General features: G+C 43.3%; 1 protein-coding gene across 1 annotated transcript; it reads left to right on the plus strand.

The window, feature by feature from the left end:
* Nucleotides 1-26,956: 26,956 nt before the first annotated feature.
* Nucleotides 26,957-60,470, plus strand: cdon (cell adhesion associated, oncogene regulated). The gene is made up of 19 exons (XM_079165664.1): nt 26,957-27,345; nt 39,743-39,881; nt 41,837-42,115; nt 42,637-42,783; nt 43,126-43,269; nt 43,366-43,653; nt 43,743-44,012; nt 47,094-47,368; nt 47,877-48,051; nt 49,773-49,889; nt 50,554-50,757; nt 51,585-51,766; nt 52,514-52,619; nt 55,093-55,215; nt 55,478-55,669; nt 56,948-57,255; nt 57,409-57,488; nt 58,538-58,800; nt 59,785-60,470. The coding sequence occupies exons 2-19, from the start codon at nt 39,809-39,811 to the stop codon at nt 59,937-59,939; spliced, it is 3,381 nt and encodes a 1,126-aa protein (XP_079021790.1). The 5' UTR covers nt 26,957-27,345; nt 39,743-39,808; the 3' UTR covers nt 59,940-60,470.
* The last annotated feature ends 11,619 nt before the right edge of the window (nt 60,471-72,089 follow it).

The following is a 72,089-nucleotide window of genomic DNA, read 5'->3' on the forward strand; positions in this document are numbered from 1 at the left end:
CCCTAATGAAGAGTGACGAGAGGAGATGGGGTGGAGAGGGGGGTGCAGGGAGGAAAAAGTCATACATGTATGGTGAATGTACAGATCAGGATGGGTTGAAATTCCTCATCTGTGAGAGAGAACACAGCTCAGACTGCCTGGATGACTGTCATAGAGCTGAAGGTCAAGCATGTGTGTGGAGAAATAACAAAAGCTTGGAAGATGGTTGGAGCCTTATTCAGGCTCACATTGTTTAGGAGGCGAACTGAGTGGAGCCCAATTTTTTTAATCTTTTGGGGAAAGTTCATATCAAGGTTTGATAGTTCCAGTCAAACAGTTCCAGGCAGCAGTCTTGCCAAACCAAATGTATTCATGACTTGCAATTCTCTCAGGTCTCTACCAACAATTGACATGATGGGAAATTTGAAGGTTTTCCTTTCAACGTTGTGTAAATAGTGTATGTGCCTGTGTGTGTTTCTCAGAACTTAACCGGAACTCCAGTTGATTCTGTTATTTCCTTCCAGTCTTTCTCCTTTTTCCTCTTGTCTCTGTTTATTTATGAAGCAGATTCATACATTTTCAACCCCTGGGCAAATGTGCATCTATAGATGCATGCTTGCAAATGCCGCAGCCTCTAAAATTCTCCTTGCACTGAACAAGCCTTCAGAGCAGCCAGGCCTCAAACCTGTATTTCGTGATGCATGTCTAACTCAGGGCCTTCACCATCAAGCTTATCGTCGTCACTTTTGTCACTTTCGTCACTATCATTACGTCATGCAGAAAAAATGTATTTTAGATCATTAAATGAAAAACAATATGAATGTAATATTTTTTTGAACAGCTACTGGATGGGTCTAGTCGGACACACACTAAAACACACACAAAAACAACTTAGAGAAGTAACAAGTAACAAGTCACATATTGTTGCCGACTTTCTTTGGAAGGAATCATCATTTTGGCTTTAATCATGATTATCTTGTCTTTTTTCAAGTTTTGAATCTTGATTCATGCTTACTTATTCATTCACTGCTTCATCATTGTCATTCAAATAAAGGTTCTATGATTTACTTTGGTCATACACTGATAATCTGTCACGCGTGTAAGATCAAAGTGTCAAGTACAGACTGGTATCTGCAGAGATTCAGTTCTCAAACCAAATGCTTGTTATACAGTTGAAACATGAAATGGAAGCCAAATCATTTCACAAGAACATTTCACAATCATTTTTTAAAAGTGACTTGGAAGATTTGCACATTTTCAAACAATGGCCTGCTTTCTGCACTACTTTGTGTGCTGCCATCTACTGATGCCTCATTGAATTGCTTGGATTTTTGCTGTCTGGGAGTCAGGTATGTCCACATCTGGAAGGCACATGCCTTCTGAGACAGATGTATGAGGGGTCAGGGGTCACCCGGGCCCTTTAATGCAGATTGAAGAAGAAAAGTGAACAACGGAGATGAACAAACCTCTGAAGTGGCTCAAAGGCTGGACAGCACTGAGTGAGACTCTGATCAGCATCAGATGACAGGCTGGCTGATTTCACAAAAAGACAGGAAAGAGGCTGCAGGAACTGGCCAGGACAAAAAAAACACTCCTATTAAATTGCATGCATGTGTGGTTACATTTATGATATGGGGCAAAAATCAGACTCCAATGCTTTAAATTCAGGCTTTATTGCAAAGTTATTTTCTCCTACTGTGATTGTTATAACTTCTGACAGTCCTACTTTAAATATAGATGTGTTACGTGGCATGCTGCTTGTGTCGACTCTTTGTTCCCCCTGGTCCTCTGCTACTCGCTCTGCTCAAACATGTTTCTCTCTCCCTCCCCTAAATTCCCTTCTTTCAGAGGGAGGTCAGAGGCCAGGGACTGTGACCTACCCTGGGGGTGGGTGAAGGACTCACCCCCCCTCCCTTCTTTGAGAGATGGGCCATTCCGTCCCATCTCTTTATTTTGTATACACCTGAGTCCCTTATTCTCTCTTGGATCAACTGACAGAGTGCAGAAAGAGCTGCAGTATCCAGTTTCCAGCTCTATTTTTGATCGTTCAGATCAATAAGTGCTCCACAGCCGGTTGTGTGGAGTCATTGTGCATGCAAAAAAAGAGGGAAAAACAGAAACAATGGAAACTTATCATGGAGCTGAATATAAGTTTACAAATCCAATGGACATAATGGCGCCTGTTTATAACTGAATTATGTCCATTTGTGTGATTATGTTTTTCGGAATATGTTTCTAGAAGTAATCTCATAAAGTTTTCCACATCCTAAAGAGTGGTTTTACCATCATTACCTGGTTCAGGATAGTTATCTCAGATGAAGTAAGGCCTCAAAAAGTAACAGATAGTTTATGATTGTCCTCTCCGCACTCATACGCTCACACGTTTTGATGTTGACAACCCTTCCTCCTCCTGTGCCCCCTGCCTCAACACTGGCACCCGTCTGGCATGTGTGTTGGCTTAGAGGAGTTTTCTGGAGCCTGCAGAAGAAACGATTTGCGTTACACGCCGCTGTCTCCTGTTCGCTCGGTCCAAAGCAAAGTGTTGCTGGTCTCTGCGTGTGCTTCTCAAACACGTTTAAACAACTTGCCTGCTCTCTACTTCTCATTCCACATTTTGACAAGTCAAACAAGCAAAGTGTTTTTCTTAAGTTTATGTATCTGTAAAACCGATTTCAAGTCATCCAGTTCAACATTTTCTTCTGTATTTATTATTATTTCATTTTTTTTCAAGACCCTTATCATTCTTTGTCTCCTCTGTGGTTTTTCTTATTGCTTTTCATGACGTATTTTGTCAACTTCACTTTCATGTTGGAACACATACTTTTCCTTTAAAGTCATTTGTGGCAATTTATCATTTTTCTCCAATTCTCCTGTTTTGTGATGTATGCCTAAACAGATAAATCAAACGGATCTAAGACAAATCCAAATATTGACAGACTTCAGTACTGGAGCTGAAGTTAAGAGTCTTTATAAACTGTTGAATTTATACTTTTCATGAGTTTAATGAGCGGGAGATTCTGCCCTTAAGCTGGTAGCATTCCTTTGCTCCTCAAATGCAATTATCTTTCCCCATTTGTCTGTTTTTGTTTTCCCTGTCCTTGCCTCTTGTACTCATTTCCTGTTTTGAGCTACACCAGGCTTCTAGCCCCCCCCCCCCCCCCCCCTCCCTTCCCATAAGTATGGGAGCATATCTGTTATTTACAGCCCCCAGGGGCTACCTGTCATTCTCACCGCCCTATTGTGATTGCCATGGTGACACCCAAATTCCACAGAGCACAGGTCCCGACCCCCACCCGCTCCACCATAAAGCTCTGACCCCTCACCTCCACACCTGGGGATGCAGGTCACAAAACTTATTGCTGTTGATTAGAGACTGGAGGAGATATAGACGGAGGCAGAACAACAGAGACAGATAGATAGATTGATCTTGTTCAGTGTTGTATTCTTTCTTGACTTCTTTACTTGATGTTTTTCTTTATTATAATGAAAGATTCATTACACATAATAAGATAATTACAATTCACGACAGAATAATGGCCTTATGAAAATGTCAAAACACAGTAACTACTATTAATCATTCATTTTATTTGCCAAATTTCGCTTTGTGGCCCTTCTATTAAAACACATTTTGTAATGTCAAGGATTCTATTGTCATGAGGTTAAAACATAACTTTTCAGTAACAATGACAGCATGTGCAAATATTAAGATAGAGTAGATGATCATGTGACTGCCTGCCCCAGCACTGAACAATTATAGTAAGTTTTAGAGTCACAATTACCACATCTATGTCCGTGTAACCTGCAACATTATATGCAATTTAATGAATAGATCATCAACATTGTGGGAAATATTTAACAGACAAGATATGTCTTACTAATTAGTGAGCTTTAGAAGTAGGTGGACTTTGTAGCCTTTTCAACAAAGCCAGCCTATTGTTTCCCCGTTTCCATGTGTTTATACAAAGCAAACTAACTGGTAGTACACGTACATGCATATGAGAGTAGTATTGATCTTCTCATTTAACTCTCAGCAAGAAGTTAAAAAGTTGAGAGCTGTTTTGAGATAAAAAATGGGATGCCTTCTTCAACACAATGCAGTAAATGTTAAATATCTGAGGATCTGTTTCATTCATGTGTCTGTTTGCCTCTTTGGTCTTCTCGGTGCACCAGCCTGAATGTGTTTGCACATGTTCCTTTGTAGTGTGAGTGAACACTTCTCAAGCCGGTTATATCCTTTTTTCTCAACCTGTGTGTGTGCCTGAATAGGTGTGTGTCTTCAGTTCACCATTGTAGCCCTGTTGCCATGAATACAGAGGGAGCTTGAAAAAGAAAAGACATCAGAAGGTGATAAGAGGCTGCATGCTGTGAACTCATGACCTCCTGTGGGAGGCAAAGTTACAAAGTTACAGACTGACGCTGAGTTTAATCTGCTAGCAAAATCACAAACTGTAAGGATATCATCTAATATCTTTCATTATCACTGCATGGGTTTCATTTTCTGCGTAAGGTCTGACTCATGCTGCAACTGTTACTAGAAATTATGATATGTCTGACTGCGAATAAAGAAAAAAGGCTTATCCTGTTAACAGGCGCCATGGAAGTCTGTTGTGTGAATGGAGAAGAGATGTGCACTCGTGCGACTGTTAACATTTAAAGTTGGGGGAATTAACCCTGCAGCCCCTCAGGTTGTATTACTCTATAATTACATGGTTTCATGCTTTCCCTTACTCATATTTAGCCATGTAATGGTTTACTCCTGCAAATATTTTGGCCCAGCTGGTGCTACAGTGTAACTGTAGAAGGGGAGCGTTGTAGTGCAGTGCTGCCCTCTTGTCTACTCATGAATGGACTGTGTAACGTTCGAGAGAGAAATCCAGGCAGAGATAATAAAGTCATTGAGGGAACATATCTGGTACAGATACAATCAGAATCAGAATCAGAATCAGAATCTGAATCAGAACCGTTTATTGCCATGGTATGTTGAACATACAAGGAATTTGACATGACGGGAGGTGCATAACATTTAACAATCAATATGTGTCATTTAGAAATTTAGAAATTTAGAAATTAAGGGGGGTGGGGGGGATATTAAACTTATTTTGGGGTGTTGACTTTTAAAACAGCCACGCTATAAAATCCACCCTCGGATTCGTCCACACCGTTGTCTGCGATGTTCAGTGCAATGGAAGTCTCTGATCAAAGAGTGTATTTCCTGTTTTGGTTAATCCACTTTTTTTGTTTCCTTTCTCCAGTTTCCTATTTCCACTCAATACCTTTTGATATCTTGTGGGTTGTATGCATGTTTGAAGAAGCTGATAGTGATAGCATAGCAAGGGTATGACAGACACCCCCCTAAACGTAGCATGTTTTCTGGCTGCATGGTGGTTTATTGTCTTCTGTCGGTAAAGCATTTCTTTTCTAAGATAGATTTCTTCCTTTATGACAGTTAAACATTTATGCAAAGTGGTGGGTCTTTGTTTTAAAAAAGAGGAAAATTAAAAGATCTCTTTGATTCTGTACAAAATGTAACTTTTTTCTCTTTTTCATGATGAACGAGGCTCATCGTGATGCCACATTGTCTATGTTTTTATAGTAGAGTAATCGGTACTTTGGCGCAGAATGAAGTCCCTCTCCCTCTCTGTGTGCTGTAATCCAAGCTTCTCTGTGCTTTGTTGACAAAGCCGGGCCAACTGCAAATGCCTTTTAGTGCATGTACGTGCATGTGAGTGTGCCGCACCTGGCTCAAACGTCGCCATGTTGAGAGTCGTCGGGACGAGTGTGAAATTACCAATTTTATGTGTATTAATAATGTGTATCAGTACAAAAAGGCAATAATATTCTCTTATAAAAATAGTAATATCAAAGACAATTATTACAGAAACTGAAAGAATACCAAACTGAGTTCCTCACTATAATAAGCAGTAACCAAACTCTTTACTTGTTATTTAACCGTCTGTTAACCCATCTGTTGCATTTATAAACATTATAGTCCTGACCAGGAGCACTTCACAAGCTCTTTCCCCTGTGGAACAACTGGTCAGTCTTGTGGTCCAGATCTAATGGGGCAGACATTATTGTTGGCTGGGAGACTCGCTTGCTGGTCTGACACTCCGTGCCAAGACGCCAATCAGAATCCTCTGCTGCTGCTCTCCATCTGACTGCCATCCTGGCTGCTCCACACCCATGTGACGCCCACCTGTCCATCACTGTTTGTTTGCCCGTCTTCTGAGCTGTCCGCTGTTGGGCCAAACCACACAACCATCTGCCTTCTGCCTGGCTCCTGTCCTCTGAGACATGGATCATCAAAATGTTATTCCAGTGTAAACCTCAGCAGATATACTGGAACCCTGGCGCTCTGGCACACTTCTGTATTGTCTCGGAGACGTGAGGAGGGAAAGTTTGAAGGAGACTTCTGTAAGAACGATTCCCTCCCTGGGAGTCCTGAAGGTCAGAGGGCCGATTCATCTGTTGTAGAAACACTGACAACATGTGGTCAGACACCACAACCCCTTACCAACTGGTCATAACGTCTGTTACTGATGACTTGTGTTTACATTTTTTTACTCATGGGTACTGCTTTAATTTATTATGCTTATGCTTTTATTATGCTTATTCCTACTTTTATTTATCATTTGTTCTATTTTCTGTTTGTTTTTTTATTATTTTAGCATGGACTTGTACTTTTATAATTTTTTTAATATGTTTGCACTTTCTTTTCTCCCTTTATTTAGTGTTTTCATCTTGCATTTGATAACATATATGTCTACATTTTCAATATGGCTTCTCCTGTACTATTGTTATACAGTACTTTCTAAACTTGCCTGTGTAGCCATACCATACCATACCATAGTATATACATGCTAATGCATGCATACATACAGTATCTGCAGTAGTAACTGTATATCTATTCTTTTCCTCACACTCACACCGTAGTATAGTTTGATGAGTCTTTGTGTCATCACTTTGTGACTTCACATTACTGAAGAACATCTCTAACCCCTTTTAACCTAAAACCTCTCCATCAACCTCTTTTCACACACTCCTTTTTTGCAGTGTTTGTGCTCTTCTCTCCTCTGTTGTCTTTCTTTGAAAACAGCTTTCAATTTCCTGGGTAGCCGTCTTCAAAGGGAGCGGGCGGGGGGCGAGAGGCTGAGTAGGATGCCAGAGGCACAGTGACAGCTGGGAGGCAGGAGACTCCGAGACGAGATCAGAGGGTTCGAGTTTCTGCCCGCCACAGACACGCTGTCATTCTCTGAGCTCCTGCCCCTGTTGCTTTCACACACTCACACACACACACACACACCTACACACACACAGACACAAACACACACACACACACACACACACACACACACACACACACACACACACATACACACATATACCAACAGACAGAAGTACAGCTGAAGACAAACACAACTACGTATACATAAAAAGTTATACACAAACAAACTGAAAACATTGAAAACATACAGTGAGTTGTTCACAAATTAAAAGCTCCCACAAAGCAAACTTCACTTCACTGCAAACTTTCCCTAAAGCACCTGCCATGACTTGGCGCCCTGCGTCCCAGCAGCAGAGGTCTTCTGAGGCTGCAGAGCTTTTATTCCCAGGTGATGATGTAAGTGTTGAGGGAAGAGCGAAAATGATCTTATTCAATTTACATAATGTGTTGACTTTGGAAATGATACCATTCTGCTGGAAGGAAAGCAGGACCTTTTTATTGGCAGCTCTCTCGCTCAACACATTTAAGTGATTAATGCACTCAAACTGACTTGAAACATCTGTCCTACTTTCTCATCTAGCTGTCTTTTGGCGCTGCAGTTGGTTTGCCCATTTGATATGGGTTTCGGCTTGTCTGCTGCACTGCGGCTTTGTTGGCCTTCAAAGCCAGGCCAGGTAATGGCACCTTGGCTTTTGTAATGCTGCCACAAGCTCACAACTATGAAGAGCTTTTGAAGATTCTGGCGCCACATTATAACAGTATCTCTCTACTGTGTAATCATACCTTTCTAGTGACCTGGAGAGCTCACCGTAAAGGGAAAAGAAATTACGCCCTGAAGGCATTGTTCTCATTGCCAACTCGTCAATACAGACTGTTGGTCAGTGCTCTGGCATCGGAAATCCACGTACGGAGGCTCCATTTAGTGGCTGTACTCACCAGGCTTGATGGGAGGTGGTTGGGTCAAACAAACACAGGGCTTTCATCCAAGAGACCGGCGTTAGTGTCCCTTACGAAACTAAAAGTAGACGTTGACATTTTGTCACCTGACTTGTTAGTTACGTAAGTCGTTTGTCATGTGAGTTTTAGTCAAGCAAGTCTATAGTCACTCACTAGTGACGTGAGTTGCCAGTAAGTCAGTAACGCCAACGAGGCTCTTTTCTGAAACCTAACTAAGTCCTGTGAAGGCAGAAGTTTTATTTTGAAAGGCCACTATGCTTGTAACAAGCGTATACCCTCACGCCGTTTGACACATTGGAAACTAACGCTAGAGGGTACATAGTGCGTCAATCTCCGATGCCAAGGGGCACTGACCAAGGTTCCAGTTGTGAGTGAGAATGTGTTGATTAAAGTGATGCCAGGCTGTTCTGTTGCTGCCTGTCATGTGGCTTGGCAACCCCTGGAGTGAAGTGACATCAGCAACCACAAAGCTTCCGTTTGCACACGAGCAGGAGCGTAGATAAACCAAATAACTGTTTGGAAAGGCTCAGTGACGCTTTCCTAAGTCTCACCTCAAAAACCAGAGTGTTGACTGCTCTCGTATTCCCAGTGCATCTCGCACTCTCAAGTAAAAATATGCAGGAGTGGCGGAGGAAAGCCTGAGATTGAGTATGAAAGAGAGAGTGGAAGAAAATGAGACAGTAGGGACTACAGCTAGAGAGGGGTGGGGGGTGGGGTTGTGGGGGTGAGAGAGGCAGAGGGGAGTGAGGGAGAAAGAGAAGGGGGGAATGGTCTTTGTTAATCCCTCCACATCTGGCTTCTATTAGGATGTGGGGGCCACTAAAATAATGTTTTTCACCCTACAAGCCTTTCTGTGCTATAAATTACCCACCAGCCACTGTGCCTTCCTGACTGAAACTCTTTCAGTGAGCCAGTTTTCGTTTCTCAGGCAGTCAACTCGACTCCTCCCCCCTCCTCTTGTCCTCTCTGCTTTCTCGATTTTGAAACTCCCTCTTAGCGCCGGCGCAGTAAAATCAGGGCTCTCTTCCTGTCAACCTTCCACACTTCCTGTCTGTACTCTGGTCTTTGTAACTTTGCTGATCTCACTACATTTAGATTTCTTCCCCTCCATCCTCAGGAGTTGGTAGATTGCGGCGCATACATAGGTTAACCAACAGAGTAGGGCTGTGTTTGGAACTGATAATAATGCTGTGTCAAAAAATGCAGCCTCTTGGCCTTTACAATGCCGCCACAATGTTGAGCAAAAAAAACAAATGATTAACCCCATCTGTAACCTCAGCACCCATATGTTACTTTGATAGACTTTGACATCACAGAAATAACGTTAAAGTAGCAACCTGTATATAAATATATTTTTCACCTAAGACAGTGTTGGGACCACTATGTAATTAATGCCTTGGAGTTCACTGATGGGGATAATCCTATCTCACCTTTTGCTTCAGCAGTGTCATTTGGCAGTGTGCTGGTAAATAAAATACACATAACAGGCAGAATACCTTTTAGCTCGTACTGTGTAGCATTGTGTCAAAAGTGCTGGGACATAGGAGCATGTAATTCCTGCCATGATAAGTTCTCACAGTTGTAAAACTCTGCCTCAAAGTAGAATACACTGCAGTGGGTTCTTGGCATGTGACTAGCCTTCAAACTGGACTCCTAAAGGCCAGATCACTACCCCCCTTCAGTCTCCCAGCAGTGAGACGGTCAGCCAGGTCGGATCTGTCAGAGGCTCATCACCAGGGGTTAAGCAGAGTTCAATGTGCAGAGGTGCATAAAAGTAGTGGGCTTGCATGTATGGAGCTGGAGACATGAGGTCTGATGGCCGCTGAGATGGCAGGGGCCTCGTGGAGGAAGAGGGAGGGAAGCTGGTGGAAGGGGTGAAGGGCGGCAGGTCAGTGCTTCTTCACCAGTAACACCAATTAGATAAATAAGAGCTGACAGCCTAGAGGATGAAAGAGAGAGGATTGACTAATGCGTAAATTCAAGTGGTAGCGCTGAACTGGCCAGACCTGATTTTATAGCTTTTAGGCACCTGTTTTAGGAGGACAGCTGGTCCTGCCAGGAAGCCGAGTCTTCCCCAGGTGATCCCCGATACCTGGGCACATCTGTTCTGAAACCAGAGCCACAGGACGCCCTACTTCTTTCATGACAGCCTGATCACTTGAGAGACGTTTGTAGAGATGAGACAAAGTGTACACAGTAAATGAGAAAACCTGCACACTCTATTTACGTATGATGATTTAATCAGTGGACCTTCATGAAGCAAGATTGAGGTTATCTTACCTGCTAACTCAATGAAGTGTGGAATATTTCTAGCTTCGGCTCAGTTTACAGAGATCAAAGAAGACCCGAAAGAGCTCTCACCCCTCCCAGCTGCTCCACTAGAGAGCAACAATCATCACCTCACCCTCTGAAAGTGGCACTTCACAGGTACCCAGTAGGCATCACCAAGAGAAAAGCTGTGATATTCAAGAGGAGAGAAAAGGAGGTATCGTGTATCTATTGAGCATGATTTATGAGCAATAATGTGCCAGCATTTGGCAGAGTCAACTCAACTTTTGATTGTTTGAAGTCCTCCTGAGAAACAACAGGATCATATGAGCCTGGAGAGGCAAATGTACGGACGTATTTCAGCACCGCGTAATTCTAGATGGTCACGGCCTATCATCGGGGTGGAGTGGATGTCATCCATGTGCGTGTACCCATTGTGTCAACGGGCCCTTTGCCACATACTTCGATGTGTCCCCTCTGTCTTCTGTCTGTCCCTCCATTACTCCATCTCATAATTACCTTCTGCATAACCTAATCCTTCCTTTGCCCGTCTGCCAATTCCTCAGATGTTCAGAGAGAGACATGTCATTAGCCTGCTGAGATGGGCTGGCCAGATGATTGGCGGTCCGGATCATTCTTACAGGTCCGTCTGGTTCAGTCCAACAGTCTGTGCGTTTTTTTTCACAAATAAAACGCTGGCCTCCAAAACAACTCAGCATCTCAAAGACTTTGATTTATTATGCATGAGTTACATTTCTGTGGTCTGATTATATCATATTGGAAAACTGCTGTTGCTATGTCTATCTGCTTGCATGACGCCTGTGTATCCTCAGGCTGTCAGAGTTTATCTCAGCTTAGACCGGGAATGTCTAGATAAGAGATGAGTAATGAGACAGTTTGAGCGCTGAGGTTGCAGATGAGAGCAGTCTCACCGGGCTAAGCCCTTGAATTCCAGCACAGGAATATCCCAATTTATCCTAAGGAAAGAAAGGACACAAACAACCTTTCAAACGGCAAAGTAGATATATGTCAACCATACTCAGGATATTAAAACCCTCGTCATTTTTCTGTCATGATCCATGGGATTATTTGTATGGATGTGGGGTCTGTGTGGGGGTATGAACAGGAGAAGCTATCCTTCCACGCAGGGGTCTAAGATATCAAAGCCAGAAGGCTGTGGGGAGGATGGAGAGGGTGGATACAGCGGGAGGATTTCGGGGTGGTGGGGGTTGGCTTTTGTTGCAACCCCTTCCACCAGGATTCCCTGAAAAGATCACCGCGCTGGCCGATTCGTCGCGGCTCCGAGCTCTTCCCTCTGATTGGATATGGCCGGCGAGCAGATGTTGAAGCTGCAGCAGGGGGTTCGGATGATTCCAGCTCCCCGCTCTCACACTGCGGGACGGTCTCACAGCACCAGCAGCTCTCACACACAACCTGCTGAACCAGGGGCCCAGGCTCACAACACACACCACTCGCTTGGGTGACTCTCAAAGACAGACGCACACTTAGCACTGTTCACGTTACATCAAAGATAAACATAAATGCTTCCCTCTTAAACTATGTTTGCTTCTAGAATGTATTATGGGTGCTTACTGACCATGTATGAATCCACTTCAAGGTGCTATTGACAAACTAAACATTTTGTCATGGGGTCAAAGCTTTACACCTCCTTGACAATAGATTACAAAATGCACATGCTCTTGATATCCATAATCTCTATGATAACTTCTATATGGACCTTTTTATGTGTATCTCATACTTTTGGCAGCTGGAAGAATACAGTAATTTGTGTAAGGCTGCTACTCAAAGTTAGTTGAACAAAAAAATGAACATCTAATGCTGCTAGTGGTTATTATTATTTAATAAAAAAAAGGAAACAAGAGTCTGCCCCCAGAACAGTTTACAACAAAAGTTAAGGCATTCCTCCTTCGGGTGCTTGTTGTTTGCAAGTCACTGTTGAAGAAGTCAAATCTACATGCATTCAATTTTAAACATTTTAATCTTACGCAAAGTCAGGAATAACAACGTTTTGAACATTTTCCCTCCAAAATTACTTTTAGTGTGGTTTTAGCCTTTTCAGTCTTGTTAAGGTACTGCTTGCTCTTTTTCCACTAACAGAGCTAACTGCCCAAGATTAAAGGGGAAAAAGATGCCTTAAGGCTAATATTCAGACCAAACCTCCCTTTGAGCGCACTAATTAGTGTGATTAGTGTAGGGATTACTTGACTGTGTGTCATTTGAGCGATCTTGTTTCCCGTCCCGGTAGCTTTGTAGCTCTTTATCCCTATCTTTTGCTTCTCTGCAACAGTAGATAAGAGTACATAGTAGGTTTGTGGTGCAGTCAAACCCACTGAAGCCTCAGCTTGGATAAGCAATGAGTTGTAATTGCTCTGCTTTTCATCAACAGACTGATGCTTGCTGAAGGATCTGGGTCCCACACAAGCCCTTTCTGGCAGAGTTAAGAGGCAGATATGCTATCTGGAAAAATCTGCAGGCTCTGGAGCTTAAAACAGTTCCCATACTGTCCCTCCTCTGGTTGGCTGAAGCTGCAGAGTAACTGGCCATTTGGACCATCTTCTGGTTTTCCCTTTCTCTTCCTGACATGTGTTTTTATATGCAAACACAAATAGATCAAAATAAAGACAAAACTATTCAGTTTGTGATATAGTGACCTGGAACAAGTCTTGCACAAACTTTAATCATAGGTAGGTTAAATCAGGCCATGTCTAACACATCTCCACAAGACGCTTTTCATCTCGAAGTTCTAATTTCTAATAAAAGAATATACTGATTTAGTTTCTGGTTTCATCTTGCTGGGATCTGCATTCACAGTTCTGGCAGGGGGTCAAAAGTAAAGTGCATGTGAATGCACACAAATAAAAACATTTGGAAAGCCAACAAGGACTGTTTAAATTAACGTCCAAATGTATGGGTCAATTTACTGCATTGTATTTTCTTATGCAGAAACAAAACAGATGTAAGGTTTACATGATGGCAAAGGTTTTATTCACAATAAGTCCCTGCAAGCTGAAAACATTTCAGCCTGAACCTGGACATCTGCCACTAGTGTATTCATCAGAACCATACAGCAACGTCCCCAAGGCCCTTTGAGCTGGGGCCGATGTCTTTAAGGTTGATTTTAGATTATTCCATTTATGGCATATTTACTGTTCCACTTACTTGGATAAAAATGTCTGTGTGTTTTTTCCACATTGTGTTGCACTTTTTTGATTTTCCTGGAGTTCTGACCCATGCAGAGAAAAGCAGCTAATGCCGAGTGATTTAAAGCAGGAGGCGCACACAGGAAGGAATTTCTGATTGATTGAAATAATGAACAGTTCAGTTTGTCAACGTTAAAGCCAAAGGGTCAAAGGGCAATGCTTCTCTAAGAACAGACAGGAGTTGTCTTATCCACTAAAAATCTGCCTGCTGTGGCTCTGTTGCATGTGCGAGTTTGCTCCCTTTGAAGCTCGGCGCTCCCGTAGGTATAGCATGGCGTGACTCGAGTCGAACAGGGTGAGGAGACCTATGAAGGGAGATGTTCTGGTTGTGGTTATCGGTGCTCTATATGCTGGCATCCAGGCAGCACAGCATGTTGGAGAGATAACAGGCCTTCAGGAGGGAGAGCGGGGGAGAGAGAGTCAAACCATCCACCTTTTAATACAATGTGACCAGGCCTCCACCCAGGTTGCGGACAATTGAAGTCTGAGCCAGTAATGCACATCTGTGCCTTATTTTATTGCTGTTCAATTTTGCGTCGGTATGCACAGAGGGCAACAAACAAAGCATAGTTCCACCTTGTTCCCATATCCCTTACTGAAAACTCCCTGCCTCCTCCCCTCTGCCTTCCTCTCCCCCCCCGTGGGGAGACCCATTTGGACACACATAGGCATGCATTACAGAGAATGCAAAGGTACAGATCTTATATTGAAAAAGCATTCCAGTGTAGCCCCCACGGGGTAGATGACAGGGTTTTACTTAAAAGAAAAAAAGGCATGCAGGGGGAGACTTCAAGTCTGAAGAGGATATTAGAAAAATACATTGAAAAAAAGTCCCCTCTGGCCATTTTTTTCACTTTCAGGAACAATTTTGTACCCTTCTTTCAGAGGGAAAAGTGTTCTCAGTTGAGAGGGGGTGGGGTAAAGGGAGGGATGCTGTTTTTCTGGGTAGTTCTGAAGCGCAAAGGATGTAATGAAAACCAACTGGCAGGCCGTCACTATCTATCTATCGTGGTGCAGGAGTGCATTGACATGGAGAGGAAAAACAGGCCCTCTCCTAATCCAGTCAGGCCTGCACTTCTCTTTTACTTTGCCTTTCTTTCCTCCCCTCTCTCTCCTTGTGATTCATTTTCTAGAGAGAAAACAGTTCTCAAACTGAGTTGATGTTTTCACAAAAGCAGGATGATGATATGAGCTGACATGTAGCTTTTCTGAGACTCCCAACAACATCAACACAATTTCACTTGTTTTACTGCAAACATCAAGAGCAAGGCTTAAAATGTGCAATATATGAGATTGGGAGCATTTCAATTGCCCCTCAGCGGCAATCAACATAGCAACGATGCAGCCATGGCTCACAGCTAAGTGCAAACTATGACAAAAGTGGTAACAGTGCTAACAGTGTTCCCCTGAGGGGGAACCGGAGGGTCGGTGCTATGCTTCTGCAACGAAGTTTGTTCTAACGGTGTTATCATCTGTAGCCATCGTTACCAGCACAGTGGCTGTGAGCTAGCCAGTATGGCATGCTTACATTCATGAACATGCATTAAAAGCATGCGCAGCTTTGCAATATAAAATCTTGCTTATCTAAAACATAAAATGCAAATAAAACCAGGTGGGATTTGTAATCGTGTATCTCTTTGTGCATGTGAATGTAGGAATTCAGGACTAGACTGACTCCTCAGATATGTTCCGTCCCACCTGGCTGCACGGTGAAAGCGGTCTTTGGGTCGACCCAGGAGGTTATCCAGCAAGGGGGGTTCAGTTTGTGGGGCGATAACATTCTGAAGGGAGCTCTTTCACACCCACGCTGCTTCCTAATCCACACCGCGTCACCCAAACCACCAAGCCCAATATTAGCTTTCCTGCAGCTGGCTAGTCCAGGTAATGAATATGTGCATGTTTGTTTGATTGCGTGTGTAGTGTTTCTGCGCTCTGAAAGGCATGTGGCTCTGTCTGTTGACATTTTTACTCTAATGCAGATTTCATATTTGAAGAAAGCCACGAGGAAAGTTTCCTGTTTTTTTCTGTTTTTTATAGGTTTACTGTCTCTTGGATCAGGGCACCAATGAATGATTATTTTCAGTATTTATTGATTATTCGTTTGATAAATCGAATCAAAACACAAATACATTGATTTCTCTCAATCAATTTGTCAGTTATTCAACCTATCATTTCATGACTACTTTGGACAATGTTTTTGATACTGTATACAGTATATAGACAAACAATATATATACAAGAAATATATATATACAAGAAAAACAAGTGAATCGCATTAGCATAGCTACAGTAGCCTATGACCTCAGTTTTCATTGAGGCTCCGTCAGAGCTTTTCACTGTATACAGTAACTCACCCTGCATAGGCGTTTTACAGCAAACACCTTCTTTGAATATAGACGTAAGAGGATTGGTCTTGTCCATTAGCCAATGTCGATCAAAGTCTACCAAACTAAGCCAAAATCCTATTTAAACAACTGAGCTGCTGTGGTTTACTGTGACATTTAAAAGCATAAACACTGTACAAACTCAAATTATTCAGACATGATGATGAAATCTCAAGCTGAATTTTGATTATGAACACATAACACAAGTTATTTTTATGCAGTCAAAGGAAGCATTGTGGTGCCTATTGTCGCTGTGAAACATTTATGACTGCTGCTCTGCAGTTAAACGTTTGTTAACACTCCATCTACCCTTTTCCTAATCATCCATCATTAGTAAAGTACAACAGGCTCCTCTCATTAACCAGCCCAGGCTGACGGGTAGAGAGAGCCTTTCATTCTCTCCACATTTATTATTGCCTACTTTAATGAGCACTTAGGACCATCACCTCCAGTCTGTGATTTATAGCATTTTCAGCAGAGATCAGAGACCAGGGCCTGCATCGTGCCTGTGAAGCCGGCAGCCTTTCCTGACACCCCAGGCCGGCCTGGGCACTGGGGAGACACAGCTGGGCCCAACATGGCAAGAGGTGTGAACTCTCTGGGCTTAATGAGCTGATGGGAGAGGCGGATTACAGAAGGGGTCAGAGGTGATGTGACCGGGGCCGCAAAGGCTGGTCTTAATATCCCTGAGCCAGATTAAAACATAAGAGATTAACTCGATCAATGTGCCGTCCCAGAGAATTCCTGCAAACCAAAATGCTCGTTCTGGGACAAGTTGACAGGTAACCTCTGTGTGCCCACCGATACAGAGCCGGTGGGTATATCTGAGAGATACAGCAAGAAAAAAACAACGAGAATGACCTGTGCAGGGTCCTGATGCATATCAGATGGGATTGATGTTGTTGGGACTTGTGGATTTCTTCACCACAAGATGAGTTTTAATTTTGAGGTGAAGTAATAATTATACTCATCATCATTATCCTCTCATCTTCATGTCCAAAAGTAAAATCATTCCTCTTAACAAACATGCAGCATAATCAATGTCCTCTGCCGCCAAACGATTGCACTGTGGGTCCAAAAGAGTAGTATTTATCTCTTTATCTCCTAAATTATCCCGACTTGGCAGCTCTCGGCCTACAAACAGATACGGTAGCAAGCAAGTCTTTCATTAGAGTAAATATATGTGTGCAACCACAGCATAATGAGTGCGTAGAGTTAGTGCAGTTGTGTGGCTATTAAATGTTTGTATTATGCAGCACAAGCTGTTTAGACAAATTGAACATAACATACGTTTTTTCAAACTGTAAATGGAACATCTTGTTGTCTTTAATAGTTGTGAAGCGGGTAGAATTGGACATATGAGTGGTAATTTTGGTGTTTGGGGGAATGAACCACAGTGGGGTTTCAACATATAAATTACTGTTAGCTTAGTGATGAAGCTAGGGATTTTTGTTGCAGGGCAAACTTTTCTTTATATTTTCTTTATTTTACCAGTTAAAAACTGACCTCTTCAAGAAGTACTACCCAGAGCCTTCCACTTTGCACTTTTTGTATTGTATTAACTATTAGCATTTATTGTATTCGTATTAGTTTGTTGCACTTATTGTATTCTTATTAGTTTGTTTCTGCACTGTACTTTTGCTCTGGTTTTTGCTCTGGTTTATTTTTTATTTTTGTATTATTTTTTTTTGCACAATTCCAACAATAATATATAAAAATAAACAAACAAAACAGAGATAAATGAATATACAGGAAGAGGCAGGAAGCCAACTGGGCTTATTTGAAGCCTCCCCCTATATAATATTACAATGTTACAAAACATAAAATTACAAAATTACAAACATAAAATAAAATATGCATAAGACATTACATTACAACAAAACAAACAATGAAAGAAAGAAAGAAAGAAAAGAAGAAAATAATGTAATTTTGTCGAGTGTGTGCATGTGAGAGTAAGCATGGGCTTGTGTTTGTTCGGGGATGTTGGATTATACACCTGCAGTAACTCATAAGCAATGGTAATGCTACAAGTCCCTATGAGTAAAACAACACATACAAAGCTGTTACAAAACAGCAATTAGATTTTATTTTAGGCACCTTTTGAAACATTTTCTAGAGAGACATTTTTTTGTTATTTGGGAAAAGTCATTCCATAATTTGGTTCCCCTAAATCTTATTGAAAATTGACCTCTGTTAGTCAGTAATTTAGGAGGATGAAGATGTGAAGATTGACGAGTTGAGTGAACCTGTGAATTGACTTTGTAGTAGGTCTTGAAATGATCAGGAATATTCCCTTCACCTGAAAGTATCTTTTAAATGAAAACACAAGTTTGAGAAATATTGATCTCATAAATAGTAAGAATCAGATGAGATGTGTGACTCTGATCGGGTTGCGATCCTAACAAAACGTTTCTGGAGGACCAACATTTTTTGCAGAGTAGTAGGAAAGGTAGGTTTATGCTCTTATGGCTTCTGGTGACTAGTAGTTCTCTTGAATACCTATGTTGAATACACTTATTTTAAGTCCCTTTGGATAAAAGCATCTGCTAAAAATGACTGTAATGTAATGTAAAATCCCCTTGAAATGCTTAATATCATTAACAATTGAGATCTGCCAAGATAACACCATCAACATATAGGTATACACACAAAAAAGGAACCAACACAAAATGTATAATGATAGAAAATTAGAATGAAAAATGGATGAAAAGAATGTTTATTTTCTTAAAAACAGTCCCATGTTTAAGACTCCTCTACTCAAAAAGAAAAAAACAATTTCCAAAATAATAACATTTTAGCTAAGATTTAATAAAATCATCGTCTTATTAAAGTAGAGGAGCAGGAGGCAGGTGATCAAACCACTTGCGTCACGTGAAGCTTGTTTCGGCAGTCACGATATAGGAAGTCAGGGTCGTGTTAGCCATGCTGCCCTGACCCTGTGAGTAGAATCCCCCATGAGCACCCGAGGGGCGGTCGGTCATTATAAAAGCAGCCATTTAAGGCTGGTATGACACTGTACCTGCATCAGCCTGATTCCCCCCTACCCCCCTGACCTCAAACAGTCCAGTATCACAGAGGTGAACCTGATCTGCCTGAATGTTCCCTGTTGTGCCATCAATCCACCCTGAGATTTCACGTGCACCATCTCTCTTTTACCAATTTGCCGTGGCTGCTCAGGTTTCCTTCATAGCTAACACTAAAAACATAACATAATATATCCTTTTTTTTCTCTGTCTTCTTTCCCATGTTCTCTGGTTTTGTGTACAAATGTTTGCACACCTTTCCCTCACTTGATTGTCGTTTATTGCTTGCCACACATAAGTTCACACCCTGTTTACTTTCAATGTTTACGGCTATATTAAGATTTGAAGAATTAGAGATAAAAGCCTGATCATGATACATTGTAACCTATAGAGGCCAGTTTCACAGATGTGTTAAGAAATATGAATGATCTGAACAAACCTATAGTTGTTTTAAAGATTTGTCAATCAATTCACGCTACAGTTTGAATATTGCTTGTGGTGCGAACCCTTTGTTTCTATTTGGATCACAATCATTGTTGACCATTTGCAGAGGAGGCTTTGGAAAAAAGTATAAGCTGGTGACTTGCTAGTCTGAAGCAATAGAAATTGGTCAGGCTATAAACCTGCAATGTTTCATGTTTTTACATTTACAGTACATTTTATGAATCCATTTCACTGCACTCCGTTTCATTTTGAGTATAAAGCGCTGCAGTGAGCTCAGTCCATCAGGGCACGGAGGCACAACAAGGGAGGAAGTCCAGTGAACTCATGCTGGGCTTGGACATTAACTGTGAGAGCACACAGGCCATGAAACATGCCTCTTTAGAGACAGCTTTTTGTTCGCCTTTAACAAGGCTGTAAACTGCCCTTGGGTGCCCCGATCAGGAGACCACAGGCACAGTGACACCAGCTTCATCGGCCATAACACACTGGCTCTCACCTTCCAGTGTCCGTCCACGCTGCCGGAAGAAATGGGATCCAGGAAGTAGATATGAATTCAGCTCCGGGGTCGAGGGGACTTTTGTCCACCAAGCCTAATTTGAAACAGGAGCCTTTTTCAGACAGCTTTATCTGGCTCCCACTTGTACTGTCTTCCAAGTTGTCCCCATGGGAGCTGCGATTTATGGAGCAGAGAGGGGAGCGCAGCCTGCGGGATGGAGCAGATTGTTCACGGATCTAGCTTGTCTCTTTGGCATGAGGGGGAGAAAAAAGAGGATACGGACAGAGCTGGGTGAGATAGCATAAGTTACAGGAGGAAAAAAAAGACTTCATGAAGACATCATTGTCTTCGCTTCACATCTGCCCGAGATTTCCCTACAGCCTATCCTGTTCCGAGAGGGAGTCACTCCTCTGGGGTTTGACTGAGCCCAACAAATTTATGATAAGATAGTGGTCATCGTCGTCTCTGTGGTTGGAGAGACAAAACATGCATCAATACGCTTTGTTTACTCATGGTACATTTTCCTGCGGCTCCACAGTGACTATCTGGTGATATTCTGCAGTGATTGTGTGCCTGGCCCCTGACTGAGGCTCCACATCTGAAATAGCGGAAGAGAGATAGATGGTATCTTCCTGGATGGTGTGATTGACTTGTGCGACGCACAAACAAAAGTGATACTTGTTCCAAGATGAGGGCGCAGTCTGTGTCGGAAGAGAGAGGCAAAAAAAAAAAAAGAAGCAAAATGAGAATATCCTCCTGAGGATCACACTGTACCAGTTGAAGCCTCTAATGATACCAAAGCACACTGTTTGTGGATCATCTTAGCCACTGTGGGGATGCCAACAACTTCCAAAGGCCAAAATTAGATAAGTTTAAACATCCAAGCATTTTGGGCATGCGCTCCCCTAGAGGTTGACAAATGTGCTCTGCAAAAGCTGCGGTCAGGAATGCATGCTGACAGCTTCATGGCCATGTCTAAAACAGAGCCGGCTTGATGGATGGTGTCCTTCTTCACAATGCCAGCTGGTAGATGTTTGTATATTTGCGTATTGCCATATTTTGTATGTGTGTGTGTGCGTAGATGAGGGAACCGAGATTCCTTTTTTCCCCCTCTGTATGTTTTAACCATCATTAAGGCCAACTAAACACATGGCATAGTATACTTTTTCTCCTTGCTCCATATAATGTGTCTATTTTGTGTTTTTTCTATGGGGGAATGTATTTTTTGGCTTAGAATATCTCCTTTGTGCCTCAAAGGATGGAGTTTTCTGGAGTTACATTGAAACTCCTTCAATGTACATAATCGGTACATGAGAGACTCAAACTAAATCTGAGCGTATACATTAATGTTCTGAAGATTTATTTAATGTAAAAGTGATTAAGTGGCTTCTATAAAGTTTAGGGGGGCCTCAAAGTGGTTGTAAATATCCTAAATATAAATTAAAACCAAAAATCAAACATTTAACCTCATAGTAATTGTTTTATTTAAAATCAAATGCTTTGGGATACAACACCTAAAAAAACTAACCTGGGTCAACATTCAAATGCTTTATTTTCTCTAACTGTAACTCTAACTGTAATGGTGCCCTGAATCCTTGCACTGTAACGGCAAGAAGAGGAGCTCCACATGCACAACTTGCTTAACAAAACAATGAAGAGAGCTCATTGAAAAGTCAGTAGAGAAGTTACTTGGCAGAGAAAAAAAAAAAACATGCTGAATGTGGAATTCAGACTCAGTCTGTGTGTGTGGAGGTTATATGACCAGACGGGGTGCGAGTGAAAGAGAGTGTGGTGACCTGTAACAGCTCCATGACTCTAGTCTGGGGCTTTAAAATCCACACACTGGGGTCCTGGATTGAACTCACAGCAGACCTCACTTCAGTATAGACAAGGCAGCCCCAATGGGAAACTGATTGTTTATTTAACTACTGTTTTATGGAATACCTAGTGACAGGAAGTCCTTAAAACAGCAGCAGTTACTATTTATATAGTCCCTTTTCGGAGTAAACACACACGTTCGCCCCTCCTTCCTCCAGCAGACACCCTGCCGTTGAGGAATGCACCCATTCAGAAGCTGGTGGCCATCTTGGAAGCTTGCCTCTCACTTCCTGTTTCCATGGCTACACTCCAGATGATAAGCGCAGGCAGTCTCAGGTTCTAATCCTCTTCATCTGGCTCATTTTCTACATCACTTCATGCCATTCAGAACAAGCTGGAAAAGCCAGTTAGCTGCAACAAGCTGCACACTTTACGCATATAATCCCTGGATTCACAGACAGGCAAATAAACACAAAAGAAAAGAAATGCAGATACATTTGTTGTATTTATTTTAGTCCAAGAGTCGGAAAACATTCATTCCAAAGCTGCACTGATTTGAATGTAGGCCAAGACTACCAGTTATGCTTGAGTCTGGTATACACATGTTTGTGTGCAGCTATGGGGCAGCTGTATTCTGATCTACTCCTCCAGTTCTGCACCATAAATCACAAGGTCACCATGAGCCCGTGGGACCAGAGGAAACATCAGTGTTTAATAGGAATGATATTTCACTTCGGCCTCTTCCTGCTCCACTACTCCCCAGATACCCACTACAATCAGCTCCTGAATGCTATATCATGACAGCTTCACGTCAGTGCTGATTCGGCTGTTGGGGATGAGACCGGAACAACACGTCTGTACGATTTCTGAATCTGAGCTTTGTGGAAGTGATATAGTGCAGAGTAGCAGAACAGTTTTCATAGCTTCACATCGTGAGTACGGTTACAAAAATGGACTGGTTATAGTTTTGTTACATTACTCAAGAATTATGGTATTTGGATTACAGAGACGTCTGTAAAATGTGTTTTCATGCACAGGTAGTGGAATTGTAACGTAATTGTTACACCCCCAGCATTTTAAAACCCTTCATGGTGTATGCATACTTATCACAATATCATCCACCATGCTCTTAACCAGAGAAGCTCACCATGTCTCAACCCAAGTATGAAGTGGAACTTAATACATCATGTAAATGAGCCAAATTCCTCAATACATTTGTTCTCTGAACACCGTTTCCAGATTCAAACATAAGTTTCATGTTATAACAATATAGGCTAAGTTATCACACTGTAACGTGAAATATTCACGTTACAACAAGATACATAGCATAATGTTATAACAAGAAAGGTTTTGTGTTACAACGTCATGAAAAACTTCTTGTTATAACAATAAACCTTTCACATTATACTGTGATATACAATGCTCTGCGGATCAAAACATTTTAGGATCATCACATCAGAGCTACGTTTTTCTTTTTTTTAAATCTACTTAACTATATTTATTCATTGAATATGACAAGAGAATCTAAAGGTAGACGTTTTGAGTTTGTGTTTGTTACTCACGAGTAACTGCAAAAACATTGTGTTGAACTCAGTTTGATACATATATAATATAATGTATATACCTGTATATACAGAGTGAAAACTGGAGTTCACACAGTTGTATGCCCTGTACAGTTGTCACAGAGGCACCAAAGGAGACAAGAGGAAGCGTTAAGGATGTACAGGGTCACTGCAGAGTCAGGAGGGATTGTTCTACATGGTAAAGCCCACGGAGACGTGTGAATAAGTGAGATGTTACAGACTGATGAAATTCCCAGAGAGCCTACGATGGATAATGTGATCCCACCACAGTGATGCAGAAACCAGATGGAGAAACGTGCCCTCACATTTATCTTCCTCACTTTCTTTATACACATCCATGAACACTCACACAACCACAGGCCCACACCCAGACACACAAAAAGGCACAACCCACACACCCATACTCACTGCACACACCTGTCTAGGTCATAAGATATACAGCACTCCAAGGGGAAATCCATTTAGTCTCTGTTGTAAAATATTGTGATCTTTCTCACTCATATATATTTCTTTGCTCGCACACAGCTTTCCTTGTTTTAGAAAAACCAATACAAATTTGCTAATTAATGTCCTTGTCTTATCTCCATTGTAAAAAAACAAACATTGTTGTAGCTGTCTTACTCCATGCCTCAGCATTCCAGAAAAATAATGACGATAAGTGCTTGTTCGTGGCATTTTACCCTCTAGATTTGACCCACATCTGCTTTCAAGTAATTACATAAAATTGGGTGTCAGATCTGACAATTACAACAAACAACAATTACACTTTGGTATTTTGTCCTGCTGACGAATCAGCAAATCCTGACAAACAGAGGGATGGCACTCCTGTTATCTGAAAGTACCTTTTAATAGCACTGGGAGTCAGGCGTCCCTCAGGCCCCTGCTGACAGAGTCAACACAACCCAGGGCTGCTTTGCAGGTCATAAACACTCTGTTGATTGTGGTCGGAGGCTTTTTATCCTCGGAGCAAAGGACAGCAAGCTGGAGGTACCAACACCAAACAATCCCAGCCTGCGGATTTAGACAATGCCCTTGTTAGCAGGTCTCCTGCCTCCTCCCCTCTTTTAAAGTTAAATCAGGATGTTGCATGAGGAAAGTCAGTATTTTAATGTACAAAGTTTAGACTGCTTTAGTTTTCCAGCCTCTGCATGGTCATCAAGTCATCTCGTATTGGTTAAATGTGACGTAGCCTAATGATATTTGATCAGGGCTGATATGACTAAGGAAACAACCTTCATATCAGTTAAATGTGGGCCAGAGGTCACTGCCGCTTTGTGTGTTTAGTGTTTCTGCTGCTTCTGCTCTCAGTGAGCAGCTCGCTGAAGCTGCTGTGCATCCACCAGTGAGCATATACCCCAGGGGGCCAGAGACAGCCGAACCCCCAGTGGATGAGAAGTGTCTGTGCTGTCAGCTTTGGTTCCCAGCGTGGCCTCTCCTCCTCGGTCGCCCCTCCAGCCCCCACCGAGCCCCTCCCTGGCCCTTTGTGTGTGGACCCTGCTCCCTGTGGACTCGCCGCTCTCTGGCCTTTCACATGCGACTGTGTCCAATCACCCCGCTAACCCCCCTCTGAACCCAGAGCCTCCGTCTCCATCTCCAACCAGCTCCTGACCCCGAGAGAGAGAGAGAGAGAGAGAGAGAGAGAGAGAGAGAGAGAGAGAGAGAAAGAGGGAGAAAGAGAGAGGGAGACAATTTTGCTATCACTTGGTTGAAAAAAAAAAGAATCACTTGTATTACAAATGATGATGGAAAAAAAGTGGGCTGTAGTGTCTAATGAGACATGAAAGGGTTTTTCAACCACAATCATCCATCAAGTCTGCGGTTTAATAGTTTGTCATAACTGTACGACCGAGAAATGTAAATAATAGCAATACGAATACTAAAGCTTTTGTAATATATGATGACAGTAGAAAGTGGTGCTGATAATTAAGAATAGACACTTGACAATGACAGAAAACTGGCTAAAAGATGGCAGCTCCGTTCAACTGTGAAAACAGAGTTGAAGCATCCGTCCTTCATCAGTCCTGTCTCCACCACCTCCTCCATCTTGTTTTCCCTCTCCTCCTGTGTCAGAGGTTTGCTGGTTTGTTGGTTTTGGCCCTGACAGCCTGAAGGCTCGCATTGGGTCGACCCGGCCTCGGGAGGATTGGATCACACCTTCCATTAGGAGTCAGCTGTCAGATGGTGAGCTGCACCTGCTGTCTGAAGCAGGGTGGGCCCGCCGCCGCCCGCCCGCCCAACGGTGGAGCACATAATTACTGCCTCAAAGATGATTATGCTGTTTACTCGTGCCCATACGCACAACAGATGACTGTTTCACACTCAGCTCCCTCTCCCCCGCCTCTCTGTGAAGGCGTTTCACCTAGTGATGAGGAAATAGCTGCAGCCAACCAACATTCAGCCCATCCAACCAACAGGTCTGATGCCAGAAATGACCCGTAGCTATTAGCTCTTTAAACATTCCCCTCCCACATAACTTATAATTCATTTCAATGGGCCCAGTGAGAGCTGGTGTAATCTACAAGGCACAGTGTATTCCACTGAAAAATAAGAACCGCCTTTATGGCTTTGGGGCTGTTTGTGCATTAGATGGAACTATCACTGTCCTGAACAGAGAGGTAGATTTTCTCAAAGTGAATGAAGCCTTAGGTACAAACAATATAAACTTGTATGGAAATACATTTTGTGTTAATGAAAAAGAAAGTAAAGTCAAAGCCACTTACATTCTTGCAAGTAGTTATAAGTTACGTTTTTTCCCTTTTTGGTCTAGCAAAATCCTTTGTGTTCATGTCTAGCTGATCTCAATCATAAAGATTAAGTTTTCTGGAAACATGATTAGTTATGTTTACATGGGCGGTAGGTTTTCTTATGACGATCACCTGCTGCATGAGAAAAACCTTTTTATTTTATCCCATCCCCGCAAACTTCAGTAGTGGCAACTGTTGAGATTAAATATTCATCTGGTTGAAGATTCTTTATAGCATTCAACTAATTCACCAACATGTTGCTTTTTACTGATGTAATTTGCGTTTTAAAGATTTTTATTTAATAATCCATAATTTTGTATATTTCTCTAGCTTGGTTAAGAATAATTAAGTGCGCAGTGTAACACATGTGGTCCTTAGAGTCAGATTATTTTATAGATCAATCAATAACTAAAAATTCTAACTGAAAAGCAAAAAAACCCAAACATGTTTAAGTATTGAGAGGAATTGATAAATCCCTATTAAATCCCTTATTGTGAGGCAGGTTAAGTGTGCATCATCAAGTTAAAACAAATGGAAGAATTCGTTCAGGTGGATCGACCTATACATGATAACAATAATAACTCATACAGTTATGCAGCGCCGAGGAGGAAGTTTTTTTTTTTTCCTCGTTAGATTGTAAAACTTGTTAATGCACAGTCTATATGGGTAACACCCCCCTCCTCTCTCTCCCTCCCCTCTCCAGGAGCCGTATTGAGCTGTGGGGCTGGGACATTCCTGGTTTGACGACCAGCCTCGCCGCTGCCATGATTTGCTGAGCAACTCGACACTAGCTTCAAAGATGCGTGTGTGACGGAGGCAGCGGTACAGAGACGGAGACTGAGAACTCGGGGAGAAGTTACAATATCGGGTTGAGACAGACAGGCAGAAAGAGAGAGAGAGTGACTATACCAATCCGGGACGTAACGCTTTTATCCAAACACGCGGACTCCAAACTTCCCACTACCTCAACTCGAGTTTAGACCAGCGGGAGTTGTCGCACCTTCGCCCCGAATCCCGAGCAGCTCGGCGGTTCTGAAAACTCTCTTTCCCTCGTCAACCTCCGGCTGTTTTCATGTTCCTCCCGTCGTTTCGCACTTTGAGCCCGTGTCTAATGGAGGGCCCCGTACGGATTTGCCTCCAGAAGAATGTGTTCTGCTGCTGATTCACCCGACCGCTCGCAGCTTTTGCCCTCCTGCAAGAGAGGTAAGGACGGGCTAAGGGGAGGCGGACAGGGGAGTCCCGGGCCGGCTGGCTGGGAGCGGGGAGGGGGAGGCTTCGGTGTGCGCACCAGGCCAGCTGTGTTTCTCTGGTAACAACAAAAGAAAAAGTGACGTTCAAAGAAGCAGACGGCTCCACAGTGCCAGTCTAATCTGCTTTCCAAACATTACCGTGTTTTCTTAACTTTGTATTGTGGTGAAAGTGGATAGGCTGTATGCTCCGTCTGGGAACCGGGGGCGCCCGTGTACAAATATTAATATTATGTTCATGAATGAACTGTCCACTATATATATACAGTAACATGCACATCGCACAGGCCTACGATAACGCTTTTTTGAAGTGTTTAAAATATGATTTTGTATATCATATATATATATATATATATATATATATATATATATATATATATATATATATAAAATGATATCCTAAAATTTGGATTTTGTTGACCTCAGACTACATCTTTGTTAGATTATTATCTGCAGACATCTGTGTAAAACCATGCTTTGTAATTTGTTAAAATTCACCCCAAAACATTCAGATTATCAATATTATCCATCAGTTAGCCGTTATCTTTGTGCATGCTGACACAGCTCAGTGCACTGTGTTGTCTCTGAGCTGAATGAGACACAAGAAAGGGCATATCAATATTTGTTTGGTAAACAGCTCTGGAAGGCAGGGACACTTCACTGAACATCCCAGTTGAAAACAGATGGCCCGCGGCTGCATTTCTGCTTTGAAAGATGAAAGAGCATTTTTAGAAATGGCAAATATGTCCCTCCTTTGACACATAAGTGTCACAGTCATAAAAGGTGAAAATGGACTGGAGATATGTGAAGCATTACTTTGTTCTAAAGTTATATATTTATTATGGATTCGCTTCAGGAGCCAGCTTTCTGCCACACTTACCACTGTACAGAAACGTAGTGACTTAGACTAATATTTGAAGTTGTGTTCTTTTTTTCATTCCACTCTCCAAAGACAGAGAGGCTTCATTGTTTTAGATAAATCCCCCGAGGGTGTCATAAATGTTGGCTTGGTAAATCCACCTTGGTGCTGCTATAATTTTGGCAAGTAATCAAATTACTGTGCAAAGCATACAAAAGCAACTCTACCTGCCTGCTTGCACGGCGGTTTACCGATTAGACAAGTGATTTTTGATTTGGGATTAGTTTAGTTCCACAAAGGATAAACACACGGGAAGGAAAGGGGAATCTTTTAAACCACTGTAAAGATGCTCATGTGTGAACGTAATCAGATCAAGATCATCAAACAGCTTTTGCTTTGTTCTTATTGGCTCAATTTCACACGTTTCTAAAGCGTCTCGCTCTGCTTTCAATGTGGGAAATAAAAAATAAATAAAAAGGAAACATTATTGATGTGTCAACAAATGCCCTCACTAACGGATCAAGACTGAATGTGCAAGTGTGTGCACATGAACTTATTTGGCTCAAGTCCTGCTGTGTTGTGATCTGCACCGCTGCACCTCAGGAACTTTGAGGATGACAACTCAAAACTTGTTAGCTTTTGAATCGTGTTAAAAATGTTAACATTTATCAGATTTTATAATTTAAATGTCTTTTTCAAAAGTCACATCATAAATACATCATACACTATACATGCAGAAAAATGAAGCCATAAATGTTGAGGATTGTAAACATACTATCAATAATAACTAAGATGAGACTTTTGGTCTTTCACATCACAAATGAAAAGGATGACAGAGTGGAAGTGATAGTAATGTCGTGGCTGCAGAGACAAGTTCTTCACTTTTTTCCCTCCAGTAATTTCCTCTGTCTGCTGTTCACCCCTATCATCAGAGCTTCACAGGGACTTTTGTTACATAGGGGTGACTCTCAGAAAACTGAACACTTAAAAGTTACCGAGAACAAAGTCTTAAATCCCTCTCCAACGCATGACATCCAGTCAGTGGGACACGCATGGCTGCCCTCGGATAAAACACTTTTCAAGTTCAAACAGTTGCTCGAGCATTGTTGCGTCGGTGGGGGACAAGAAGACACTTCCGATGCCTTTCAAATCCTTTCAGTGCTCCCCAATATTGGGTGAGCTTTTGACAGGGGCAGCAAGAGATTTGCTCTTTGTGTTTAGGCTTGGACGCTGACAGCGGTCACTGTAAGGGAGAAATCCCTCACGTTTTGATATTGAGTCTTCATACAGAGACTGCTCCAGGAGTTTTTCTAGTAAGGTGTTGTAATTAACTTTTTTCCAGTGGCTGCTTTCCTTCAACCTGCCTCATTCTAACTTAATTCACTCAATGATTTCCCACCTTTCCTTGAATATTTTTCGGCCCCGCTGTAACTACTACTGCGCTGGCTGCTTTGCATTCTGGTCTGAGGAGAAATTGATTTGTTTTGCTTGAAATATTTCAACATGCCATCATGTTGTTAGGCAGTTGCTTCATATCAAATACATCAAAATAAACTCCTAAATCCAAGCTACAATACCAATAACCTTTTAGTATGTTGGTATGGGACTTTTCCCACAATAACTACGTTTTGGTAATGTGATTGAATCAGACAATGACAGAGACTCAGAGTCATGTTTTTATTTTCAGTATATTTTTGTGACTCGTAGGGAAATTAATAAACCATTAGCCCTTATCAGACAGACCCGAACAAAGCGCAACTATGCCATTAAGCCAGCTTGAATAATGTTTGAGCCATTAGGTTGCTCGCTGATGATAAACACATGTTGCTGTAGGAGAACTATGTTAAGTGGGCAATTTGAACGTAAGCAGCATGTGTAATGATGCCAGCCACTGCTCTCATAATGGCTCTTTTGATTTTTCTGATGCAGTATTATAATCACACAACCGCATACGCTCCAACAATGACAAATGATTGTTGAATAGTAGCAGTTGAGTTAACACTGGAGTTTTTGTAGTAACGATCAGGTGTCATTAAAGGTAAAACCAGGAAGTGAGGTTTCATATGACTTTTAGTTTGGGCATTAAAATGACAAAATGTTTTGTTAATATTGATACAATTAGTTGATCAGTCAATTGACAATTAATCAACACTACGTTTAATAACTTTGGGCATTTTAGTATTTTTCAGAATGGACAAAAAATTGATAACCCAAAGAATTAGTCGACAGATGAAAGAATTGTTAGTTGCAGCCCTACATCCAGCTGTTAAAGAGTTTCAGTGATGGTTAAGTGGATGAATGTCTATTGGAGGTCAGTGTGGTGGGAGAGGGTGTGTCTAATTGGGTGGCTGAAGTATATTTTGGGCGCCTCCCACATTCTCCCGTTTTCTAGGCCATACAGATTCGAAGCCAGGCAGCAAACCTCAGCCCTGGCCCTGAAGCGAATTGAAGTGAATTAAAAACCTAAATCACAATGTGGTTTGGTTGTGTATTTGGCTTCACGCAGTGATCTGTCATATTATTGCTCCAACGGATCAACCTTTGGCTGAGGAATATGTTCCGAGAGTCATAAAACAGGAGAAAAATCCAAACTTTGAGCAGCCACCATATGTTTCATTATCATCACAATATTTTGACAGCTGTAATTAAGTCTTACTCTTTTTCTAAATCTCCAATGGCCAATTCATTTCAGCTTCTTCGTATACCAGAGTATAATTTAGTGGACTGTTGTATAGTTAGCGTTTGACCCGCCAAGCAGCCATTTCCAAACTTTCAACCTGTCTCTTTTGAACTCTTGACACATAGCCCTACTTTTACTCTCATTGCTCAGGGATTGAGTCATGCTGCAGTCTTTTTCCCATTTTCTAATGCTGGCCTTTACTCTGCGAGCTTCGGCTCCCATTCGACAAGGCCAGACCCAGAGCTCAGGCCCCATTAGATGGACAGAGGGGAGATTTGGGCAGCATGCCAAAGAGCCCCCATGTTCAAGGAGCCAGGGGGTGCTGATTGACAACACCCAGCAGCCATGAGCAGGGGGTCGATGGGAAAGATGGGCAGGTCAGAGACAGAGTTTGAGTTGTCGTGACTGCTGGGTTGGTGAGTGCACCCTGCAGCTGCAGCGCTAACAAAAAAGGACTTCTTTCTACCCTCTCTAAATGTATTCGAGGGACAAGCTGTGAGTGGAATTGGATAAATTGAAGCTGTGTTGAAGAGGCTGTGAAGGCAAACGCAGTAGCTGAAGGTGTTGCCCTTGTTTATATGAAGCTGTCATTAGTAGCACTTCTTATCTGCTCCAAGCTCACGCTGTCATTATTTTAACTACGCAACGCATATGTTTCTCAGTGGGACCCCCTCCCCGTTTCTTCTAGGTCCCCCTACTCTGACAGATGATCCAAACAGCCCGGCGTTGACTCGCTTTACTATGCAAGCATGTTACTCCAGCAGGTTACAGATAGGCTGCAAGCTTCCTCCGGTACAACTCCTCTGAAATGTCAAAGGTGAGCCGACTGTAGCCCAATGTATACGCCAGCGTTCAACAGATGGTCGTATTGAGTTTCTAAAAATTCAGTCCTTGAAGGACCAGAAACTGGATAATGACTTTCGAGAGATTTGAGAAATGAAATGAGAAACATCAGGGCGTAATTGTTAAGACAAACAAACAGTTTTTGGAGCAGCAGAAACAGATGTTCCAGCCAGCCACCGAAATGCAGCGGGACGAAGCCGTACGGGCTGGAGATAGGCAGGGCGAGGAGGTCTGCTTCTTCTCTGAAGATGGTTTGTTTTCTGCTAATGTAATGGAAATACAGGCCTCAACTAAATATTGAATATATATGTACTGTATATGTGTCTGTGTTCTCAGCATGATAAGGGAATGTAAACCAATAGCACACACAGAGAAAAAGCACACTGTCCAAGCAGTGTAAAAATACCTCAACATCAAATGGGCAAGGGCGGTTTGAGTGACACAGAAGGATACACTTTGATAGAGACCATGATTTTTTACTGCTGGTAGACTTGATGAAACGACCAAAAGACACAGACAGACTGCAAAATACTTTGTTGGTCCCGAGCCGTTTGAAGCCCACTGCGAGTCTTTTTTAGCCTTACTGTTTGAAGTTTATTTTCTGTAGATGCCTTTTTTTAGGATGTGCTCATAGACTTTCGAGGGAGTGCTTTTTGGCTTGTGTATAAGATATGTGCCTTTAACATGATGCAGAACAACACTGCACGTATGAGAGAGAACAAAACGTTCCCCAGGAGGGTTCGACGTGGCATTTTACACAATACTTGCCTCTTGCCAAAAACAACATATTTTCTCATAATTGTCAAGCAAATACATGATGAGACCCATTGTTCCGCAGCCTTCTCTCGTGCAGTGTTCTCAGTGATTCTTCTGCCCCCGGGAAGATTTCAGGGAGTGAACTTCTGAACTGGACCCTTGCTGACAGCTCTCACTGCGAAGTATTTCAGAACAATCAAGGGATTTTTATTTATTTTTTTGCATCCTCAGCATCTTCCTGTTTGCAAGATTCATTTCTTTTTCCCTTCCTGAAACTTACCCCACTAAATATGCCTGACTTAGTCCGTCGCCTCAGCGCTGGGCCCCCAAGAGCGAGTCTTTTCTTCTTAAAACTGTGAGCAACCACAGCTTTCTATTTCAAATGTTGAACCAATAAGTGACATCTAACATGGGTTTTCTGCGAACCAGAATGTGTGTGCTGTTGAAAAACCAGCACAGGGATCAGCAAGACTATATTAAGGCAAACCTAGTGGCTGGCACTCCCCTCCGGCTGACAAACAGGCGACTTGTTTGAAGGGCTGTTTTTCTCCCAGATCAGAGTGTGAGGCAGTGTGGGTTCTGCTGCTGCCTGCCTCCGGGCCTGTGGTTGTGGGTGCCATTTTGGCCCTTCCCTGCTCCAAGATGTGGCTCCTTAGGGAGCAATGGAACCCCTTATTTATAAATGATATCCAAAGTGAGTGGAGGAGGAATAAAACCTATGGTTGGTCCAGCCTCCTGCATTGTTCTGGGTAGATTGCAGCAGATACTCGGGATGTACCTCTGCCTTGTGATGAAGGAAAACGCATCTCTGGGTTGACTTGACTTTCATCATTAAATAAATCACTGTCATCTCTTTGTAGTGCTCTGAAACAGTAGCAAACACACGCAGACCTACACAGAGAATGAAGTTAGCATACGCCATGGTTTCTCTATTATTGCTGTGTTTTGCTGTTGTCATGTGGTTGTGTTTCTCTTTGCGCCATCAGAGAACTACGTCATCTGTCAAAAGCCCTTCTCACCTTCAAACCCGCAGCAATGAGCAGCCCGGGCCCTAAATATGTTGCAGAGGTTTTTTACGATTTTGACCAAGAGCCAGAAGTGGAAACGTGCGAGTGTGTTGACGTATCACCACCAAGTTTGTTTTGTGATCCCTCGATTGCCGCACAACAAGCGCGGAGTGTTACAAGGCGAGACGGATAAACATTTAGACAAACCAAATAAAGCATTTACACGTTCGGTTTGGGACTGCATATTTATCTTTGGATCCTCAAACTTGTTCGTACAAGGCTGCTGGTTTGTTTGTTTGGGTTTTTGCAAGAGATTTGTGGAGTCGGTGAAGAAGACTAATTCTATTTTAACCTTTTTACATGCGTTTGTTTTTGTACTAGCGGCTGGCTGTGGAGTTCAGGCAATGCTCTCTGTCCTATAAATCCTCCCCCCACTGTGAATATAGAGCCATCGCTAAATTATATTTGCAGACTCAATTTATCATTCTGAGAAATGAAAATACTCTGTGTGTACTTTCTTTCTCACGCCTCTCAAGTGACAAAGAAGAGGCAAACACCCTGAAAGCAGCCCAGTTGAGTTTTTGTTTTAGTTTGATTTTAATACTGACTTTGCAAAAGTTCTTGTTAGTATCTATTTGGACACTCTGTCATTTTGTTTTTGTAGCACATGTTTGAAATTACATTATTTAATATATGTTTCAGTTTGAAAGTAGTTTTGGGCCGCAGCCAGGGACCTATCGGGAGGAGACTGAGCAGAAACTGTTGTCTGCGTCTTTGCCGCTTGTTGCCGTAGAGACTCGGGCAGTGATGGAATCCAGGAGAGTTGGGGAGGGACGAGAGACTGAGGGGAGAAGGGGTGGGGGCAGCTGGATCAGATCACTGTATGCCTATAGTTCACAGCCCACACAACAGACTTTAAAAACACAGATAGTGTCTTGACTCCCCCAGAGAAGGTGGACATTTTCGAGACCTTTGGCAATTGATCATTCTTTCCCTCCCCTGCATTAATGTGTTTTCCCATCATCTCTCTAATCAAGGCTGATATTGAGGAATGTGAATCCATGGCCTCCTCTGCTTCGGTGCCACGGCTGCACAATCCCAGCTCGCCTCTCGCCTGGCGTGATGAATCAGACTCTTGGCACATGTTGGAGATCAGTGCTGCCTGCGGGCAAGACGGCCTTCTTGTGCATTCCTCCTTTCCATCAGAATTACCTTTTCGTCTGAGCAGACGTTCCCCTGTGGACTGAAAGGCCTGTGAAATCAGCCGGAAGGGCCCAGAGAGCTCCGACAATGGGGAAGGGTTGTTAGTTACATGCGCTTTGCAAAAGGTCTCAAGGTGGCCTTGTATGGTGGCGATACCCGGGGATCTGTTTCCAGTGTCCGAGGCCGCTATTGAGTTTCGCCCCTGTGGTTAATCCCGCTGTTCAGGACCTTGGGAAACAACCGTACCTCCCCACCCTCCTGTCCCTCCCCCTCACAGATTCCCAGGAAAAACAAGGCAACGCAGAACAATCTCCAATTAAGATGGGTCTTACATACTGTACCATTCAGTCCCCACTCTCTCTCCCCTCTGTCTCAGTCTTTCTACCTCCCTCCCTTTCTCTCCCCTCTCAGCCCTCTGTTTGTGTCCTCGGCCAACAAGCCTCGGGGCAGAATTAGCGCTGTCTCCCAGGTCCCGGCCCTGGCACTTTGGGAGGGTCGGGCTTTGGTGAACGGAGATGTTGGGGGGGGGGGGTGAAGGGGAGGGGTGGGTGTGTGTCCTTGGTAAACAGGGCATTGTGGGATGTGACTGTCTGATCCCCGGGGGCCTCTCCTTTCATTCCTCCTCTCTTCTGATCCCACACCACGGCCGTGTTGTCAGGGCCGTGGTGTCTCCAGGTTCTGGGACCCGCTTGGCCCTGCTGTTACCCGGCACCTCCCGGACCTCTGGTACTCTATCCTCCCGCAGACACGCACAGCGATACAGCAGTGTCTGACAAGCACACCGTCCTTGAAGATGTATCTCATTTGTCTTCTGCAGTCGCACTCAGTTTAGAGGACTTATTGAGGAGACTTGCATTAACTTTCTGCAGGATGTCAGGATCAGACAATGGCAGTCCAAACCCTTTGAATGTCATTTTCTCATTCTTAAACAGCAAGGACCCTCTTCTCTCCCTTCCTAATTCCCTTATTTGATTCCAAATCATGTCTCTCTTTCTCTCGTCTTCTTTAGCTCACTCTCCTCTTAGTCTGTCCCACTTTTAATAACGTCTCAGTCTTTAATCAGACAGAGTTAGGCCATACCAGAGGCCCAGTGTTTCCACTCATTGGTTTCCTCTGTGGCCCCCGGCTGCCTCAGGGCTCCTCCAGACCAACAGAAGAAACCCATAATGGTCCCCTAGAGTCTCTTCTCTCAGGAGACTCTTCCCAAGTTTTTGGGCCGAGCTGAATGTAGTTAGGCTGAATCATCAATCGGTTTTGGCAGACGTGGATGCGAGCGCAGCCATTATCTGTACGTCTATCTCTGAGCCAAATAAAGAGGGAGGAGAAATGAGTCGGGGCTTGGCAACTGTTCACCTCCCAGAGAATGTTTCACCTCTTTTTACCCCTGGTCTCCTTTTACCCTCTTCCCGGAGAGCTGTTCTGTCTATTTCCTCCCGTATGTTTCCCCCCGTATTGCCTCTCATCTTCTTGTTTTGAATGTATCTCCCTTCTCTGTGAGTGTGTGTGTGTGTGTCTTTCTCTGTCTCTTTCTGTGTGTCCGTCTCCCTCTCACTCTTTCTCTCTCTCTGTGGAGCTGAGGAATGTGTGTGCTGCAGATCTTCTGTCCGTGAGATGTGGGGCGAGTGCAGACAGGTTTGGGGTATAGCATGTGAATCAGCGCACAGGTCAGATTAGACCATCATACCAGAAAAGACTTGCTCTTTCTCAGACACCGCGCTGCTCCCTCACCCTGAACGTCTTCATTTCTAACTCTTCATTCAGTCCGTTACAATTCTCTCGTTTTTGAAGATAAACCTTTCTGATTTATTGGAGATATAAAAAAACATTCTTGCTAGAGCTGCCAGGATTGCTCCCTGTTATCCAATCAGCGTCGGAGCTGCTTGATGATGTGTGCCGTTGACTTTTATTCAGCTGTGCAGTCTCGTGAATCGGAGAGGCCGGGCCCCTACTTCAGTCAGCAGCACCAGTTGTGACCTGCTCTTCCCTCCGGGTCTTTGATGCTCCGCCGCGTTGCTTTTGTCCCTGTTTACCCAATATGACAGGGATATGGGCTAGCACCACATGCGGGCAGATGGGGCTTTAAGTAGTTCCTGCAGAGCGGAGGCCAGAAAGAAGTGCAGGTGCTAACCCCCCCCCCAGAACTCAAACCCCTTTCCCTTCCCCGAGGGCAGCCTGTCAGTGTGTTTATTTTCTCCAGTGTCATCACCAGGGATCCCTCTTGTCCTACCAAGGGATATATGGCGTCTGAGTTCTGTATTTCCCCCAAGATGAATAAGTAAAGGTCCTGCCTCTCAACAGTACATCTCTACTATGAATTTCTGTGGAAGGGAGCATGAAGGCTAAACTACAAAAAATATAGAGAGCTAGGTTACAACGACTAAAAGAGGGACAGAAGCGGCCTAAGAAGACTGCTGCTGTTTTTTCTCGCTTTCACACACTTAAGCCAGGTGTCAGTCAAACATTTCCCTAACAGACATGGGTTAACCCCCACACCCAAAAAAAATAGGAACTTTTCCACTTGAACCCACTGACACTAACCTAATTTTTCTTTATAAACTGTCCCTGTGTCTGTATATCAGCTTTCAACAGAGCAGAGTCTCTTTTGTATGCTGGATGTCTCTTCAATTTATAGCTTTCGATCCCGCCTTGAGAATGGCCATGCATCTACAATATAAGTGCAAAAACAGGAGGGTAAGAAAAGATCAGATTTAGGATAGGAGGAGGAAATCTGGCGCGTGCACACATTTCTTTTTCTTCTCATTTAAGTAGTGAAGTCTGGAGTTTTGAGAAGGGGAGCAGTGAGGGAGTGGGCTGGCCGCAGATCAACACAGGACCAGAGGAGACGACTCAGACCGATCAGACTTCATTTGACAGAGACTTCCCGTCTGTCAAAGGGCCACTCCAGCTTTTCTCTGGGCGTCTGCTCAGGAGGAAGCCGGACTTGCCTTTCCATGCATAAGGTGCTGCCAGCATCGGGACGACTCTGTGATGAGGGACACAAGATATCCTCACGGTGTCTGTCTCCACTGAGGCGGCTTGATGGGGGCGGATGTCAGTGGAAAGCCAAACTGATAAGAAGCAGGAATGATGCCCCTGTGCTTCCTCGTTGAGTCAGATCGGTGGGCCAGATAGGCAGCTGTATGTGTGTTTACACAAGGGCACCCAGTCAGGACTTTGGTGCCCAACTGCTACACCCACTGGGAGGAAGTAACTGGTTAAAATAAGAAGAGATAGAAAGGTCGATGAAAGAGAGAGGGAGTTACAGAGTCAGCTCCGGTTTCTCATCATACCTTGTGCCAAGGTGCATGCACTTGGCTGTGCATTTTATATAGCGCTGTTGTTATTATTGTAATTATATATCATTATTCCGGCAGAGGGAGAAAGATAATTTCCACCGATGACTTGGGGGCAGTGTGCAGGGCCTGTTGCAACTCGTGGGATGGAGAAACGCTACCCTGCAAGATGTGGGTTTGATCTGCTCGAATGAGCGTGCACATATCAAACTGGAGCCTGAAATATAGAAAGTACGGCACATAATGTATTATTTTCAATCCTAAACCCAAAATTACAGATTGTTCATTGTTGTTGAGAAGGCATGATTGTTCCCAGTTTTGAATATTTCTTTTTAGCACTCTTCCACCTGTTTTGTTTTGGATGTTTGATAATGTGTGTAAAACAGAAAGAGCTGGAGGTGACCTCTGGGGGCTGGTCCAGGGCCACCAGACACCCGCTGGTCCACCCTCTCTCTTTGCTCCCTGACCTTTGACCTCAGGGTGAGAAGGGGGCGTGAGCCAGGAGCTGGGAGAGTTTATTATTTCCTGCCTCTTCTCTCCTCGTCGTCCTCCTCTCAGAGAGAGCGAGAGAGAGAGAGATGAAGAGGGTGACAATGAGAACATGGATAAAGCATCTGTGTCTCATTGGTGGGATCATAGAGGAACAGACAATCTACAGAAAGTCAATTGACAATATTTATGATAGATGAATAAGTGTTCACACGGTTTATCACCAGAACCTTTGCTTGTTTTAGATTGTCAAATGTAAAGATTTGTCGCAATTTGATCCGTTTCTTGACAGAAAATGAATCAACCGATTAACAGATGAATCGTTCCTTGCAGCCCTACTCAAAACTGTTACCTACTGGTGTTTCCGAGCCGTACTGCAGCCTTGACAGGAGGCTAAACAAATTGACCTGCTTGAGCGTCGAGCAGATGAAACAATGTTTATGTTACAGAATGAAGGTTGGAGACCTGTTCAGCTTCACCGATCCCCCCCAGACATCATCCTTTTAATTTGACCCAACCCTTCAGCCCAGGTCGGGCCCTTCCGCTATACGTCTGCGAGCCACCGAAGCGCCAGTGTGAATATCACAGCTGGACAGCCATTGTTCCTCCGGCCTCAGGCTCAAACCCTGGTAACCAACCAGGAACCTGGGATCAAAGCTTGCCCGGATTACTCTTAGAAAAAAGAGGAGGAGGTGCCGCTGTCGGAGGGGGTCGGGTTGAAAAGGATAGAGGAATGCTCCTAATTACGTGCCCTCCAGTGTGTCTGGGCCTGCACTTCAGGCTACAGTGAACCTATGAGGAAGCAACACAGTGTGACAAGAGTGATATTAAGAGTGAGGCGACAGTCTCTCCACGGCCACTCCATTAGCGGGAGATCTCAGCGGCCCAGTGGGAGAGAGAGGCAGGGGGGCAAAGAGACTGGACATTCCAGCCTCCGTGGAGACACTGATGTGGGTGAGAACAGGGGTCAGAGGAGAGGGTGGGAGGTGGAGATCAAGGAGTGTGTAAAGAGGATGTGTCGTGAAGATTAGAAGGATTGTCGTACAGGATTCATTTGGAACCTAATAGATTCCCCCCCTCCCCTGCTCAGATCCACCTCTGAAACCCTCCTCCAGCTTGTTATGTCGTTTATTTCTGTCTCACCTCTTCTTTTGTTCATGCCGATGCTGTCACGTTTCCATGCTCTGGTTTGATGTGTTTCTCCTCTCTTCTGTGTGTTGCAGGTTTGCTGAACAGACGAGGGCGTGCGCGTTGGGCAACACGGCTGCTGGCAGGGGTCAAAGTGCACCATGGACAGTGGCCTAAGGGTCCTCCTGTCCACTGTGCTGTGTCTCAGCCAGTCCCTGCTTATCGGCTGCTCGTGTAAGTTGGTGTTCTTACTTTCAGCTTAATATGGATGGATGTGGTGTGATCCCCTTTAAAAAAGATCACTCTTTATGTCTTAGCAGCTTTCATGCATGTTTTCATCAGTTTTTAGCAGCAACAAGGCAGTTGTTTTCAGCAAAAAGGAGGGTAAATATTGGATTTGCATTCATCAAGTGGTCATAAACATGACTTTGTCTGCTGGAAGTGTTAGGGTTGTGTTTTTTTTAAGTTTCCTGCTCCCATGTGGCCAAAAATTCAATTACTGCAGCTTTAAAGTGGTCATTTTGATCCTCTTTTTGTTTCAAAACATATCGGGTTAGATGCAAAAACTCTTTGTAGAGTCACACAAACAAGGAAATATGCATCCGCATTCTTTTTGCCAGATTTATGAAGCCACATGTATGCCCGATTCTCTTTTATAACGCACGTAAACAAGCCTTGTTGCCACACAGTACAAAGGCATGTAGAAATACCCTATAAATCGATACTTGTGCCTCGAGCTGGGTGACATGGCCTAAATATTCTATCACAGTAGATAGATAACGATATTTATCCCACTATAGCATGTTTTCTGGTAATTAAATAATTAAATAGTCTATATAAAATCACATAGTAAAGCCTATTTTTCTTAACTCCTGTGTGAAGTACTTGACAAATGAAAAGAATTTTAAAAGTGATGAAGATTACTCATTTAAAATGAAAAATTAAAGATCATAATAGTTTCAAGTGAAATTAGAGAAAAAAGAAATATCTCCATATACACACTGTTTATAAGTCCCATTAAACTGAGTGATAATATTAATTGTGATGTAAAAACAAAACCTGATCTTCAAATCATTCCCTTAAAATTCGTATTATTTATTCTTATTATCAATTTAGATAGCGTAATTGTGTATCACGATATCTCGATATATCATTTTTTCACAACATGATTCCATTGAAACACGATAAAGTATCTTATTGAATTATCCCCCAGCCCTGCTTGTGCCTATTCATTAGGCCTGTCAATGAAAAAATACAGCAAAGACCTTCAACGTCACTGTGTTGCATCATTGAGATTCTCCAATAGCTGTCGTTACGCGCAGCTGTGGCTGTTTATATCGTGCATACCACTAATTCATCGCGTGTATGCAGACCATCAATGCAGGAAATTCTCAATCATCATCATTATTAAACATTAGATCTTGCTGTTGATGTTGTAAGACTTTACAAAGTGCTTCACAATTCAGGATCAAATGAAAAGATCATTTGCAGGGGTTCATCATAAATAATTCAAAGTTAAGTTTATAAATGCACCATGCACCTGGAAATGTAAAGTGGAATCATTGAAACTGTCATACAGCCTTAAAACAATGTTACCTCAATGTTAGTCTCAACTTCAATGTCCTTCTTCATAGCACCCGCAGCTATCACGGCTAAAACCGTGTACACGCCTGGTCTGAAGTCTGCCTGAAGTGCACACATCCTCACTCCACACCCTTTATAAATACCAGTTCATGTGTGGGGAAAGGGCGTACGCTTGTTTTTTTTGTGCATTTATACATCTGGCCTTTGGTTCTTAAAATAGGTCTATTCTGTACATGTAGCATGATAACCATCACAGCAGGCAAAACAAGAGCAGGCGCCCCCTGAAAGTCAAACTTAATCACTAAAAAGGATGAAGACGTCAGCTTTAGCCACATGGTTTTTCACTGATAATAGATATTTTAGATTTATTATGGCAAAAGCAACACAACAACAAGAGTCAGTTCTTTCTCTATTATTTTTTGTAAAATCTATCTACAAAATACTCCATGGCTTCGATGTATTTCTCACTTAGCCCCAACGTCATGCAGATACTTGCACCTTCATCGTATTGTTTTTGGTGGGCAAAAAATATCTGCATATGTTAATTTAGGGTAACCAAGCACCTATAGCAATATGACTGACTGAAAGTTTTGTCTCCTCACCAGCTCAATATCCCTCTTTCCGCTCTGAGCCTGCCTCCTTGGTTCAGGGTCAAGGCTCTGTTGCTCGTCTGCTCTGCTTAGTGAGTCCTCCATCAGCGGCGGTTTCCTGGCGCTTCAGAGGCCGTCCCCTGGACCAGGACACCCTGCCTGGCGTGGAGATCCTCGAGGGCTCCCTCACCATCCCCTCCCTTAAGCCCAGCCACGTGGGCGTCTATCAGTGTGTGGCACGCTTAGCCAATGGGCCGGCTATCGCAAGCCGCCACGCGCGTGTGGCAATAGCAGGTACGGATACAGAGAATCACCCTTCTGTGCATACTTCTACTCACTTCAAAGCAGAGGGGAAGAAAAAAAGAGGAAGTTGCCTTGAGAAAAAGGAAGGCCATTTTGTGAGTGTTGAACACTTAGAAAGAATGCCTGTTCTCGGCTGCCTGCTGCTGAGTGGCGGAGGGGAAGGAAGCTGTAGGAGTTTTTACTCGGGCACCCTTCCAAATGCCTCTTGACCGGTATCCTTAATGAGCCTTGGGCTTTCCTGTGTAGTGTGTTATGTTCCTGCTGGGATGCCGCTTGCTGTTGGACATTACACTAAGGGGTTGACCCTGATCTGGAACTGTATCAGACATGAATAGAATCGCTCACTGCAACAATAAACAAACCAAGTGATCCAACACAAACAGCTGAGCTCAAGTAGCGCTGGTCGCCTTCATTCTTGACTGCGCTGATACTCGGCTCATGTTTAAATGTCCAATGTTCTGCACAGAAAGTGAGTTTAACTGAAGGCGTCCTCTTCTTCTCTGTCACTGCAGAAATATCAGAATATGAAGATGGCCGACGGCGGTCGTTGTCAGTGCAGGAGGGCAGCTCTGTTCTTATAGAGTGTCCTCTACCGCACAGCGTCCCTCCAGCCCTCCCTAGACTAAGAGTACGAGGGGAGCGGATAGAAGTGTCAACAGGTTTGTCATTTCTGGTTGTATTAGAAATGTTGAAAACCAAATAGAAGGATTATTCTTGCATCCATGTAATGATGTTTTATGATTTATCTGGGGTTTTTCCGTAGAATTTAGAAAAAAGATGTTATTTGTTTACCTATGAATGATTTCTCTATTGAATTTCAAAAAAATGTACTACTTTACTATTAACGTCACCATAAAAATCACATGTACTATGATTGAAGAAATCATCCATTGTGTCCCCCCCATAGTTCACCTGCTCATGATGAAGTGCTCACACTATACCTTGATATTGTGGAAGTTCTCTGTGCCATCACTTATGCTGTTGTGTCCTTCTCTTTTTAGATGACTATTTAGTGCTTCCATCTGGAAACCTCCAGATTATCTCTGTTTCAGACCAGCACCAGGGCATGTACAAATGTGGTGCATTCAACCCTCTTACTGGGGAAACCGTCATGCAGTCTCACGGTACCAAGCTGTCAGTGAAACGTAAGGCTTATCACATATATTTAAGATTCAGAAGTTATCCTATCTCAGCTGTGTGTTCTCTTATCGTCTGCTAACGTGGTTCATTTGTTTGTTTAGATTCGGACTCTTCCCCCTCAGTGAGGATAGTCTACCCCACCGCCCAAAGGACTGTTTCGGTGCAGCAGTCGCAGCCGCTGACGTTGGAGTGCATCGTGTCTGGTAGTCCTGCGCCAGCAGCCAAATGGTTTAAAAACGGTAAGGAGGTCACACCGGGGCCTTCTCACCGACAGCACAACAACCTGGCCTTTGTGGCGGTGGCGAGGAGTGATGAAGGGAGTTACGCCTGTGCTGCTGAGACCAAGCAGGGGACGGTGACCAGCGCTAACTATACTGTGAATGTTCTTGGTAAGAAAAATGCAAGACAGGGTGTTGGGCGGTGTGGAGGTTGTTTGCAGCAGACCCCATGGTGATGTTAATCTTCCTCTCCTCCACAGAGCCCATGTCGATCGCAGAGGGCCTGACCAACCAGCTCGTCTCTCATGGCTCCTCCACTCGTTTTACCTGCGTAGCGACAGGAAACCCTTCCCCAAACGTCACCTGGCTGTTCAACGCCAACCCCATCACCCTATCGCGCCACTTCCAGATCTCTGGATCCTCACTTGTTATTACAGACGTGACACCACAGGATGAGGGCTTGTTTCAGTGTCTGCTGGACAACGGGATTGGCTCGGCACAGTCATCTGGAATCCTTACTACGCAATCAGGTGTGTATCGGTCATCTTAAACTAATCTGTTACTTGGCTTTAATTTGGAGCTATCTCAACTCAGCTTTATTAGTGATGAATACATCTTTTAACCCACTGAATGCCTCGAACCCACTGTTGGATAATCTGTCAAAAATGTCATTCATCAACGATTGATCAGTTGATAGAAAATAGCGAAGGATGCCTCTCACATGTCCAAAGCCAAAGGGGACATCTTCTAATTACCTGTTTCATCTGACAAAAAACTAAAGATATGCAAATTACAATGATTTAAAAGACCAAACAAAGCCTCACATTTAATTTGCAGGGAGCAGAGAATGTTTGGCTTTTTTTTATTGATAAATTAGTCTAATCATGATCAAAAAAGTATTCAACCCTACCGTTCCTAACATTACCCTAAACTTGATCCAGTTCCTCATTGCTACTGTACGGTAACATCATGACTAACCCAACAACGTGAGTTTGTACGCTGACACTGGAGGCCTCGCTGAGAGTTTACAGATACAAAAGAGAGCCTTTTGAGAATCGCCAATTAATTGTAAAATTGTTTCAAAAAATAGTTTGGAAAGGGTTAAGGCATCATACCAGGCGGGATCTCTGTGTGCCTGCACATACAGTATCTGCAGGGAGTCCTTGCTCTTTGAGTGTGAATGTGTGTGTGTGTGTCTCTGAGGGCTGGTAGGAGAGGCTTAGCCAAGGCCGCCCTCCTCCTGAGCCTTGAACTGAGCTTGAGCGTGAGAGTGAGCTTTGTGCACGCCGTCGGGGATAAGCCCCCGGACACTGGAATGTAAGGAGTAGCCGTGGAGGGTTATGACGAGGACCAGACCACCCAGCTGTCAACATCATACACAACTGCCTTTTATTTATTAACACATCACAACGCTCCCCCTTCCTCCTCCTCCTCCTCCTCCTCCTCCTCCTCCTCCACGCTCTCTCCCAAGCCTCCCCTCGTCTCGCTCTCAAGCCAGGCCCCCATTCTGGATTGGGCGGGTTGACTGCAAAACATTTGCTCCCCATGTACAGACTACAGGAAGAAGAATGACAGTTAATATCTTTTGCTGCAGATGTATACATAATATAAAACTGATAAGTCGCGTACGCCCAGCAGAGGCGTACACTGTCTCCTCTGAGTTCAGTTTTTAGGTACCAGGCGCCGGCGCTTATCTAATGCCCTTTGCATTCAAAGTAAACAATATAATTGATGTGAGTAGTGTGTTATTATTATTATCTCATCACAGAGAGCAATCCAAAATATATTGGGTCGTTGTTTCCATCACCATGACGACTCCCCGCTTTCATCCGTTAAGTGGGATGCACCACAGGGGGGAGATGTGGCGTCCTTGTTCTTTCATGCGATTGGCTGTTCCCACCCTGCTCCCATATGTCAAAGCCAGCAGCCCATCTACAGCCTCAAAAAGGGCTGAAATGACTATTTGATCACTTTATTGATAGAAAATATATTAAGCACAATTTTGATAATCCATTAATATGTTTTGAATGAGCAATTTTTTTTTTACATATCGTCTTACATATTGTTTCTCATTGAATATTTTGGGGTTTTGGACTGCTGGTCTGGCAAAATATGCAATTTGAAGACTTTGTTTTGAAAACAATTTTCTGACATTTTCTAAACCAAATAATGAACCATAAATTGTCAATGAAAATCGTCATTAGTTGCAGCCCTAATCACACCTACCACCTCCTCACCACATCATGAGGTCCAGGCAGTTAGAAATATAAAAAAAGTACATTCACTCGTCCTCCATCCAGCCGAGCTCTGTCCAAACTGAGGCTCTCGTCTCTGCTGGTAATCCTCCGTGATTTCCTATCACATTTTCTCCCAGGTGTTCATCTCTAATGGACTGACCTTTTTCCGGGAAGGACCTGGCAGCGTATCTCTGTCCAGGTGCTGCAGCACTCACTCAAGATATCACTCCCCTCCATGAGGATGGTGAGGACGCCGTGGCCTTAATTGCCTCCTCCTGTATCAGTGGTTTGGAGGAGGAGCCCCGGCTGTGGCTAAGCTATGATTCAGAGTTGTGGCGAGGGCAGAGGGAGGGAATGAGCAGGAGAGTGCGTTGGACTGGCTGTAGTGCTGGGTTCTGATTCACTCCGGTATTTTAATGGTTGGCGTGTGGAATGTGTGGCAGCTGGCCACAGTCCCAGGATCAGGTCTACTGTTACAAGCTCCGGGCCTGTTTGTTTTACAAAGAAAACCGGCAGTGCCTCACACAAAACAGCCGAAAACTGGACCCTACATTGTGCCCTTGTGGCAAACCTCGCTGCTTTAACCTCCTTTCTCACTTGTTAAGGCTTCAATATTCAACTATGGTGCTCTTTGACCTCAGTGGTGTGGCTCAGAGTGTTCTTGTTGGTTGTGGTCAGTGTCCTCCAAATGTCTGTGAAAAATTCCACCTGGGCTCTGCCAAACCGCTGTCAGCCATAATAAGGCTCCCAGCTTGCATGATTCGCCCAGGTGGACCACTCTGGCGAAGATTTAATGAAAAAAACAAACAAAGCATGATTATGTAGTGCTGCAGAGATTCCAGGTGTTTCTTGTTATTTTATGTAGATTGAACGACTTGTTCCGAACGCAAAACTTTCCTGCACTGGTTGTCCTCTGTGGACATGTAGGGCCACCTGCGTTAGTCACTGACTGAGTAACTTTGTTGCTGTGCTTCAGCTTTCATTACATGCTGCTTTCTCACCGTACAGGTGAATATATTGTGGCACAATATATTTCATTTTAGAGCTGAAAAATGTATAAGAAATCAGAATCAGATTTCTTGCCAAATAGGTTTTCTCGGACAAGGAATCTGCCTTGTTCTAGTGCATAACAATAAACCTTGTAACAAAAAATAAAAGATAAAAGCAAGTACTGGAATACTCAAGAAACATAAATAATAAGTGACAAAACAAGTCTTACAACCTGGTGAAACCTTTTTTTGCACTCCATTACCATTCAAGGAGGACTAAACCACAACTTTTGTCACAGTTTTTATTCCAGCTTTGTTAAAAGTTTTGTGTATCTGACCAAACTCCTGTTATAATTTAATAACCCTTGATTTCTCTCCCTGACAGATCCACAGCTGGGCTCCACTGCTGGTGTGCCGCTGGAGGCTTCACCGTCGCTCCACCCCATGCAGAGCGACGAGGGCCACGAACGCTTCCTTACCGAAGAAGAAGGCGACACGATCAACCTGCCGGCTGACAGGAGTAGCGGCCGTCCTACTCCAGAGGCGCCGATCATCATCAGTCCGCCTCAGACTCACAAGCCCGACATGTACGACCTGGAGTGGAGGGCGGGGCGGGATCGAGAGAGTCAAATCAACGCCTATTTTGTCAAATACCGTAAGGTGAGCGGAAAAATACACGCTGCCATGTTTCACTTCTTTCTTCCTATTGTCTTAAAAACAGATTTTTACTTTTACCACAAACATTCAACCTTTTTCTGAAGTGTTTTGCCTAAACCAACTGAGAATGGTCGAATTTAATTTGTATATTAAATACAGAGGGCAGGGCCAGGACCTTAACTGACTGAAAGGTTGCTTATTTCCTGTTTAAAATCTTGTTTTCTTCAGTGAAAAGCTCACTCCTGACTATAAAACTGCAGCAATACAAGTTAAGACTTTGTTGGCAGCAGGACTCAGTTCTGCTGAAGTAGGAAATTGTGACATAATTCTCTCAGGGATTGCTTCTGAAGCCGTTCCCTGTTGTTATTTAGGCTCGGAAAGAGAAGATTGTAGACCTGCAGATGATTTTGTTTTTCCCTCTGTGATTTTTAGTCATGTGTTTGTATTTGTCTGTGTGTGTGTGTGTGTGTGTGTGTGTGTGGCCTTCTGTCCGTATCTGTGTGTGCGTCAGGTCGATGAAATGGGAACAGTGGTGGGGAGCTGGCATACAGTTCGTGTCCCTGGCAGTGAGAAGACCCTGCGGCTGTCAGAGCTAGAAGCCTCCAGTCTCTACGAAGTGCTGATGGTTGCTCGAAGTTCATCAGGCGAGGGCCAACCAGCCATGCTCACCTTCCGCACCGGCAAGGGTCAGTCTAATCACAGGCTCTCAACAAAAAAATAAACACTCAAACACTGTTTGAAACAACTGTTAATAGCAATGTAACTTCAATGCCTATGTGTTAGGCTGTTAAGTGTTTCTTGTGGTATTCGTGGGAATAACTGACCACTGGACCCGACTTCACCACTTTTCCAACACAGCTACGATAGAAAGAGGAACATTTTCAGCTGCCTAAAACATCAACAGTAAATGTCAGGTTTTAGTGTCATCTCAGTTTAAGAGCATCTGGTTGTGTCTGACCTCCAGATTTTGCACAGATTTTGAACAGACATTCAGGATGAAATTTAATAGAGGCAAAGCACAAACATGCATTTCATTCTTGAGCGATAGTCTCATCAGAATAAAAAAACAATATGCAGAGCACATTGCCTTTTCGAGTTAGGGGTGTAAGAGAATATACTGTAGCTTTTGGGGTGATATTTGTGTTTCTACCTTCAGAGAAAACCATATAATCTCTGACGAGAAGGCACAATAAAGTATTTTCAACAAAGCTAACTTTTGGCTCAAGCACCTGGCAAAATGAAAATGGTTTATAGTTTCTGTGGACTGAGGAAAGATAATAACTGAAGTAGGAGCAGATGAGACAGGTTGAGGATAAGTGAATACACCAAAACATAAGATGATGACACTTTGTTACTAAATGACTGCCGGATGATTTAAAAATGTATTATACACAGCCATATACTGTATGCGAGGCTGTATTATTCCTTTAAATTACTACCTTCACCACCTTCTCCATCGTAATCCTCAGTACAATCATAATGATCAGTATCATAATCATAATGAATGACTTCAAGAAAGTTTGTTGTGTTTTTGAGACAAATAGAAACAAGAACAACCGCAAATGTTCCAAAAATAATAATGCTGTACCACAGCAGGGTTGACAAAATGTCCCCTGGTCAGAAATATGTACACTACTGCCAGAAACCACAGATATGATTGCATCCTAAGGGTGGTTCCTTTACAAAGTGGTCTTGGACCAAGAAAATACCAACCAGTCCAAAACCAGACTCTTGTGTCCAGATCCAGAACGCACCAGAACAACGCCACCTCGCTAAGAAACATCTGACGTATCCTCAATAAGGTCATTTCTTTTGGTCTAAATGGCATTTATTCATTTAACTGTATTTTCTGTGCAATAATGAATCTAAATATGTTTTTATATAATGTTTGCATACAGTCAAATCAAAAATAAAAAAAAATAAATAAATAAAAATCAGCCTTTAAAAGCCACCAAATGTATGAAAATAAAAACCTGAAATACACTTGTATAAATATGAAAACCTTAAATATATAAAAGTAAAAACCTCAAATATCCAAAAGCAATAATGAGGACATGATCTTGGTATTGTCAGTGATAGCTACGGCCATGTTTAGAAATGTATAAACTACAAAATGATTGTTCTTTACTTTAAAATTAATTAATTGCAATTAGCACAATGCTTCTGTTCCTTAAAAGTGTTGAACTGGATACGCATTCACATCGCACACTTGTCCGAGCCACAACACAGCTAAGCGTAACTGCAGCGTTGTCGAGTGGAAACCTGAAACCCACCCTGATTTAAAAAAAAAAAACAGCTCCGGAAACCAGGAGGAAAGTTCAGCTCCACGTGCTTTTGGTGGACCTGATAGCCCTGAAGACTTGTTGGGCCTTGTTTTTCTTACCCACTTTTCTTCCTCCTCTCTCAGAGAAGACCACCACCTCCAACAAGAATCCGTCCAAGCCTCCCGTCATCTCGATGCCCCCTAAAGCTCCAGAGGACAAAACCACCAACACACACTTTGGTGTCGTCATACACGACAGAGGTAGGTCTGCGAAGTCCTGTTCTGTCGCTGCAGCTGCTGGACTGTGAGCAGACAATGATCGCGGGATGTTTCTGAGGAAGTTATGGGGCTTTCTGACGTGTAGGTTATTGTGGAGTTCATGACCGGACCGTGTTGAATAGACCTCAGGGTTTAATATTCAGATGTGGTCTGCTTTGTTTCTTTGTGCCTTAGAGTACAAATAGTGACACGATAGTTGACAGCCTGTAATGACTGTTTGAATGGAAGATGCTGTAAGCAGAAAGCTGTGAGATTGCACACGGCTTTTTGGTCAGATCTGTGTTCGTGTTCATGTTTACTGGCATTGCAAGCAGTAACTCACGTTGGTCTTTTCACTAACCCTCCTTTCTCTCTCTCTCTCTCTCTCTCGCTCTCTCTCTCTCTCTTTCTCTCTTTCTCTCTCTCGCTCGCTCTTACTCTTTCCTGCCCTCTCTAACTTTGTGGCTAAGAGCCCAGGCAGTAAGTACACATTCCTCCACGTCATGCCGTCTTTTTTTTTCTTCTTTCTTTCTCTGTGAACTTGTTCCATCCTCACATGAGTTGGGATGCAGTCATGACGCTTGCCAGTTCTCTCTGTGTGTTTTTCATTGGATTCGCAGAAGTTTGCACGACTCAAAGGGTTATTCCTTATTTGTTTCTCTCCCAGTACCCGAGGCCCCCGACCGCCCCACCATCTCCATGGCCACTGAAAGTTCGGTGTATGTCACCTGGATCCCGAGAGCCAATGGCGGGTCTCCGATCACAGCTTTCCGTGTGGAGTACAGACGCGGCCGCAGCGCAGAGTGGGTTGTGGCTGCGGATAACATCTCACCTCTCAAGCTGTCTGTGGAAGTTCGCAATCTGGAGCCTGGTGAGCTTTCACATGGTTCCAAAAGTTTCTCTACAGTCCAGTGAAGCATGACATGATTCCTCTGCCCAGATAAGGGTTTCTTGATCTAAAATCATCATGTGCTGCTATATGCAAGGCTCAACACTTAACTTTTAAAAATGGTTGCCAAGCTGTCAAGCTTTTATTTGCCAAAATTATTTAAAAAAAGGTTTTAGTCACTTATATTTTAAGTAATTAAGATACTATGCAGTTATAGGTTGTACATATTTTAAATGTATTTGTTCTGGGGAGTACTTTTTGCCATTTGCTGCCCCGGTTTTTTATATGTTGGAAAGTGGTTGCCACCAATGGAAGCCAACCGCCTAGAATTGGTTGCCATTTTCTCGAAATGGTTCTAAATTTGCTTATCTGTCTTATCTGTTTTTGCTTCACTGCTGCATAGTGACTCATCCAACCAGCTGATATTTGACAGTTTTTGTTTATTTATTAGTGATGGACAAATATAGGCCCAGCTATTAAGCATGCAATCATTGTTTTCGATAATATAATAAATGATAATATTGTTTTTGCAGCCTGGCTATGACTGTGTTAAAAGTACAGAACATATGAAATACAGCTATAGTGTAATAAAATAGACAGGGTGTTTAATAAAGATACCTTTCTACCATGAAAAAAGATTCAGCGCCTCTAAAGTTAAGTGATGAGGCTAAAATGAATCAACAAGGACAGCAGTATTGGGTATCACTTGGCTTGATATAATTTATTGATCGATACCACAGGATGAAAAGTTATCGCTCAGCACCACTGCACTGTGACATTGCCCGTATCATTGTTTTTTTTTCTCTCAGGTTCCTCCTACAAGTACCGCGTCGTAGCCATGAACATGTACGGCGAGAGTCCTCACAGCATTCCCTCGAAGCCGTACCAGGTGCCACAAGCGAGCCCGCGTATCGCAGACCGTCCTGTGGTCGGACCTCACATCTCATCCACAGACGCCATCAGTGACACACAGATCATGCTGCGCTGGACTGTGAGTACACCACTGACATACAACATCCATAGGGCTGGTGGAAGAAGTTCTAGTTCTGGGTCATAATTCCTATCAGTGATATGTACATTAAATGTACATATCACTGTACTCACCAAGTTAATTTCTGATATCCGGGGGAAAAAATGCTAAAAAGGAGTGAGACGGGACAAGAAACACGAGCAGATCAGATTTGATACAAACTTGTTTGGAAGAGACAAAACAGTCAACCTTGTCATGGTTCAACCTGGACTAACCATACTTGTTGTAGTTTTGGATGCAGTAAAGTGGTTGTTGGTAAAGAGTGGATTTGTGTAAGCTGTTATTTTATTTAAAACCCTATTAATGACCTTTAGTGTAGTGTCTTTTCCAGCTGGCTCACCTGTGTTTGAGTTGCTGGTGGTTCTCAATCAGACCTTTAATCGAGCGGCTGTGCTGATTAGAGCTCTGCTCTAACAGAGATTAAGAGGCCCTGTCCGTCTACGTTGTGATTCCACTCTCTAAAAATCTGTTTCCCCTCCTCACCGCAGTTTGGGCTGCAGATATTTCCCCACATTTACTTAACCTCAGACAGTCTCATTATTTCCTGAACTTTAGACAGAAAGTGCAATCACAATCTTGCTTGCAGTCCTGTACATCTGCTGATAACAAGCCCCGCCATTAGTTGCCGGAAAATGTCCTCTCTTTGTATAATAATTGCTCACCAGATTGCTGTAGTCTAACATAATCTTTTTTTCCATCCCCATCCAGTATAGCCCCTCGAGTAACAACAACACTCCGATCCAAGGCTTCTACATTTACTACCGGCCCACAGACAGTGACAATGACAGCGACTACAAAAGAGATATAGTGGAAGGTGAGTGGAAATGCGCATTTTAATGTTTGCGTGTCTGCTTTTCGACTGCAGATTTGAGTGTGTAGTTGGCGTAGATTGTTTGTCGACAGCCCCGTCCTGTCCCGGATGTTGAGCTCACGCTCTGCAGATAAACTGGGAGTTGGGAGGGTAATGGATACTCACTGTCAAGAGCGGGGTGTAGTGAAGAGGGGCATTTCTGCTGTTTGATTTATAGAGAGTGCTGTCCCTGGGCAGCAGGGCTTTCTAAAATCTGTTTTTAATAAATGGTTGCCAGAACTGAAATATGAGCCCGGCCACAGAAGAGGGGCTCAGGTTGCTGGGTGGAATGCTAACAGTGGAGCCTGGTACAGGAAAGGAAGGAGGGACATCCTTTCACTCTGCCCAACTCTCCTCTCGTGTGTACCTTAAGCCTTGTTTTCCACAACGTCCTCACTGTCAGAAACATTTGTGTAGGGCACGGCTTTTGGGGATTTGGTGAAGGTCAAAAGATGATACATTAAGTCTAAAAATGGTCTAAATCCAGTCAAAGAAATGTCTAGGTCACATCTTACTGTTTACTGGTGGTGCAACGGATCATAAAACTCGGATCAGCACAAAAGAAAAAATGGAGCAAATATAACTTTTAAAGATCCTTGATCACTTTTTTTTGTCACCGAAACTAATTCATCATTAATAATCCATATTGGCAGATACAGATCCCTTTGTTGTTTGATTATAGTAGCTGGTCTACAAAATCTGTCCCAAAAATCATTTCAACTGCTCTGAAGTCAGTGTAAACCATCAACAATTCTAAATGTTATCCTTTTACTTTGCTATAGTCATCTATAGTGTTTTTCTTCTTCGTAAAAACTGAATGTTGGATGACGATCGCAGTAAAACTTTACATTACACTGCGATGGTTAACGATAAACTGTGTAATCAGCGGTTCACATGCGTGCTGAACCGCGAGGGGATATCCGTACGGATCACGGATCAACAGTGGTCCGTTACACCACTACCGTTTACCATAGGAATTCAGTGTATATTCATGTGCAGTTATGACCTGCTTCCACATTATATCTAATTATTTAGAAGAAACTTTTCAACAAGCCACACTGTCAAAGCCACTTTGTAAGATTTAACATTTAGATTATAGATTTGATTGTCTCCAAGGGGAAACTCGTCTCCACAGCACTGTACATGTCAGACAGCAATACATAGAACAGCACAATAACGACAGCACACAATGACAGACAACAGTACACTCAGGTCCATTCAGCGGGGCCTGCTGGGATCAGGCTTCTCTTAAAGCGAGCCCTTCTGCACCTCCGTGCTCCTTACCTGCACCTATCATTTAACTTTGGCACCTCCAGCATAAAAAAAGACACTGTGGTAGACACAAAGCATACACCACACCATTTTCTTTCATCAGAGTTGTTTTTTTCATGTCCAGATGTGTTTTTATCTGCAAATCACTAATTCGGTACTTATTTTTTTAGTAGTATCAGTAGTATCACCTTTTGATACGATACTTTCAGTACTTACACAATTCTTACTTTGAGGAATAAAAAACACATTTTTTGACATAACTCCCTTTTTTGTTCAAGAACTTTTCCTAAACAAGACAAAACTAATAATCTGACAAACCACTCAATGCCAACTTTAATCTGACCCGTACCCAGCTGTTTAATTCTCAGTACTTCTGTCACATTTCGCTCGGCCCTCAAAAGATGCTGAGGTTCAGTACCTTGCTTTACATGCCTGCAGTAGTCACTTTTCTATCGGATAATCTTTCTGTGTCCTGTTTAAAATTACGTGAAATCTGTTACTGAGCAAAAACTGGTGTTTATTTGTGTATTAAACATCTGTATTGAGTCTGATTTACAGCACAAAGTGGATTTTGCTTCAGCAGCAGCTTACTTTTTTTATTGTTCCCACTTGCGACAGTCTACCTTGGGGCGGAGTACGCCGAGGTGCAGTGATTTATTATACTTCATATTAAACCAAACACAGCAAAACAGCATCTTATTTCTGCCTCATTTGTTTGAAATGTAGCATTTCCATGTTGGTGATTAGCTTCTCATCTGTGATTCCAAAGCATGTAATAGTCTGATTGTGTGCAGTAGTGCAGCAGCGGGGTGTGTGTGTGTGTGTGTGTGTGTGTGTGTGTGTGTGTGTGTGTGTGTGTGTGTGTGTGTGTGTGGAGTGGGAATACTGGAGGCAAGCCAGGACAAACATGACGCTGCCATATATGGAGCTCATCTAGAGTAAAGCAACTGTCTGGGCCCTGGTGGGACTGACGGGGGGGCTGAAGCAAAGAGAGAGAGGGGGGTGAATGACAGAGCGGAGCATGAAAGAACATGACCTGAGGTGTGAGACATGAAGAGAAGGAGGGATTTGGAGCAATGCGAGTCACCGCCGGCTCATGGAGGAAGTGATTTCTCACCTTTGTCCCCCTCATTTTTTTCCATCTCCCTCTCTTCCGCCTTCTCAGGTGTAAAACACTGGCACATGATTGGACATCTCCAGCCGGAGACCTCCTACGATATCAAGATGCAGTGCTTTAATGATGGGGGAGAGAGCGAATACAGCAACGTCATGATCTGTGAGACCAAAGGTAAGTAAACACAAGCTGTACTGCGCAATAAGGGCTTGTGCGTCAACCAAACCTCCACTTAATCAGAAGTCCAGGCATGTTTCTGCAAAGGCTGTAACTTTAATGACGGGTACAATGGGCATAATTACACAACATAAATGTACTGAGTTTTACGAGAGCCTCAACAATGGTTTGCATTCTATAGTTAGGTACTGTTATTTTGCTTGGTTGCCATCGGGTAAAAAAGCTGTTCCTCATGACCCCTCCTCCCTCTCTGCTGCAGCACGTCAGTCCCCGGGGTCGCCCAGCCAGCACCCCATCACCCCACCTTACCCTCACCCGCAGGAGCCTCCCAGCCCACCTGGAGGTCTCCTGTACCTGATTGTGGGCTGCGTTTTGGGAGTGATGGTGCTCATCCTGCTGGCTTTCATTGCCATGTGTCTGTGGAGGAATCGTCAGCAGAACAACATGCTCAGTGAGTGTACAGACAAAGCTTGCATAAAAGAAGTATAGTTCTTGCTTACAGTGTTGGATTTTGGATGTGTTCCAAAACCATCCATCATATAGAGCAGGGGTCTCAAACTCATCTTCACTCTGGGCCACATCAGCATCACGGTCGCCCTCAAAGGGTCGGTGTAACTACTCCTAACATATTGGTAAATAACTGTTTCTGCATTTGATTATTGTTTATTCAAGTGTAAACATATTGTACATGCAGTTATATAAATGTAAAAATATATTTAAGCACATTTCTGTTATTATCACTTAAATCCTTTTTAATTTAGGGTTAAGAAACCACATTACTCTATCAAACCTTTAAAGAAAATAGCAAAGACAAATATCAAACAAGATATTACAATAACTTTGTTCAAAGCTTAAAATCCTTTCAAGGGTGTGTTTGCACAATCCCACGTGAAGTATTTCATGTGTTGTAAAGCCAAGTTTAAAGTCGTCTTCAATGTACTCACAATACATTTCCATGTCAAATGTAGAGTAACCAGCCAAAGAGCTGCTTCTATGATTGTGTTTAAGTATCTCATAATTATGACTTTCTATCTCATAATTATGAATTTCTATCGCATAGCTTCGATATTTATATTATCAAGTCTAACTTTAAAATGTAATTTTTTTTAACTTTTTTTTTTTTTGGCGGATTCGCGGGCCACATAAAGTGACGTGGCGGGCCAAATTCGGGCCTTGAGTTTGAGACCCCTGATATAGTGTGTTTTGTTCACTCAACGTTTTACTGTAGCTAAAATGAGTTTGCTGCACTAGTGCCACAAAGAGTTAACTCCATTTTAAGTGTCTCATATTTATAGATAGTTGGCTCCAGGACAGCGTGTGCAGCATATTCCAAATGTTCATAGTACATATATGGATCCCACATTGCTTGCAAAAGTGTTTGCCATTGTTGGATGGATTCTTTAACAGACCGCCTGGGTCTGTAAAGAGTTTGGGTTTTGTAGTAAATAGATTTTGGGGAAAAGCCCAGATTGAATCACAGGTGCTCACTTTCTGTGTGAGAATGCAGTGAACTACCGGAACATTTATTTACCATCCAAAAGATTTAAAAAGTGTGTGCAACAAAACAAGAAAAGTAAACAACTCTTTCATAGGACCACTGTCAGCAATATTTGCCTCTTAATTCTGTGTTTCTGTAAATAACTATTATTAACAGATGTTGCCATACTGGTCTCTGCCCCTATCCTAACCGTTCTGCCTCTCCATCTCCTCCTCTCTCTCTCTTCTGTAGAGTATGACCCTCCCGACTACCTGTACCAGCGAGCAGAGATGAATGGCCATGTCCTCGAGTACACCACTCTTCCTGGCTCCAGCCGCATCAATGGGGGCGTCCACGGTGGCTATGGGCACAGTGGTCCCATGTTACCCCAAGGGTGCCATCACCTCCACCACAAACTCCCCAACGGCTTGGCGTTGCTCAACGGCTCCGGCAGCCTGTTCTCACCCGGCCACCCACACGGCCACCCACACGGCCACGATGGCACCCTGCCCCACAGCACCCGCGACTGCGAGCACTCGCACCCCCACCACCACCATAATGTGAGTGCTGCACCACAAAGTACTCCAGACCGAGAGGCTTAGAGCCTTATTCACATCCATGACATTCAAGTTTTAAATGACCAGGTATTTTACAGCAGCAGATGCAGATGCAGTTTGGTTTGGCTAAATGTGGTGTTTGTGCTCTCTCGTCAGGGTGGGGGCATGTACACAGCTCTTCCCCAAACAGAGTCGTCTGATTGTATGAGCTGTCAGAACCTCTGCAACAACAATAGGTAAGATAATTTAATTTAGGATTGTGTGATATGTTTTGCTCTGTGTGGATATCTGGGACAATTTATTTCTGTGTTTTATTTTTTCAAGAAATCTGGGAATAATAATAATAATTTGTATTAATCAGAAAATAAATCAACAATACGAAAATCCGGAATGGGATCTGAAGTCAAATCATTTATCATTTTTTACTTGTATAATCCACAGCTCGATTATTTAAAACTTTCACAGCTGTGTTTGTCACAAGACCACCTTAAAAAAATTAAATTGAAAAAGATGAGCCTTATGGATATTGCAAGGAAATGCTCAACAATCCTATTTCATAAAATGCCGCTAAGTAAAAGAACACACACACACACACACACACACACACACACACACACACACACACACACACACACACACACACACACACACACACACACACACACACACACACACACACACACACACACACACACACACACACACACACACACACACACATTTCCCCTCCTGCTTGTCCTGTTTATGTACTTAAGGGTCCCCACCATCACAGTTTACCCTGTGTGCACCCAGCCAGCAGACCTAATGAGCCCTGTGTTTATTTACCTCCGGCTGCTGGGAAAAGAGGGGGTGTGGTCACAATCCAATCATGTGCCGATAGAGGGAAGCTGAGTTCAGTGAAGCTGGCTGCGTGCAACTCTCTGGGTTTGCGAACTTCACCGGAGGGCAAAACCACAATGTGTCCCGGTTATTTAGAGGCAGTGAGACTGGACCTTTAATCTCCGCTTGGACTGTTGAAAACACTTTTTTTTGCAGTTGTGCGACAGTGCTCCCGTTGTGTTAAGAGCTGTCATTGTTTTGTACACTGTTTGGGGTATTAACGCAAGGGGTTTCTGTGTCTGGCGGAAAATCTACAGATATCTGCAGAGAGGAAGAACCAGAGCGGTGTGTGTGAAGCAAAATAAACTGAGAGTTGTCCGTGGGTGAGCACTCAGCAATGCACGGGCACCATTATAAACACATGTCCCACTTTTCTTTCCATCTCTCTCGCTCTGTCTCTGAGCAGATGTTACAACAAGACCAATGGCACTTTCTCCAGCGGCACTCTGCCAGTAATGCATCGTGTGGCGCCATGCCAGCAGGACGGTCTGGAGATGGTGCCTCTGGGCCAGGTTTCGTCGCAGTGCCACGGCCCCGACAGCCACATGCACACTGGTGACCAGGGAGCGGACGCAGGGTGCCAGCCAGACGAGCACGGGGAGTCCTCGCCCTCACAGCATTCCTGCTGTCTGGTCGGGAACAATGAAAACTGTATAGCAGACAATACTGGTGAGACACATTTTTATACCAAATGCCCACAAAATCGTTCCTTGTATTTTGTCTTTTTTCCTCCGACACTTTTGTCTTTTTCTTCCTATTGTCTCCTTTTGGTGTTTTCTCACTACCGATACAGAGAACTACAACTTCTCACTTACTGTTTATTTCTATAATTGCAGGTACTTTTTGGATAATCTTTGAATCAAAACACCAATTGGTTATATCATTCGGCTATAAAATATAACCAACTTGGCACAAATAGTTTTTTTTTTTTTATTGTCAGCAGTAAAAGTATTTAGTAATTAAAGGAATATGATCACAGAAGAAAAAGGTTATAGTAATACTTCAATAATGCTTTAAAAAAAAATCATAATTCCAAACATTTTCATTGCAAGAACACCTTTTAGGATGGTAGCAGTGTCTTAATGGTGGCCTGTGGCCAGTGGAGTATTTCATGATAAACATAAATTAAGACAATTTTGATCACAGTGACTAATGGCTTTTACATTAACCTGTAGGGATTTACTTTCTATCAAACCCATGGCTTATTGTAACTTTAAGCTTAGACAGTTAAAGGAAATGCAGAGGACAAAGGTCACGTATGACGATTCTAATCCATTTACGTTTTTTTGTTGTTTTTTTAGTTTACGCTACAGCTAAAAAAACAAATTCAGAGAAACACTTAGAACTTCATGGTTCAACACTTTTATAAAATCGCAGTTGTTCTTCTTCATGCTTTACTCATAATTTGTTGTGTCATTACCAATCCTCATATTGTATGCAGACAAACTATGCAGCATTACCACAAATTACACAGTGGGCTTCTCCAGAATCTGTTCTTGTCTTTTTTAATATGAAGTAAAAACCAACCTCTCTCTCTCTCTCTCTCTCTCTCTCTCTCTCTCTCTCTCTCTCTCTCTCTCTCTCTCTCTCTCTCTCTCTCTCTCTCTCTGTCTCTGTCTCTGTCTCTGTCTCTGTCTGTGTGTGCGCGCGCAGCTGAGGAGGAGCTGGAGTGCATGGACATGGAGGGGCCTGTGGTGTGCTGGGAGAGTCTTGGCCTGCCAGACTTGGACTGTGACGAAAAGCCTGGGTGGATCTCAAGCAGCAGCCTGGCAGGCGAGCTGATCCAGCCCAGCCCACAGGAGGCCTGAACGCAGGCCACACACACAAACGCACTCTCCTGCAGCATGGAGGGCTTAGAGAAACCACACAGAGAAGACTGGACGAGAGACAGTGGTTGGAACGTCACAGAGGAAGAGGACCAGCGATGGGCGAGTCAGAGACACTGCATGTTACAGTGACAGGGACACTAAACGTTCTATGGACTGAGCTGAGATGAACAAAGTGTGAAAAGAGAGCGACTACAAGAGACTGAGAGCAAGGCCAGATGGAGGGAAACGCTAAGAGCAAAGGAAAAGTTGCTCAAAGACAAAAACGATATCCCACTGGGTGGAAGACTCTCATAAAATCAAAAACTTCAAAGACTTATTTATTTTTTGTAGTAGTGAAATATTATTTCATATGAATGTATCTGTTTTAAAGTAAAAGAAGTTTGTCTTTTATATTATTTATGCCTTTTGGATGAGAAATACTTTTTATTTTTTTGTTGTTGTTTTGTCCCTCTGTGTTCCACTCAAGTGTGGAGATTAGCAATTGTCCGTGTAAAGTTTTGTAATAATATAAAGAGAAGATATGGAAGAGTAAAGGACAAACTGTTTTCAATGTCTTTCCCTCCCCTCCTTCAATGTGCAGGGCCCAATGAATGATTGCTGTAGTGAAATTCCCGGCCTCACTCCAAACCCATCGATATTTCTGGCAGGCCTTTGAAGTGGCTCTCTGATGGGCTGTTCCACTGCAGTGACCCCTGAATGGGGTGAACACTCCCTTCACTGTTCAGATTAAGGGCTGCTGCTCTTTGCTTCAGTGAATACTTGATAGCTCATCACTTAACGCAAAATGCACTGTTGCTTCGTGAGCACTGTTGACCTAGTGGCCCCAATCTGTTAGAGAAGTGGGGAAGTTGCATTAAAACAGAATTGCTTAGTGTGGGCAGCCCTCTCACACTAATCTTAGTATGTTAAAACTCCTCTGCTGCCAGTAATGGAATACTTTACCATCCTTTTTAATTTTGTGGTGACGGGTGAAGTTTATCTGACCAGGTGAAATTCTGGTATCAGGTACAAATCTCCAACCACAAAAAAAGACTAAATCTAAACACAAACTGTGACAAAGATAGCAGCAAATGCTCCATCCAGAGAAAATGTTATCTTTTATCTGACAATGCAGATTGCGTCATTTCATTATATCGACAAAGAAGTTGCAGGAATTAAGGGAATTTGTTTATGCAAAGACAAAAGGCTAAATCACCCAAACTCAAACTAACATGCGAATCAAAGATCATCTGCAGGGTCTAAGTGACAAAATACATTGTGATTTGGGTGCACTGGCCCTTTAAGTAAGCACAAACTCGGAAGTTCGGCCATCTGTCCCAGTTTAATGACGTTACAGTCCATGATTTCTGGGAACTGAAGGTTGAGCTGCCAGTTGGAGCTGCTAAAATGCAAAGTTGTCTGATGTAGCTTTAATATCTGGCTGTAAAGAACAAAATGGGCAGTGGTATATTAGGAACAGACGGAGGATGAGTTCAGTTGAGTAATTCTGTCGTCCGAATTACTCAAAAAGTCGAGCTGTGTGAAGCTCCTGATGTGTGAAAATACAGCAGATAACTCATTCATAAAACAAGTTGTAATATAATCTTCTCATGTTTCAGCCTGCCTTAGCCAAACCCATTTTTCTGAAGGCTTAAACCCTCCATTGGTTTTAAAATAATCTCCATGATGTGCTGGCTGATTGGAGTTGATAGGCTTGCAGCGGGCAGATGACGGGGCTGGCCCTGCTTCACTGAGGATGACTGCGGTGCAGGCTTTCCATGCTTGGTGCCTGTCTGCCTGTGTTTGTGCCAGAGTTGGCTGCCAGTCCTCAGGCCCTGGCTCGCCTGGCATCTCTCCTCCCCCTGATGGTATACGGGATATTCCTGGCAGCCGGATTTATTCGCCTGCTGCTGAGGCGTGGCACAGCCTCTTCCGGCCGTTATTTTTAGCCTTGATGGAGGCTGGCGACATTCGTTCACTTGACTTGACTTAAACTCAGTTCTTTCCCAGGAATAGTCTGCCTAAGTATTTCAGCCTTGAAACCGTGAAGTGTTTCACTTGTGCACTGATTTGATTTTGTTTTTGAGGTATGGATCTAAAACTAAAAGTGACTCACGACCCAGAATGATGGGAAGAACTGGCCATTCTCTACACAGTCTCTTTAAGTTTCCACTCTTCTTTTATTTTACTTCCATGCAGCAGCTCAATTGAGAGTCCGTTCTGATTCTCTTGCTGCCATTAGGAAGAAAAAAAAGGAACGAAACAATGGGAAGGAAATGAAGCTGGAGAGGAAAGAGAAATGGTCCGGGGAGGGACAGGGGATGCTGACAGATGCAGGCTGGGCTGATGAGGAGAAGATAAGGGCAGGGTTGTCTCTAAATGAGCTGCTCCTCCATCTCCCACGTCTATCAGTCGGCACTCTGCCTCAGCCCTGCCCTGCACCCTCTACCCACGCAGCTACAACCCTTCATTAAGGAGCCCATGGGAACAAGAAAGCTCATTGTCTCCCCTGGAATTTTCTGCCCCTTGCTGCAGAGCCGACCTGTTAACGCCAGTCCCTCTCCCCTCCGCCCACCATTCTTCGTCTCTCTCCCCTCTCCAGCACGCCCTGAATGAATGCAATTCCTATGAATCGGGCAGTGTGTTGTTAAGTTGCTTTATTCAGCCCCGGGCGGTTTTATCCTTGAGATGTCACAAACCTCAAGTGAAGCATGTTGTGGTTGGATGAACTCCAACGGCATTCCAGCGGATCTCTGCAAGTGATGAGCTCATTATGCAGCATAAGACTAATGATCTATATGTTTCCGCCATATCCGCTATTTATTTGTTATCAGGCTCAAGTCTTGATACGTGAAGATGACGCACTCGTGCTGGTGTAACTGCAACATTTGCAGACTGCACCTGTCCGATATAATCAGGGAAACACTGTCTCCTCTTTATCCCAGCTGCATCTATTTATCTGCCCCCATTTTCTCCCTGTCAACAGACTTCTCAATGTGTAATCATACTGTTTTGGCTCAGTGATGAGCCTATTGCTGACAAGCAGGTTGGACCTGTTGACCTGAGCCAACTTTCAAAATGAAATGAACGGTATTCGCGCATCAGGAGAAATTCAGAGAAACACACTCGCTGAAAAAGAAGTCAGCCGTGTAGTCATTTTTATTCACCAAGCACTCTAGAATAACTGTGCACAGAACTGAGTTATGATGTGTTTATTTATATGGATGAATTATTTAAGAGAACATTTGTTTTATGTGTCAGGATTTCTGTCAAAATATCTGACGGTTTAAAGGAGCTTAAATGTCCCCCAGAAATTATTCTGGAATGACAGTTTGCAGCCTCGAGCAATATGCTTTCAAATGTTGAGATGTGTCAGTCTGCTCTGGATGTCTCACAGCCTCTCGCTCTGCTGAAAGTGGCATCGCACAGTAGTGAAATAACGAGCACAATCTAATGCACTTAAAGAAAGAAAAACAACACCGCGGGGTGGTAATTAGAATATAGCAGGAACAGTAATGACCAATGTATTTCAAGAAAAACAAACAGAAAATAGTCTTGTCTAATGAACCTGCTATCCAGATGGTTTTAATAAGGAGCACAATACAAGACTGGTTAGGTATTTGAAATGGAAACCGCAACCTCAGGTCTACATGGTGTCACGCTTTGTAAGTTTATATGGCTACCAAGAGTGCAGGAGACAATAGTTATCATTGATCAAAGTGTTTCAGTGTGTATTACACTCCAGTCCGGTGCTAAACAGTCTGTTCATCCAAATGACAAAAAAAACATATTTTCTCACTTAATTCTTGTGGTATTTTTGCGGTTGGTTTTGGGTTTATTTGCCCAGGTTTTGAGTTTCTGAGATTTCTGCCTCAATCCTAATACAATGGAAGTGAGTAGAATTCTAGCTGCGATGCTTCCATAGTTCAAAATCATAATCGACAGAACACATTGTGATTGTTGTTTTAGAGACTACTTCTTAGATAGAAAGTACTACTGATAAAATTGCAGACTGCGAGGTCTGGATTATACAGAGCAACAAAAACTACTTTTCTAAAGACACATCGGGTGGTAGAAACGGATTAAAAAAGAGAATGGTCAAAATCAGTGCAGCAGAGGCTGGGATATTCTGTTTTTTAGTACCTTGTATAGGTCAAGGTACAAAAATGCTGGATCATATACTTCCAATAATGCAACTATATATATTTTTAGTTTTGCTTCGTAAACAATCCCATCTTTCAAACTCAGGCAGCAACATCCGGTTCTGAAAAGTGAAGCCAATGCTTCCTAAAACTTGCATTCTTTCTAATGGCCATCTGGGTGTGATGGCAAAATAATTCAGAACTCCGGTTGTTAAGGGCGTGGTTTATCTATGTGTGGCACGACGACAGGGAAAGGTGACTGTTTGTTCAATCAGAACAACAATGGCGGATCCTTAAGAGGTTAGCGTAGATGCTTTGATGGCATCCGTTATATCAGAACAGGTTTGTACTTCCCTTGCCAGCTATCGGACAGAACTGTCAACTCGTTTCACTCTGTTTCCATCATCAGTCTGTCACTGCCTCCACACTAATCAATTAACATGGGGGGGTGGGGCGGGGCGGGGGTTTCTATTTTCGCAAACCAATCACCAGAGATCAACGTATCTGCCTAAATTGAATGACCTTTTAAGCCGACAGGCGATGTGTTGCCTTGACAATATACTTTGTGCCGGTGTCATATGAGTCAAGCGAAGCAGGCTCAAAACAGAACTAGCCTACTATGCTGGGCGATATTGAGAAAATGTAAATGTAAAATTAATTTCTTAACCAAAGGGGTCATATCAAATTGCAGCCCAAAATGCGCAAGAGAGGCCATTTAGTGAGCGATTCAGAGATCTCGGGGTAATTCTCCCATATAGGCCCGGCTTCAATTCCGGAAGGATTTGTGCAAAGTTTGAACATTACTTGTACACGTTGAAGAGGTGGCAGTCGAAGCTTAACGTTAGGGGGATACAAATGAGTATGGCTCGAGCAGAGACCTTGATACGCCAACAAAGATGCCACGAAAAAAGAAGCTGTGCCAAAGTCTTGTTCGGTACTTTTATTCAATTTAAAACAGCCTCAATAGCAGCGTCAATGTCGTCTCCATTGTTCTTATTATTACTCCTTGGTTCTGGCACACTGCTGACACCAAATCAAAGCAAATTTGAATGTGTAAATTCTAATGTACATTTCCTCTGGTGTAATCCCATTCACATCCATTGGATTGTGGGGTGGGGCAGACAGATATCTCAAATCCTGGGCAAATAAGACCATGGCTGCATGATTAGGTGCCTCTAGAGATACGTTTGAGAATATGTTTTGGGGAATTTGGATGAATCCGTATTTTAAAGCGGAAGATTTTAAGATAGACTCCGTGGCCATGAAGCATAAAAGTAGACATTATTCTTAGACATTATTAGACAATACTTCTGAAATGATTCGACTGATGTGAACAGAGAGTTATTATCAGTCATCCTCCACATCCAGCCGGGTGAAGTAGAAAGTTATCTTGGCCCCGTTGTCTGTATCATACAAAGCCTGACAGGTGTACATCCCCTCTGCATCGCTCTGAAGCTCCTCTATGACTAAAGCAGAGGTGTTGACGGGCACCTGCATGTGACCTAAGCGGCTGGACTGAGACTGGAGCTTTGGGCCCTGCCCGTAGTTGTAAGCCACTGCTACATTGTTATCAGTTCCTGGTTTGGTGAAGCCCCAGATGAAGATGGTGGGCATCGTGGAACCACAGTCCAAGGTGACTGAGCCTCCCACTGTCGCTGTGGCGTTGGAGCGAATGTATTCCACCTCCTCTGGGTCGAGTATCTCCAGACCTGTAACACAAGACAGCCGGAGTCAGTTACTATCACTGTAAGGAGAGAACAGCTCTTGTGATGTTTTCCACGTAATGACAAAAACAACCCCAGCAAGCTCAGTATTGGCAGATGTTTATTAGTGAGCGTCTTCAGAAAACTTTTGCAAGACCACACAGTTCGTTGGGAATGGACTGCGTCAGCTCCTGAGGATGAGCAACACATAATTAAATGCACTCTCAGTTTATCTGCCTCTGGCCTATTTGATGGATCAAATTTTGTTTCCCTCCCTCTGGCTGCGCTTAGCAATTTGACATAATAATGGCAGCAGTTTGTAATAAAGAGGAACTCGCCTCAACTTGTCTCAAACTCAACATCTTCGTTGTTAAGGAAAGCTAAAGTACAATGATCTTTTACCTTGCAGAGGAAGAGCCAGCCAGCAGAGGAGCCAGCAGAAAGAAGGGATCATCCTCAGACTCCCTGATGTGCCGCAAAGCTACAACTGGAAACGTGAAGTCAGGAGGCTATTTAAAGCGTATCACAGAGGTGCACGCGTGTCTTCTCTCCAGTCCACACTGCTCTACACACTGAGAGTAACTGAGCAAAGCTAAAGGACTGACAGGGAGAATTCTTTCATACTACTAGATTCACTTTAAATTATTCATCAGTGCGTCCACCTCCCCAGTGTTGCTCCATTTTGCCTGTCTCTCCACCTCTTCCACTCATGACTGGGCTAATGGCTAGACCTGAGACTGAAAGGTGTAGGGTGTCAGGATGATGCCGCCGCGTCATATATTATTGAATAAACCGGTGGAGATAGCTTTTTTAGAAATTCCATTACTTCCAAGGAGAAATGGAAAAACCAGGGCCCGGCGAGGGCGGAAAATCGGCGAGGAGCCTCCCTCACAAACACATGCCGGTTATTATTTACCCTATGAGAGGCATGCCGTCGGAATAAAATCACAGCTGATTCACATTCTCAAGACTCGGTGGGTTCGGGTTAGCCTAACATTGTGCCTTTTCCAAGCGTAGACAGGTGTGGATGATGGAAGCAGTGCACATAGACACTCAGACATGCATGGGTTTTTGCATTATTCATATATCGATAATATGTTCCTTAAATGCTGATTGAAGTAGGACACTCGTGCAAGTATCTTGCAAAGAGACTTTGTTGGGACTAGATTAAGGAAGAGACAAACAGTTAGCATCATTAGTGGTGCCAGGCAGCAGCCACCAGTATTAACCTCCTCAGAGCCTCAGGCTGATGTTTGGGCCTGCTCGCTGCAACAGAAAAGGCAGTGCTGCCCTGCATGCAGCCCATAAACCTGCTCTTACTGGAGGCAGCCCCAGACTGAGGAGGAGGCTCTAATTAGTAAGGACTTAGCGTAGAGCTCTTTTCTGGGGGGGGAAAGCAGGACTATATTTAGACGGCTGTTGGAAGACAGACATGTAAAAAAATGCAATATAAAACAACATGGTTTCTGAGAGCAGAGACGACTGGAAGATGAAATGCAACGGTGTGAACGCTGACAAGCTGGTAAACACATTGCACAATAATGTTACTGATAAAATTGTCAAGGCATATATATTGAAATGGTAATTATTGACCTGAAGATTATGTACAAACGACCAGAATGTTGCAAATGAGCAGCAACAACAGTGAAAGTTATACAATAAGGGTAGTCAGGAGACTGTTAAGAGTGGTTGTACCAGTGTGGTTGTCCAAAATGTCTGCAGCTTGTTTTCCTGCAGAAATACAGAAAAGAGAAAGTTCCTCGGGAGTTAATACATTTGGGAGACTTTAAACTTGGTGTTTTCTTTTGGAAAGAACTATCAACTTGTTGGAAGGCAGTTTTAAATTATTTGCACCCCACTGGCCGGTACCCCAGGGTATATAATAGGCATGGCTCACTATACATGTTATTGGCTGTGAAGGGCAGCATTATGCATCCCAGCCTTCCAGAAACCCATTAGAAACGCTTCAGCTTTATTGCATCTGACCCGAACTAGACCTTACATAAGCAATAAAATTATCCTCAATATAATAAATTCATTTTGTGCATCGTAAAAAATGGAGCCTGTGTGCAGTGCAGTGCAGCTAGGCCGCTGACACAGCCTGCATGACAATATCATGTCTTGCAGCTGCCACACCAGGCTATAATATCCAAGCTATGACAGAGAGAATTAGTGTGATTTGCCATTAATGAGACCAGTAAGTCCTGTTCTGTTGGGGGAAGAGCTGACTAAATTCTTCACTGGTGAAGCACATCCTTTCTGAGTGCTGCAGTTCTGCACACAAGGGCCTGCCACATCTGCTGGCGGCTTGCCTGATTTGTTGCCTGGCTGCTTGCAACTTTAAACAAAAAAGAATTGGGAAGGAAGATCAGGCGACTGGAAAATGTGAGTCGTTGAAAAACTAAATGTTTTGGATGGTGGCCGGTGTTGGTTGGCCTCGTTGGTGGTGGTGGTGGTGGTGGTGGTGGGGGGGTTCGGGTTGCATCTTATCTAGCCCCTGTAAAAGCTCTCAGGTGCAGCGCCCCATGGAGTGGATCCGTCCAGGCCAAGCTCAAGACACTTTTTTTTTTGCTCTTGGCAGCAGATGAGAGAGCTGAATCAGACCAAGATATAGCTGGGACTATATAGGGATCTGTGTAACACATTACTGCCACCCCAACATGTGCCACCCGCCCTGACTGTGAGCACTTGGCAACACTGCACTTTATGTGAGCGCAAAGCTGGCAAAACAGGTGGGTTGCGTGAGCGTGCCTTGTGATTAGATCAGTCATTACCCCTGGCATTGTTGAAAGCAAAGCTAACCTCTCATTTCAGAGGACCACCTGTAATGGAATGTGTTGCTAAAGCTTAACAGCAGATGATTCAATCTGTGGATGAGAAAAATAGTCTTGGCTCACAGTGAGGATGTGTGTTTCCACTTATCATCTAATGAGATAGAGATTCGCAGTGCTGTACAGCCGCTGTGTTTATTTTTGTAACTCAGTTCTTATCAGAGTTGTCCAGCGTCCAACAATGTTGACTTACTCGTATTTGTAAGTGTGGCTGTCCTCTGCCCCGCCGTCCTCACACATCTCATACTGGCTCCAGCTGTGAGGTTCCCTCCTCCTCCTGCTCCTCCTCCTCCTCCTCCTCCTCCTCCTCCTCCTCCTCCTCTCTGCTTTTTCTTCAGTTGACAGTTGTGTCAGGGACCACACATTGAGAGACTGTTGTACTATACTGGCAGACAGGCTAACATATATTAGCCAGCCTGCCGTATATTTCTGCTCTATCATCATTTATCTCCCAGGCAGGCAGAGCGGAGGTAAGCAAGGCCGTGCAGGGGCTTGTGCTCGTAAAGCACAGAGGCCCACCCCCATGACCCCCATTTCCCTCCTGGCTCACTCATCTCAGAGCCCAGACCTCGCCACGCTGGCCTCCTCTGCAGAAGGCTCCCTGTTGGGCCTCTAACTGAATCAGAGAACAGCCACAGCTGACTGGCCTTGGGACAAGGACAGCAGGAAGGAGGTTCTCTCCTCGACTGAGCCCCAGGAGTACACAGGCACAAAGTACTGTTTCACAGACAAGCTAGAGATAACCTCTGCAGTCCTGCCGCCATGCACAAATGTCTATTGTGGGACTAGAATCCATTTTTCTTACAGCATGAGACAAAATAGGTCAGTAGGGTGAGAGAATTCCACTTGTACCAGAAACATCTGCTCAAAACATTACAATCAAGTGACTTGCGTTAAAAACAATCATCAAAAGTAGATGTGCTTAAAGCAATTGTTGAATATTTGGGGAAATAAATTAAATCACTTTCTTCCCGAGTGCTTGATGTGAAAATACTACTATTATAATTGTCTGGTTTGCTTAGCTTAGCATAAAGACTGTAAACCCGGGCAAGCAGATAGCCTGGCTCGGTCCAAAGGTTAAAAAATATCCATCTACCAGCACATCTAAAGCTCAATAATTACCAAGTTATTGTAATGTTAAGTGCTTTGTAATAACTGAGAAGACTAATCTATAGTTTTGAATGGATGAGCTCAACTGGCGTTCAAAGGCCTGTAGATAAATGTGCTTCTATACTAGAGTGCATTTGACGATCACTTCCACTGTGCACAGTTTACAGCATAGCAAGTCCTTTGGTTTATTTTTTAGGGTTGACTTCTTGTTTTTTTCTCAAAACATAAAGAAAAATCTGTCATCAGGGTTAGATTATTGATCTTGTTCCCAATTAAAATCAATTTGTGTAAATGATTTACTTGACTCAAGTGTTGTTCTCTTGAGATTAGTGGAAAGAACCTCTTTTTCTGCCTTGTTTCAACATGTTTACACTCACAGAGCTCTGTAACAATAGAACCCACATTGGATCGAACAGGAGTTGTCTCTCTCCGCTGACCGAACTTTTATTTTAGTTTCAGAAAGATTCAACGTCAAGACACAGTGTAATGCTAAACATAGTCTGGCTGTGGTCATTTTTTACAGTGTGCTGGTCTGAGTGGCGCTTGCGACATGCCAGGTTGGGTATGTAAACCACAGGACTACAGAGGGCCTGGCACTCTCCCCTCTTGTGAAGCAGAAAGCAGGTCCATGTCAGGGAACGTGTGTGAAGTCCTGGACGAATTGACCTGGAAAGAGCCAGATGGGGATTGGGGTTTAAGCACCATGGAGGCCTTCTGCAAACAACATGTGGAAAGGCTTTGGCGGCTAATGTAGCGTGGAGTATTTATGTACTGAGCGCAGACTTGACCACTGTCCATCAGGATCTGCGGAGCAGATATGCCACATGCAGCCACAACCTCTGCAACCATTTTCACAAGACCACCTCGTCTGGACCAGCCTATCCCTCTGACTCCAACTCCCCTTCTCTGGCCTTTCTCCCCACGGGACCCTCGTACTGCTCCTGGTTCAGCTGTTTAGTGTACAGTAGCTCGTACCCACAATCCTCTCTGAGCAGGTGGTCTGTCATAGGCCTCTTTGTTTTCCCAGAGTCTCCCATGGCAGCTGAGGGCAGAGAACAAGGAGAACCAGCAACAATCCAGCACTTTAGTCTTTTTTTTTGGCTACATTGTCTCTAGTTAATTCATTCAGTCAGAATGTCGTCATATCAGATCAGGAGCGCAGGTTGACACAGCGGTTTTCTCAATGAACATTTCATTTGGCCTATATGGCCATACAGAAGGCAGTGACTGCAGCAAGTTCTGCTGCGACGTTACTACAACGAAATGTGTATTTTGGCAAAACAAACAACATAACTAATTGAAACATATTCCTCTTGATCTTTACGACCTTTGAGAATGTTCTATAACTATTGTGATTTTCAGTGAGCAGGTTCCAAAAACTCTTAATTACATCTCAGAGACCAAATGCCTGTGCATTTTCAAGATGCTAAAGAATCAGATGATTGTGTGATTTAGATGATTAGCTTTCTGTCGTTTATGTTAAATAAGCCTTGACAGGGAATTGTCTTGAGACTGGTGGTCATGGTGAGCATTTAAAGGACCATACCAGTGTTGTTGCATGATTTAAAGGAATAGTTCAACTTCTTTTACTTTTTTTACATTTAAACCATGGTTTGCATCTGCTAAATGAATGCAATGTAATCATCCTTTACAGTGAACATCATATTTGTTTTGTATTTTTTGCAACAATGTTTACTGTGATGAATTAAATCAAAGTTGAAAACCGTTGCATATAGATTTTCACAATGTTCAAAAATTAATAGAACTAATGGGAATACCTGGAAGATGGTGAAACACAATTCAAAAACCTAAAACTATAGCACGCTTTCAAACATTACTTGTGTCATGTGATGTGTGGTAAATGGGCTAAAACATACAGAAACCCAGGTGTTTATATAACTTTGGGAAGACGTTACCTTCATTTTTCCTTTAGTGTCGGATGACATTTTCACCGTCGCTGTGACCCTTGATTTCTCGTTCAAACTGTTTCTACTACAGCATTTAGGGAACACTGTGTATTGTTATCCAATGTATCACCAGATGTGTAATGAACGACAGTAAATCAGACTCCCTCAACAGAAGCCAACACTGTGGCATGTCGACGATTTAAATGTTGAGATGTTTGCCCTAAACCAAAAATTAGCTCAAGAAATGCTTCAAACATGACAGTGAAATTACTATTTTGTTACCACTAGAGTAATGGAGTTGTCAAACATGGTTTAACTCCTTCGTCTTCTGGAGAAAAAAAAAAATGTCTGTGTGTAATTTACAAGCACACCACTAATTTGTGCGAGCGGGGGTGTGAACGTGCAGCATGCTGGCTGGCACGTCACTCGCTGATTCGAGACTGGCAGCAATCCGATA

The sequence above is a fragment of the Pholis gunnellus genome (genome assembly GCF_910591455.1).
Source record: "Pholis gunnellus genome assembly, chromosome: 9".
NCBI classification, from domain to species: Eukaryota; Metazoa; Chordata; class Actinopteri; order Perciformes; family Pholidae; genus Pholis; species Pholis gunnellus.

Excerpts from the sequence above, each read along its gene's own strand:
- cdon (XM_079165664.1), top strand. The coding sequence starts at position 39,809 with ATGGACAGTGGCCTAAGGGTCCTCCTGTCCACTGTGCTGTGTCTCAGC. Across the intron at positions 48,052-49,772 it reads CACCTTCCGCACCGGCAAGG|AGAAGACCACCACCTCCAAC; the intron begins GTCAGTCTAATC and ends CTCCTCTCTCAG. Across the intron at positions 57,256-57,408 it reads ACCCCCACCACCACCATAAT|GGTGGGGGCATGTACACAGC; the intron begins GTGAGTGCTGCA and ends CTCTCTCGTCAG.